Raw genomic sequence first — 70,771 nt, 5'->3', positions numbered from 1 at the left:
ATCCAGGGATCAGAGGGATGCTTTTTCCAAGATTTTTCTTGTTTCATTTTATTTTAAAAACATGTATTTAAAGTGTTTAATGTGGGTGTAAAGACAGTTACTTAAATCACTGAAACAAAAAGATGCAAAAACCACAAGTCAAATTTTTGCATAACATGTTTGAAATTAAAAACATTAAAATGGCACAAGATGAGCTCTGCTCTGATTACCAGTGGATATCATCAGCTGGTAATATCTTAAAAAGGCTATGCATGTTCACGTTTGTGCAGGCAGGAAGCACTGCTTCATGCTATCGGCTGGCTTGTCTTGAAACATGGAAAACACCGAGGTGTCCGTCTGTGAACGCAAAGAGCTTCTCAGTGTGACACGGGCCTTCACCATCCCACACTCTGTCCTAAACTGTTGAACACTATACTTGCTTTTCCTCAACACACTTTTTTATTTTATCTCCACCCCGATTTTGGCATATTTTGTGCAGCGTTTCTTAACGCTTTGAAAGTGTGAAGTGATTCTCCTGTGTTTGCCCTAATGCTTCAGAACTGCCCATAAATTATGCATCAGGAATATGTATATGTATTGACTTTAATAAGAGCTATTTCGTACACCAGCTTTTTGTACCTGCCGAAGAATCACTGGGGGTGCTTCCCGACGCTCGACACACTCACACGCTCCTCCACTGACTTTCAGCAGGGGGAAATAAAGCAGAAAGAGAATAATTAAAATAATAATAGAGACTCCTCTTGTTTTGGGTGGGTTTTTTTTTTTTCCTCAGCTGCGTTTGTCACTTTTGGAGGAATTTGCAGGAACTGTCGAGGAGCGTTAGCGTAAATAAGTAAACTCTGCTTTGTTAGATTGCAATACTTGATAAAGTCAGCACTGACAGCAGTTCTCCTGCTCTTTCTTTACCCCTGTTTTTCCACTCCTCCCTCTCTCTCTCTCTCTCTCTCTCTCTCTCTCTCCTCCTTTTCGTGCTGCTTTAGCCGCATTTCTGACGAGACACTCCACAGAGTGTTAGTGCTGAATACTTGATGACACAGAAAAACAACAATGCCACTCATTTAGCGGGGAAACAACAAGGTGCGGTTAGCGGTGATGCTTTACCTCACTCTTCCACACTCGCGCTCTTCCACCTCCTTTGTCCTTCTGTCCTGACCCTGGACGAGGTTTGCTGCGCTGTGCATGTCATTTGTCCACTCCTTCCCACTGTTTTCAGCTAGTTGGCCTCTAGTGCTTTAAGTCTGTGAATGCTAACGTGTCTTACCTTGCCCTGGGCGAGAAAGAAAGAGAGTATACCTGCTGTTTGGCCATTCTGCTCCGGCAGTCTCTCTGGAAAGCTCACACAATAAAATTCATACACTCTCTTAAACACACACAAACACACACTAACAGTCAGGCTGAGGTCTTGCTGGCACTGGTTGTCAAAACCGAATAACTGTCTTGTGCGTGTGTGTGTGTGTGTGTGTGTGTGTGTGTGTGTGTGTGTGTGTGTGTGTGTGTGTGCCGGCCATGTGGTGCCCTTCTCAGTGAGAGCAGGGCCAAAATGGCTGTTGACACCAGCAGACAGTAAACTGGCTGCCCTGGCGTTGACTCGCAGTCCCTCATGCCATTACAACACAACACTCTGCACAACACAATCAACATTCCTCACTGCAGTGCCGGGCGGAGAGGAGGAGGTCAATCAGCAGCCCGAACTGTGAAAACCACAAAGAAGATGTCATCAAACAAAAATGCTTAGGTGCTCACGCTGAAAGACGGATGCTAAACAGAGGGGGCAGGGCGCTGTTAAGACGACGTCGGGGACAACCTCTCAACAGCTGCATGGGTGTGCCGTCTGCTGCGAAGGACAGAAAATGGAGGGCGATACAAGGGAACACTGATAGACTAACAGCAACAAGGGGAGCGGAATCATCGCCAGTCTAAGCATGTGCTGATTGAGCCTGGCTCTTTTTAACCAGCGGGTCTTTGGAGACCTGCTAGTTGGCAGCGGGGTCACGGGAGTACCGGCGGAGACTCGGCTCTTCAAAAAGGCTCGCCAAGCTCTATCGAGCAACTGCGCGTTGCGTGGAATGCGTGGCGCTGAGACTCACTTAGCGGCGGCGGGAGCAGGTCTGATTGAGCTAACAGCTGGGATATGACATCAGCCAGAGTGTTGGCCATGTTTTCACTCACTGGAGCAATTCTGCTCTTAAAAGGTTCCATCAGTACCACTCTGGCGAGCTGCAGAGAGTTGCTTTTCATCTCTTTGGCTATGCAATCCACCAGCTGGTCCGAGTGCCCCTCAGTGAGAGGGACACAGACGCCAGAGTGCTGTACTCATGAGTGGCTCATTGTCTTTGTACGCTAAGAAGTGCACCGCAGAGATGTGAGCGCTCCGATACATAAATAGCCACATGCACACAGCCATATATTCCATATATTATTGTAAGGCCAGTTCAACCACCAGGAGATAAATTCTTTCCATTTATGTCTGCTCTTGTAACTGAAACCAAATGGCACCTATCTCCCTCACCCGTGACAAAAATGGCTTTCATGTGTGGGAGATGTTTTGGCAACATTCTCCAAACTTTGGTTTGACCTCTGCACAGGTACTTGTGAATGAATTTTCATGAGTGGGACTGAGCTCGTCTGCGCTGCGCTTTGGATTCAGCCTCCAGTCACACTTTCCAACTGGGGCCTCTTAAAAATACTAAACTCAACCTCCTCGGAGTACACACTGTGATTTAGCACTTGAATATTAGAAACATAAAAATCCCTTCTCGCCCTATCTTCTGTCCAAGTATCTTTCCACTGTGACACCGAGGGACCAATTGAGAGAGAAATCTATTTGCACTGCTCTGTGGTGTGTATAAGTCTGCATTGAACAAAAAGCACACATCGCCTGGAGTGAGCAAATCACTAGGGTGGAAGAGAAGAATGGTAAGGGGAAAAAAAAGTATCTGGCAAAACGCAGCTACAAAGCAGCTTATCACATTTAGCATGTGCTTATTAGGCCTCGTGCCTCTGCGTCGGCGGCTGAGAGATTGAGCTGAGCTATTTGAACTGGTTCAGACTGATGGTGAGTCTGGGGTATTCTGATGAAACGCAGTGATACAGTCAAACTCGCAAGGAGGCCTGCAGTTTGGCTTCTCTCTGGGTAAAAGCAGGGAAAAACACACACCTCAGGAAGATGCACATTATGGTGTATGTTTGCTGCTGTTTAGTTCTGAACCCATGCTTAGATTGACTTTTAAAATGAGCTTTGCTGTTATAACGACTATCAGCTGTTTAGAATTAGTTTTCTCAAGCATGATGAAAAACAGCCACATTACATCCCGGATATCCTTTTTCTTGGTGCTGTTATTACATTCAGGTTACCTGATTTCTTGTTGGGAGTGGAGGTATTTTGTTTTGTTTTGCCCTGAGGTCAAACAACTGACGGATCTGCCCAGCTGACACAGAGGCAAACAGCTGGTCTGAGCAGTGAAAGAATAAATGCAGCCGATCAGCGTGACAGTGACGGCCGTGTCCACGGAGCAGGTCAGGTCTGTGGCTGAGATAAACTCTGCAACTCTGAAGCTGAGGAGGAACATCCCAGTTAGTTCGTATCTGCCCCTTTAAATCCAGGTCCTGTGATTATTTGCTAAAAAATAATTTAAAAGAATTCGATCATTCCTGATGCAGCTGTCTCTCAACAACAACTTGGATGCATTTTGTTGTTTATTTAATTTAAAGTTTTCTTGAGTTGAAAAAAATATAAATACATTGGTCAAACTGACCGTTTCACCCTCAACACCACCCGAGACAGCTGCTATGAAAAGAGTTCAACCTCTGCTGGGAGCAATCTAGTATTTCATGTCTTACTAAAGGACATTTTGACTAAAGAACAAGGAATAAAGAAGGATCAAGATGACAACCTCGAAAAGCTGAGCAGATTGTCACAGCCATCCTGAAGCTCCAACAGTGAAATCTACATTCCTGCAAAAATTCATGAAAGTATTTGAAACTATTGTGAATTATAAGCAATAAATTACATTTTTTTGATGAGTGACAACTAGATTATCTGAGAGTAGAAATTACAGTAAATCTGTGAATTCTCCAATAACGTATATGATTTAACATTTTATTGTGTCTGAATGAAGTTATGATGTTACCTTTCTCAGAGGACTAAAACATGATCTTGTTATACATGCAGATCTTTCAGATTTCTAACATGAGACTAATCTACATTTTGCTTTGATTCCTCTTATAAGCAGTCGTCAGTCTAAAAGAAGGAGTCCCTTGTGGTGTACCTGCTGACTCGTCCACACATTCAGAAACATTAACATAATGAAAACCAATTCCTTTGACCTCCGTGCAGCCGGTGTCGATGCTGCCGCTGCTTTACGGTAGTTCTGCCCCATCAGGTTTAAGAAGCAGTGGCAGGTTCTCACAACACGCTGCCCGTCCTCTGAAGCCTAAAGGGGGTCAGCTGCATTGTGACCGTCTCGACTGACCTAAGCTTCCCTTTGTTTCTCTGCCAAACTCAGGCTCACCGAGCAGTTGCATGTTACTCAGGCCCATTCTCACATCACTGCCCTGTCACACAGAGTAAAGCGTTTCAATCAGAGCCTCAGTGTTGCTGAAGGGTATGAGAAACCGAGAGTGACAGAGAGAACTTACCTGCACGGAAACTGACTATGGAAATGCAGAGGAAGTAAAAACTGATGATAAATATTTCAGGCTTCAAAAAAAAAAAAAACCTAAGAAACAGGCGCTCTCCCTCTGAATCCGAGCCACAGCGGGACGTTGGATGTAATTGATGTAAACACAGACAGATAACTTTACCATTACTGTAAAAGAGTGTAAGTAGCAAATAATACTTTTTTTCACTTTAATATACATGTAAGTCCCGAGGCTGCGTCCAACAGAGACCCAATACTGAGCTGGAAAAAAAAAAAAAAAAAAAAAAAAAAGACTAAAATGCCCCGTTTCTTTTCCACTTTGATGTGAGGAAACTTTAGCAAATTCTGTGTGGAGAGAGCAGCCCTCAGCCCGCACCCCCATCCCACCCCGCGCCTGCCACCCTCGCACCAGCAGCCTCCATCAGCCCCGTGGTTCATTAGCCGACCTTTAGCCACCGAACAACAATTAGGCCTGTCGTTGGCTCGCCGGCTTGACTCTGCCGACTGTGCGGCGAGGAATATAGCCTGACTAATGATTGGTTAAAGAGACCTGACAGCATGTTACAGCCACAGCTGTAATTGAATACAAGCTCTAACAAGCCTTTGAACAGGAGGAAGAAATATTTCATAAGCTTGATGCAATTTGGTGGGTGCATGTAATGAAAATAATGAATGTGATTCCCTCACATTTTCGACTTATAATTGATGTTTTTTTGGGGGGATATAATAAAACAGATTGAGACAGACACAGGGTGAATAACTTTTAAGGATTTTGATCCCTCTTGCCTTACAGTGTGGAAAATGATTTCCTTGGTATTTTGTAGCTGTTTACATACCAATTTGTTCTGTTTTCAGCATTTATAACAAGACTGATTTTTTTTTTTTTGCCTTCAAAATAACCGCTGAATCGTCCAACTCGGGGCGCTTGAAAAGTAGCTTATTATTATTTTTTTGGATGCTTCATGTTCCAAGCTCAATCCTACAGATGCTATTAATTGTTGTGACATTTGTTTTTGAGCAATGCTTCCCCTTTTTAGAGCCACTCCGAGCAAAAATGTCTTTGGTTTCTTCTACCAGACCGAGATTGTGCAGCTCATGACTTTTTCACACAACACATCTCACTAATCAAACCAAGCTAAAAACAACTGTTTTGTTTATCTTGCTACGAGATTACCATAATTTGGAGAAAATTCAGCCATGTCATTTGCAGGGCAACTAAAAATATGCTCTGTGCAAAATTTGTAAAAGTTGGAATAGAGTGAGGGGAAAGTTTTTTATAATCTCTGTGGTCAAAATAGGGACAAGAAGAAGAATAAATTGGCCATCAAAGGCTAACACAATATCAGAGTCCAGTAATCAGGCCATTCACATTAGACAAATGTCACAGAATGAGCAAATGAAAGGCTGAAATGATGAATTGGACCAAATTACACTGGAAAAAAAAACAAAAAAACAATCAAATATTAAAAGAGGGCACACTACTTTTCCCCTCTGACATCAAGGGGACACAGCGAGTAATCACACAGCCGAAATGTTCATCATTGCTTCCATTTAGTGTAAGAGCAATAAAAGACATGTCAGAGCTGGGAGAAGGATCCCGGCCTGGCCTCTCATTACCCACCAGGGACAGAGAGACTTTGGGGCCTAATAAGGACATGATTTAGGCAAATCAGGCCGTTATGATAATGGGGTTGCTGATAATAAGGCAGTTTTGCTCTTGTTTGTTTTCTTATTTTGTGGCATATTTACCCCACCACACCACTGATGAAAAAAACGCCGTCGTTTGATTGGGGTTTTTTTCTTTGATTTTAATTCTCTGAGCAGTGCACCCTTGATGTGTGCTTTGAATTCACTGAGGATAAATCAAGACCGGGTCTGAATTTTTTAACACGGTCCTCTTTGCAGCCTATTTTATAGGATTATCACTCGCTTTGTGTGGGGGAAGTCCACGGAAGTAATAACCTGTGTGAATAGAACTTTTATAAACTAGGTTAATGCGGGAAAGTTGAAGGCCCCTCTCCAAAAGTGCAATTGGTGTGGCACAAAGGTGTGTGCGTGTGTGTGTGTGTGTGTGTGTGTGTGTGTGCGTGTGTGTGTGTGTGTGTGTGTGTGTGTGCGCACAGCCATGTGCATAAATGCTTGTGTTTTTGGTTCTTTTCTCTCTCTCTCTGTGGGGCACATTTCATGTGTTTGACCCAACTGACAGGGTTCAATATGGAGGGAATCGTACATGTTCACCTGTTTCTAATCTGTATTAAAATGCAGTTTGACATTTATAATTGTAGTTTGATGTTTACGGCTGAGTGGAGGTTAGAATTGTTGCAGGATTGGCTCTAGACATGTGTAGGTGTAAAGTTAGAATTTAATTTAGGGGAAAAAGGGCTCCCAGTGTCTCATTTAAAACATTTCTAAATGGGATTAATGTGGATGATTTCAAACATAAGTTCAGTCAGTAGACTCATGTGGAACGGATTTTGTATGCAAGTCAAGAGTGCGGAGAGTTGATATAAGAGGTGTGATGACCCTGCCAGGCCCTGCAAGCATACACCAAACTCAGCACAGCACCGTCCAGAAAGCCAACAGTGCAAGTGGATTCTGGGTATATTTGTGGCCTATTAAAAGCTGCATGAACAGCAACATCAGCAAACGCATCGCTTGCAAAAAGTGTTTGCAGCAGAGTTTGCAGAGGAAGCAGCAGCAGAGGATGGACAGAAAACAGCAACCTAACCAGATTTGCTTGTAGCATTGGTCGTATAGTGAATTAGTGTATTTTTTTTTCAAACTGTGCTAGTTCTTTACTTTTCTGTAACAAATTTTTTTTTTAGACTATTTTCAGTCAAACTCCAAACCGTCATCTCCTAATCATTAAGTTATAGTGAAACATACCTCAGCAAAGTCATTTTTAACAGCGTTAGGATCAAACACAGAAAAACTCAACACAGCACTGATGAAATCCTTCCCTCGCCCAGATTCTTCAACTGAGAGGTACAATGAATATTGAAGCCCGTGCGAGGCAGTGCAGAGGCCTGATCGTTTCAGGGTTTGCACAGGATTTCCTGTGACATGGAAAAAGACCCAGGAGGAAACACAGACAGAATCACATGAAACCACTGGAGCCACTTTACGGTAGACAAAGGCAGGAGGGAACGAAGGAAGAATTAATTTGACAGTGAATAAGTGACAGGCGCTCTCGTCCTTTAGCGCGGCTCTTTCTTCTCCTCTCTTACAGCATCCCAAGTCACTCTTCTCTCTAATTGCACAGTGGACATCTCTCGGCACGTTGGGGAATTTCAGCCGCGATCTGGCACAGATTAACAGTCCCACTCTGCTTTGTTGCTGGTTTATTTGCATGATAATTAGTTGGTGGCAGTGTGTATTCTAATTTATTTATTATTTCACAAATATAGGTACACGGGGAGACGGCAAGAGTGAGCTAGAGAAAGAGAGAGAGGGAAAATAGAACAATGTGCATTAATTAAAGCGATTAAAGGACTGACTGAACTTTGCCTTGATGTGTTTATTCAATTAATAAGCAAAACGGCAGATGACTGTCTGACTTTTATAACAATTAATTGCACCATTTTTGTTAATTTGGGCTCATTCATCTTGCACTCATCATCTTTAACCATCGCAGATTAATCTTAACCTGTTTCTCTGAGTGGGGTCACTTGTTTTAAGCTCCCAAACCAAACTTTGACTAAAAGTCTTGATAGGTAACTTAATATACTGTATTTTCCTCTGGTAAATTCAATTTGTTGGTGTTTTCAATTCTCCTGACTTCATGTCCTGATGAGCTCAACGGTTTTTGTAATACTGCAAAAGAGCAAATAAACAATAAAGCCAAGAATAATCTCAACAGCATTAATGTCTACTTGAAAAACAAACAAGCAAACCCAGCAGCAGATCAGTTTTAAAAAGATATGAGCATGGATTCTTACGCTGTCACTCCATGTGACCATCAACTGTAAGGCCATCCATTAAACCATGGCTTGCTTGTGTGTACCCCCCTTTATCTCATCTTCTTTCTCAATTCTCAGGGACTCGGGGACGTGGTAAACCCTCCCACCTATTCTTCCAAAGGGCCCACTTTGGTTTGGTTGGGAAGATGAAGCAGTTTGAGTGGAGAGAAATCAAAACGCCTCTTTATTCTCTGCCTCTGCGTCCTCCTCATCCTCACTGCATTGTCCAGAGGAACAAAGGGAACCATATATTTCTCTGATAGAAGCCAATGGTTGATAAGAGGTTTGATTTGAGTGTTGAGGATGCTATTTGCCTAGAGAAAGCCCGAGGATGAGGGCTGATCGCACTGGCAATGGAATCGGGCTGTCAGCTGGCATCCAGCGATAATTGCTTCCCATGGCAGGACCCCGTCGGCCGGGAGAAGAGGAGCACAGTGTGGGGAGTCGACGCGGGAATCCATTTCACCGCAGCACAGTCATAATTGTTTCGTGAGCGCGAGGATACTTGTTGCCAATCTGCGTGAGGGCCAAATTCTGATTGACACCCATTGACCAGAGAGATGGGGAGATGGAGGGAGAGCGAACAGGGGGGTTTGGAAGGCCTTGAGTATCACCACGATTGTCACTCAAAGATGAGGAGAGGAAAGGGGGTGACGGGAAGGTGAAGGAAACAGCAGAGGGGGGAGGAAAAAGATGGGGGGAGCAGATCTCAATGATCATAAATATAATGTGTTCGTTAATTAACTCTCTTTTTTTCCCGGTTGTTTCCTCTTTTATTATTTAACCTTTCAAAATCCAGCCTTCCCCCTCGTGAATGATCATTTACACGAGTCAATAAAGCAGTAACCCTGAAAAAAAGCACCACAGCCAAACCTAATGATTTTCTCAGCTCTCTACTCTACAGGGAGAAATGTATATTTTATCTGTCTTAAAGCTGGAGGAGAACTATTGATTAGTAATTGATAATATCATCTCTTTAAATAGACACCGGTGCCTTCCCACTTTATCAAAGAGATCCCTAACACTGATTGTGATTACCATATCTACTATAACTCAATTTGGTCTTGTGGGGGGAACCATTGCATAGAAACTTGTGGCGCCAGAGCCGTGTAAGGTGGCTCGGATCTATTTGGAGAATGCACCCGGAGAAGGTATCACTCACCTGTCCAAAGCTAATTCCGCCCAGTGTCAAGCACAGGATTGAATTTAAGGACAGGGAAGTTGCGTAGGTCCGTCTGCTGTCAGCAGGTCCCAGTGCCCCTCTCACATGTCACTTCGGAGGTGGGTGAACATGCTAAATTCCTAACAGGGTAAAGCACTATCACAGGCTATCTGTGGCCCTGGGCAAATCTCTGATGACACTTTCTATTCCCCACATACCCCACATTCTTTGGGGCCAGGATCCCCGAACATCTCCAAGCAGGAGCAATACATTGTGTAGGGAATAGGAAGTCAGCGGGGATCCTGACCCAGTGACAGTGATGTGCTATTATCTGTCAGGTCGACGCAAAGACGCCAGCATTTCGTTTACGTTTGGACTACATTACGTACACAGGCAGTGACCGGAATCCCCAAATTTTCTAGCGTTATGCGAATTTAGACCAAAACCTTTTAAAAAGGCAGGTCGTGCTTACAAACAGGCAGCTTTCTATTCTCAGTGGAGTCAGTTTGGAGTATTTTGCTATGCAGAAAGCAGTGGTTACAGTCATAGCATGGGTAATTGCTGTGCTTACAGTGTTGTTGTGAGGCTGGTCAGGGTCAAGGGTGAGAGATTACCCTGAAATAATTTTTTTTTTCCTGAGCAGAAATGGCTGCCTCAGTCGTCAGCCATGGCCTGCTCACTTCTTTGCCTTCAGGCATTTAAATTGACAGTTCTCATTATGTGTGAACTCCCAATATTCCCCTTCGTATTCCTTGGCCTGTCAGTCTCCACCTGCCTGTCCATCTCGCTGCTGCATCACCTCAGCACCCACTCACTGACAACCACCTTCTCCTCACCAGCTTTTAGCCTGGGAACGACACGGCGAGAGCAAGTGTGTGTGTGTGTGTGTGTGTGAGAGGAGGAGTGTGTGGGCGTAGGCAGTGGCAGGCTTTGTAGGAAGGGCCCAGCTAGCTGCTGACAATCTGACAGGGGTCCTCTTGTAAACAAACTGCAACAACTGGTAGGATCTAACCTATATCAGTGTGTTGCAAATTAGGAAGGGACTCACACCTCACATGCAGACGCACAAACAGGCACCCACGTATAAATAAACGCAGGTGCATACACATGTAAGCATGCATACACACACACACACACACACACACCATGCTACCTTAGCTGAATCTTAAGTACCTAATGCAAACTGTATGTTTGTTGGGAAGGCACAGGCAGAGTACTGATGAGTGGCTCATTATGGCAACACCAGCGCTACACACTGGGTATCGCATAATCAAAGCCTGGGGGTACGTATTAATTATCCTTTTGAATAGTGATGAAATTTTAAAAAGCTTCTCCTTAAGGCTCACATCACGGATAGATGAAACAAAGCGCAGCACAGCTTGCGCGCCGAGGCTCACATGTGTTTTTACATCTGTTCAGGATATTTCAATTTGATGCTCAACAAGCTGAGACTGAGATTAAAGGATAATAATGTGTCATCCTCCACACAAGCAACTCTTCCAGAGCAAGTAATAGCACATCAGCAGCCAGGCAGGCAGGCAGGGAGGCAGGCAGGGAGGCAGGCTCGTGGAGGAAAGCTAGCTAACAGCCATCACAGGCGAAGTCGATCCAGACACGCATGTGTCTCCTGCTTGTCTCCAGTCAAGGTTGCTGAGGCACTGTCTCCCTCTCCTTCTCCTCACACACACACAAACACACACCAGATGACTGGGAAAAGAGAATACCCTGCTAGAGGAGAGGGGCGGGTTGGGGTTGATGTATTGAGATTTGCTTGAAAGAAATATTTATGAGCTGATTTTTTTTTTTTTTTTTTTTTTTTTTTAGAAACGCTCTCTTTAATGAACATGTTTAAAGATTGTTTCACCATTTATAATTTATGTGGTAGGGCTTTGTCAAGGAAAAAGGGCGAGTTTCAATTTGTACGTGTGAATCCCCGATCACGATGGTAAAGTGCACGGTGAACATCTGCTCTGCTGGAGAGCTGTGACTGTTTGACACGGCTGCGTCGTACGGAGGGACTGCTGGGACGCAGAGCCAATGTGAGCGTGGAGATATTAGCTGCTAAAATGTGCTGGGAATCGCTGATTGACACTCATTGGACACAGAAAACAAGGGAAGGTTGGAAAGGGGGTATGGACGGCCTTGACTATCGCCCAGACTGTCACTCAGAGAAGAGAGGGAAAAAAAGAGAAAGGAGCAATGCGAAGGTGGAAAAGGGAGAACTCTGATTCACTTTGAAGACTTTGTGTAATTACTCAGTTTAAAATGTAATCTATTTCCCAGTGGGTAATCCCAATGACAAAGCATTAACTCCCGTCTGAGCAGCTGACAGAAGTCAAGTGTCTTGCTCTGCCATTCATCTCATCAAACTGTTTTTTAATCTACTTTAAACTGCAGCAGAACAACTGTGTGGCAATTACAAACCATTTTATCAGATTAAAGCTGAATCTGCTTTGAGGAGGGAAGAATTTCCCCCCTTTTTAGAGGGCACCCATTCAAATACTTGGAAATTGAACATTTTAACTCAAGTGTCTGTCAAAACCTTTCCTTTGGTTTTATGTGACGTTAATAGAAAAACTGAGAAAAATGACAAAGATTTCTCAATTGTGGCTATTTATCAATTATTGGCAGATCTCTCTCTATTTTTCATAAGTGCATTATGACGCATTTGCTTCATCACATTAGCTCCTCTATCTGACTCTCCTTTACTAAAGGTTTTATGTGTTAATCCCGTTAAACACTCTAAATATGACTTCTTATTATGAAATGCACCAGTCATTTGCACTGATTTGTAATAACATGTCTCACTCACCAAAGCAAAAGTTGAGAAAACACTAGTGTTCATTTTAAGTTAGAGAAATCCTTTATCAGCAACATCCTTTTTAATGTGTCCACAGCGTTTTCATCACATGCTGTGTGTTTGTTGTTGACCACAACGATTCATCATAACTGCCAGACAGGCTAAATATGACGCAGCAAAATTTACCATAGTGATCTGAAACTACACAAGCACAGAAACTGTGTGGTTGACTCTAATTCCCAAATCCCAGTGCTATGTCTTCAAATGTTGTCAAAATCATCCTCCTGCCTCAAAAATTATTACCTCCGCCAAGGAGGTTATTTAATCACGTCGGTTTGTTGGTTTGTTGGTTTGTTGGTTGGTTTGTTAGCAACATTACGGAAAAGGTTATGGACGGATTGCAATGAAACTTAGTGGAAAGGTGGGTCTTGGGCTAACTTAGAATCCATTAAATGTTGGTGATGATCCGGATCACTGTCTGGATCCAGGAATTTTTTTAAAGGATTCTTTATCATTGAGAGATAGGGCAGTCTTTCACATAGTTGGGCATATCTAAACAATAAATGACAAGGGAGCTTAGCAAAAAATTACAGTGTAAGTTCTTCAGTGACTCTAAGAGATATCAGCTGCTGATCCAGATCAGGAAGTATTCCGGATACCAGGATCCAGAACAGACAGAAACAGGGGGATTCCGGAGTGTCAGTCACTGTGAGGAAACACTAAGATATGAACAAGCAGCAAGCAGCTTTCTCCCAGACATTGTTTGTGTTGGGGAGAAATAAAATGTGTTTTAGTATATACGGTGTTCTTATTGTTGTTGGTGACTGATTTGAGCTGTGGCGGAGGTCTGCGCTCTCTGAGTGACACTTTCTAGTTATTTTTGAATTCAATTCAATTCAGACAGAGTCTTGAGGTAGTCATCTGGAATGGGCTTTACTTCACAGGTGGGCCTTGCCAGGGTCCATTTATTGAATCTAATGCCTACTTAATAGGGATGCACGATGTTATCGGCACAATATCGGTATCGGCGATATCGGCGATAAAAACACGTTCATCAGTATCGGCAGATATGAAAATTTCTGCCGATATTCACAGCCGAATTGGGCGCCCGCGGTGACATCCATAGTGTGCCAAAAAAAAAAAAGAACATTTTTAATTGAAATGGTTTTGTTCTTCATCCTCATTCCTTATACTGAAATGGACTGGCATTTTAGGTCTGAGCTAGCTAGATAAACTTTTTGCACTGCTTGTTTTTTGTTAAAGCACTTTGTTAGTATTATTTCAGGGAAGCACCCTGCAAGTCGGCTGTTCAGTTAGGATTATTATTGTTTTCCATCTGAAAAAGCTCCTTAAATAAAATGTAGCATTTCATTTATTTGCACTGCAGAGCTCTGTGTCTGTCACCAGGTTGTTACAGCCGCTCTACAGTCAAATGCAACTTGGTTATGTTTAAATATGCATTGTACATTTAAAGTTCATGTGATCTAAAGAAATTATTTTTCTGTATTTCAACACTGAATGTCTTGAACTTGAAAAAATAATACATTTCTTATTTATGGTAAAATCTAATGTTTTTTGTTTTGTTTTATGTGTGTTTCTTAAACAAATAAGACTGTCACAATAAGAGTAACATGTAAATTCCAGTACAGGAGAGACTTAGCTTTCTTTACAGTAGAAAAAAAAACCCCCAAAAAACCTTGTGATTGTCGGTATTGGTATCGGCCAAGAGGGGTTTCGATATATCGGCAAAAATCCAATATCGTGCATCCCTACTACGTGATGCAGCTGGGACCATCGGCTGTCTTGTTCAGGAGTCAGGTTGGTACACAGCTTACAGTCTTGTTCGACAACTGTTAAAATTATTATTATGGTGAGAGCTAATCAGCTCAGTAAAGAGAAACGACAATGAATCATTCCTTTAAGAACCAGAAAACCGCAACAACTCTATTGACCGAAGTGCAGTCACACAAGCCGTCAAGCGATATGACGAAACTGATTCACGTGAAGACCGCCCAAGAAAGGAAGACCAACTCACCTCTGCTGCTGATGAGAAGATAATCTGAGTCATCAGCCTCAGAAATCACAAATTATCAGAACCTGAGGTTAGAACGTAGATAAATGAAACAGAGTTCTAGCAGTAGACACATCTAATCGTCAGCTGATCAGAGGAGACGGTGCCGATCAGGACTTAAAGGTCAAACAGCTGCGGGGAAACCACGCATAAGAAAAAGCAAAAACAGATATATAGATAGATGGATCTGATAATGAACTGAGTATTAACATGCAGAGTTGTGTGGAGGAAACGCCTTTAATGAGGCGGCGTAACGTCGGCTGCTACATGCATCCCAAACTCAGGTACGCTCCAGTTTGTGCCAACAGTCTGGTTCCACTGTGAGGATTGAAGAGAAAGTTTTTACTTGCCCTAAAAGATATGAAATATGGAGCTGTTTTTGCAGATAAATGGTATCAAAAGTCAAGGAGCCAACCTTTATGACAACACGCATCAGAGTTTCTTTGGTTGAGCGGAGCAGCGTTTGTCTGGATGTCTCCTCCCATGACCAGAGCGGAGGATCTAATAGCCTACCGCTGCTGCCGCTGCAGCTACACCCTCAGTGATGACAGCATGGGTGAGCAGGTGAGGTCGCAGCCAATTGTCACTAATAGGAGTGAGATCAGCCGCGGCACCAGCAACTGTGTAGAAACTCTAACCTTATTATTTACAAAGCCGTATCTCGAACCTTATCAGTCTCAAATGGAGGTTTGCCTTCAGCGCGCACGGCTGAGCAGATTATCACAGTCAAAAAAAAAAAAAAAAAAAGAAGAGAGGGGAAAACAAGCTATACTGTAGCTGTCAACACTTCATCCTGTCTGAATTTCTTCTTTACAAGTGCATCACTATATGTAAACACGAGCAACACACCCCCATAAAGACACACGAGCAAACACACAGCCACAAAAGAAGTACACACCTATGCACACACTCACTCTGCAATTTTTTTTTTATTTTTTTTTTCAGTCAAGGATGTTGGAAAACCTGTCAGACTCTCACAAAGAGGAGCAAATTTATTTATTTATTTGAGTTCAGAGTAATTACTGGCATTACTGCGGTGCATGCCTGTGACATCTCTTTATAAAATCAGGTGTCAGAGTGCGCCAAGTTGAGACGTGCCAGGCAGGAAATGTGACTCTTTTTCTCCTCTAATCTCTAATCAAATTAAATAGGTGAGCACTTTTTTTTCCTGCTCTACTTCTCTCTCTCTCTCTCTCTCTCTCTCTTCCTTTCTCTCCCTCCCATCACATGAGAGGGGAACAGGTAAGCTTTGCTTGAAACTGCCAAGTGTACATCTAGATACCATGAAAAATTCTACCTGTCAGCGCCTCCATAATTTCTGGTCCTGAGGAATTTTTCAATATGACTGCATGAGTACACACAGCAGCAGCTCAAGGAAAACACCAGAGCCAAGAATCCAATTGAAGGTATTTGTTTCCATTTCCGGCTATTTGGCAAAGATGAGACTAGATAAATATGTTATTCATTCCTGCCGAACACAGTGGCTTCTGAGGAAATATGTTACCCTTGCCTCTTTTTTTTTTTTTTTACTCTAAATAATTGAACAGAGAGAAAGGAAGGCCTCTGCAGGGTTCATATTGAGTTTTTCCTGACTTTCCCCACATCTGTTCACACTCGCTGTCTTCCTTTACACACACATAAAGAGTCACACAGATAAGGATCAGATGACAACACTGGTGTCTGAAATTTGTGTGCCTTTGAGCTTTTTGACAAAATAAGCGAGCGCAGGTACAATATGGTCAGACTCCGCTGGGTTAGCAAGTGCTTCCACTCCTCCTCCTCCTCCTCCTCCTCCTCTAGCATGAGCACCACCGGGCGCCCCAGGGCCCTGACAGAGAAGATATGACATATTTAAAAAAAAAAAAAAAAACTTGAAGAGGCGAATGAAAACAACTTCCCCCATGAAGGAAAAAAAAAAAAAAGAGCTGTGTTTTACATCTCTTTCACATCGACAGCTTCAGGGACAGTTTATGTGCACGAGACAAAGATGCTTTGACAGTGTCAGCGTCTGTCACTGAAGCTACCAATGGTTGCTGGCGAGAAGCAGGAAAGCGGCCTGCTCCTCTCTTGTTGATCAGCCTCCGTGTGTGTGTGTGTGTGTGTGTGTGTGTGTGTGTGTGACTGGGTCTTTTGTGTGTAACTTGATGTCTAGAGGCCTTTATGATAATGAATGTTAGGTCTTCCCCCACTAAAACATATCAATAAATAAAACATAGGAACTCCTCCGTTGTGGTTGATTCACACACGGGTGAGGTATAGGCCCCCTTTAGCTCACTGCCACTTTAAGGCAGCATCGCCGCGCGCCGGTACAAATACACCATCATAAACACTTAAGATGAACAATCCACCTGAGACTGAGAAAGCAGCCCTTTTATCCACACTGAGGAGGAACTATACATAATTAAGAGAGGAAAGTGTAAAGATGTAATTGGTACGTTGTTGATAATCTTGATTACCATTATTAAGTACTTTTTAAAGATACATGACTCTGAGCCATATTTAGAGGACCTAACTTATTAATCAGGCAGCTGTTTGCTGTGGCTCTTCAGAGAAATGCAGAAGAGGTACAGTGATACTTCAGTGGGAGTTAAGACACAAAATATCATATTATTTTATCACAAACCTGAGCGACGGTCGCACTAATGAAAGCAGCAACAAATGTAAACAAAATCTGGAAGTAAACATTTTAAATCTTTGACTTTTGCAGAAAGAAATGAGACAATCCAGAGCTCAGAGGGAGCAGATGTGTTACCTCCGAGTCTTTGTGTCTTTGTGTTTTGACTCTCACCCCTGGAGGTCATGGTGTGCGTCTCACCCTCAGGTTTGAGGTTTGCAGCGCTGTCCAGGCTCAGCTCACCCCCAGCAATCCCCGAGCTCCACCGGGTCTTCAAAGCCTCATTTTAAAGCAAAACTGTCCTGAAGTAAGCGATTTAACAAGGTCAGTGAGACAACATTAGCTGGACACTCGTTTCCTTTTCGTGAAGGGAGTGGAGGAGAAAGATATGTACTTTTAATATCAGGACAAACATTTCAGCAGATATACAAAATCTGCACTAGAATTGTGTGAAACACGCCTGATTAGGGGACACAGGGTGCTTTTGATATGAAAAAAAAAAAAAAAGAATTGAAAAAAATGTTTAGAAAATAATTTAAGTACAGGAGTAATCCAGAAAAAAATGGATGTTCAATTTTTTAAGCTTTGTGTTCTATTGTTTTCATTCATCTCGTATAACGAGAGAGATAAAAACTTCTTGGAATATCTCAGCATGAATAGTCCAAGACACAACATTTGCCATGTAGTTTGAGCAGTCTGATGCTCTGCCCTCACAGCAGGAGCGAGCAGACTTCATCTGGGCTCCATTTTGGGATATAGTCATAGTCATACTGCCCTCCATCGGCCGCCACTCATACTGCAGCAACTGCGCAAAGTCTGTGGTGACAGTTCAACTTGATTTATAGCAGTGCAGCATTATGTTATAATTATTAATTAAAGCCATTATTGGAGGACTTCACGGTGATGCTGCGCTGCTTTTTCTCAAAATCTGATCCAGTGATTTCAAGCTTCCAACACCTTGATTCCCACAGAGTAACACACTCATGGTTGCCAGATGGCGGGACTTCAGTAAAGTCTGTATCTGTTACAATGTGAGCGCTATTAATATTTTTTTCTCACTTGAATCATAAAAAAAAGAAGTTTTTATCCAAACTGCCCTGGCGTTTCACTCCATCCACTGACTCTTTTATTGAGTCCAACAGTCCACCAGCGTCAACATTTAAAGCATTCCCTTTTATTTATTTCCCTGTATTGATGGATGTCGTTTCATAAAGCAGCATGTCTGTGGTTTTATGCAACCCATTAGACGGTATTGCTCCACTCATAGCTCAAGGTAGTCATTGCAGAAACTTCTGTTCCAATTATTTCCAGCACTTCTCGCTGTTCTCGTCTGTCTCACAATAAGTGGAAAAATAGTGATTTCATTACATACAATGGCATGAATCAAAACTTGTTGAATTACACACATGGTTGTCATCGAGGTGAACTCAAGCGAGCGTTCCGGCGTCCTCCATCCCGCTCTCTGTAACGTGACGTCGCCGGGAGCTTCAGACACCCAACTGGCTCCGGTCAAATGAAGGTTACGACCTGGACAGGTGACGCGTCTGTGACCGACAGAGACACACATGCACGCCCACAGACAACTTAACATCACCAGTTAACCTCAAATCCATCTTTGTGGGCTGCGGGACTTAACCAGAGTACATGCACAGGGAGAATGTGCAAACCAAGCACAGAAAGCTAACCTTTCCCAGCGAGCTGAGGGGTCAGGAGCACTGTGGAAAGGTCATCAGTTTGAGCTCAGAAACACAAAATTTACATCACTTTACAGTTGGTGTATGGTATTTCTGTATGTGTTTGTTTTACTTTTGAACGTGATTTCTCTGTTCTCATTTATCACGAGTTTAAAATGTCTCAGGCTGCTTTCTTTAGATTATGAATTGTGAGGGGAGAGAAGTCAGTAGATGAAAATTGGTTACTTACTCATGTATTAAATCTTAACTTTGCCTCTCTTTAAAAAAAAAAAGCTGCTGTATGAGCACTTACTGTTGCAAATTTCAAAAATATATAAGCACTATGGCTCGTGCATAAGTGATATTTTCCCAATTGCTCCCCATCAGTGTCACAATTTCTGCTTAGACTTATGCTGCACTCTTGGCCGAGGAGCTCCTGCACTGTGTCATGCGAGTGCTTCCCATTACATCCCAGCAACGCCAGCGCATTCATAAAATGGTCCGTGGACTCCAGAGAAACCATGATATCTACTGGCTTGTAAGGACACATATTCATCTCCAGATAAATGCTTGAAAAATCTGACCTCATAAGCTAAAGATGACTATAAAGGACTATATGATCTTAAAGCTGCTGGGGTCAGAAAAGGGTCATTTTACCTGTCAGTGACGCAGCTCTCATTTTCCTCTTAGTATGTTTGCATCTGTTTGGACTCTAAATCTCACACATTTGTTACAGTTTTTGGTAGATTTGTTCCCCAATAGCTCCACCCAGCCTCTGATGTGAAATCTAGATGACATAAACAAAGGATTTAAACCTTTTTTGAATCCATGTTTAGCCTCAAAAAGAACGAGAAACAACCAAATTTAAATAGAAAGAAAGGATATGCCAGAAATGCTTACTTTATCACATTTTACCACCTCAAGGAGTTGTCGTGTGCAAGTTTGAGAAAGTTTTAATTGTTTTGCAAAGCTTCAAACCATCAGAAAATGATGGTTTAATAGACAGAGGAAGGGAGTCATGGAGTCTATATCTATGCAGTATTTGGATTTTTTTGAAAGCTTTTATGCCATCCATCATCCACCTTTCATACCGCTTTGTCCAAGTTCTGTCAGAGGCTGCTGGAGATAATCTGGCGAGGCCATCACAGAGTAAACACACAACCACACACACTCATTTTTACACTTACAGGAATGTTAAACTCAAGAATGAATCCACAGAATCTGCATAAAGAATACTGTTAATAGCAGATATTCTCTTCAACTTCTACTATTCACATGCACAAACAGAAAAATGAGCACTGAAAGCCGGTGCAGCGATGTGTCACATTACTTCACATGTTGTATGTTCGCACCCATTGATATCCTTCTAATTGATTGTGAAGGTAATAATCAGTTCCAGACTGTTTTTTTCCGTCAGTGTTCCTCCTGCTTTTGCTATGCACATATTTAAGATTTTTCTCTTTCCAATTACAAATAAAAATAATCAGAGCTGAGTGTTGACTGCAATCAAAAAGCCAGAAAAGTGATTACCATTTCAACACACTGTTAAGAGGTCATTTAGGGGATTTGACCAGTGCAAAAAGACCTAATAGTTGGCTGTGTCATGTGTTTCTAATATATTCTTCACTATGTGAGGACATGGCTGGAAGAAAAGTGTAAAAAACTGATCAAAACCCCAGTTTTAGTAGGTATGCGATCACATTTTATATTGGAAGCTGAGCTCCATTATAACAATGAGCACGGCCATTGTGGGGTGATTATGCAGCGAAGAGCAGAGTCCTATTTGAGCTCTGCTGGTGAGAGAAGTTAGACTTTGTGTAGCTGTCAGAGAGGCCTGACTGGAATAATGAGTGCCTGACGTCTGGGAGGCAGACTGAGGGTAGCTGATTTAAGAAACTGGCCATGTTTAGGATATTGCCATAATTGAAACCAGACGGTACTGTGAAAACACACTTTTCGTTTTTTATTACGCGCTCATTTTGCTGAAAGTCCTTAAAAAGTAATGTCCCACTCTTTTGAAGATGAGACAATGTCAAAGGGCCTGCAGAGAGTCCCTCAATGAAATCTGCAGGAACACACTCACAACTGAAGTTCGTGAGAAACCTCGTAACTTATCCAAAGCTTTTGTCAACAAGCTCGCCAGCGCTGATGAAAAACGCTCAATGATTTAGGCCAAAGTTCACGCTCCTTATTCACTGAATCAAAGGCCTGGACATGGCGGAGAGACGGCCGCTGAAAGCGTCTTGAACAAACGCCCGTCATGTGTGTGCCTGCGCACATCCAGCCACGCTCCCCGAGGGCCGGGAAGCTGGTTTGGCAGGGGGATCACGGGGAACGGGTCAACATAAAGAGCGGGAGGAGGCACGGCGAGGCAGACGGAGGAGTCAAAAGAAACCCGGCGAAGTCTTTGAATCCGGTGGAATTCCTCTCCTCCTCCGCGGCTCCTCTGGGAGGCGTCAGGAGCCTGTGGAGGGAGCGAGGTAAGACGGGGCCTGTCAGGAACAAAGCTCCAAATTCACATGATATGTTTAGCTAAAAGGGTGAAAGAGAAATGAATCAAAGCTTGGCGGGATCAAAGAAACGCAACAATAAAGTCAAGTCGGTTGCCATGGGACCAGCAGGAGATGCATATCATTTATAAGTTGTTCTCCGGCTTTGTCAGATGTGCAGGGAATTGATTGTTATTGTTTGGAGGATGAACTGCTGCTGGAGGGGGTTAAGAGCAAGGGTCATCATCACACAGCGAGAGGAATATATCTCCTCACTTGTTTTAAACAGCAGCCGCCTGTGATCTGTGTCAGAGGCCACAGCAGCAGCACCTTCAACTTGTGATAACAGACAGCGAGACAGACACAAAGACAACTTTGTCAACCCCATAAATATCTTATCGCCACAAACCACTGATAGGCTAAACATTTGTTTTGTATCTCACACTGTCAGAGGTTATGATCATTGTTACTGTTTGAATGGGAAATCAAAAAGACTTAAGCTGTTAACTGCAGACTTTCATTTTCATTCATGTGGCGTAATTTTCAAACAAAGACGGCTGCAGAGCCACAAATGCGTCGGGCTTTTATTTACCAGGATTTCTTCTTCTTCTTCTTCTTGTTTTTTTTTTTTTTAACAGGGTCAATTTGCCAAAATTACAAAAAGCCCAAATTTGTCTCTGAGGTTTTTGTGAAATGTAGCTATAATTATCGTTTTGGAGAAAAAAGGGAAATTCATCACCACAAAAACACCTTGAAAATAGGTGAAATTTGGTCGCACTGTCTATTCAAAATGTGTGTTGTAGTTAAAGCTTTGATCCGGTCCCAAAGCTTTTTAATTTCCCCGGTAAGCAGAACGTATAAATGTGACCGTGTGGTAAAGCAATCATTCCATTTTTCTCATATTTAAGTACAATTTCCCCCATGCAACTGTAGTTCGCAGTACTGGAGTTCAGATATCAAGTCTTCTCTTCATTTGACAACACACCTGTATATATTTTGGAAGAGTACTACTGTACTCTTGTAAGATTACTACTGTAATTTCACTGAAGCAAAGTCCAGAGAATTGATGCAGGCTGGATGACAGTATTGATTTTCAGTACTTCCAACATCAAAAGATTTACTACAAATCTGCATGTTTTTCACAAGAGTGCCTTACATCACTAAACTTAACTTAAACGTTTTTATATTTAATTCAATAAAAATGTATTCCATTCTCCTAGTTGTAGCTAACAAACTGATTTTCAGTGCTTTTTCCACCTGTGTTTGCTTTCTATTGGAATTAACAGAACAACCACAAACACCAAAGCAGCGATTTGTGTGTCGCAGGGAGCCTTTGTGGCATCGACGTCTTCATCATCCCTCTCTGTCATCTCGCTACAGCCTGTAATGAACGCACAGTAATCCCCCAAATCAGCGCTTGGAATTAAAAAGAGAGGGAAAAAAAAACAATAAATAAACAATCAGCAGCTGCGACTGCGTGTATACCACTAAGACGGTAATGGAAAGGGAGTAAAATATCACTGAGCTTTGTTTTTGTCTGCGTTTAAAGCCTCAGACAGATTCTGAGTGAAGCTTGACTGACACCGAAAGAAATGACTCCTGTCTAACAAACTGAGAACAAACCCATTTTGGTTAAGTCCCTGAATCAAAGACTTTCACTATTGTGAAGGATAAAAAATAGATTAAAAGTTAACAAGATGAAAATATAACTCAAAAGGTTTACTTATTAAGGTAAAATTGTGTGACACAGGGTCAGAATTATTACTGACTATTAATAATTTGACCTGCCAAGAGTTGTCTATTTTTATTTCTAGTATGTTTCAGCTTTTTGTCCATTTTTTTAAGCACTGGTGGAGATTATGTGAGGATGTCAGAGCAAATGCGAGAAACAATTCCTGCGTGGTGAAATCTTCTCTTATGCTTTAATTAATGGCATTCCCATGTACGCACATATCTACAGAGGATGACTGACATAACAGTGAGAACACCGTCACTTTCTGTACGTGCAGGTGCCTTTTGGTGTGCATGTGTGCGCCCGTGCAAAGACGAGACCCAGTCTGTCGTCCGCTCTCTCAGACTGCACCCATGAGAGATCCCAAAATAACAACAAAGAGCGCTCAGTCGGTCGGATGAAAGCTCTGTCACCAGCCATTCCAGCTCCGAGAGTCTCCTCCCCTACTGTATCGCTGAGTGACACCTCACACATCACGCCGAGACAGACGCTCCCGTTTGACCGCAACAAATATTCCCATATGTTAATAAGACCGCTGACTTTTAGCAGGGGCCAAGCGAGTGGCGGCTCTGAGCTGAAAGGTAGCGTGTTCACTGTGTCACTGTGTCACTGGCGACGCTGACGTTCTGTGCAACCTGTGTGATGGAAATCACCTTCAGCCGTGTCGTCCTGCAGACTGACAGCCTCTGCTGTCACCTGAAAAAGTCAGTTTATATATCATGAGCTGGCTAAAAACCTAATTTTGTTATCTAATATGTAAAAATGAGGCATGGGGCCTGTCTGTGTGGAGTTTGCATGTTCTCCCTGCCGGTATATAGGTTCTTTCAGGGTGCTCTGGGTTTTGTTGGCTCTAAATGTTTGTGTGTGTGTGTGTGTGTGTGTGTGTGTGTGTGTGTGTGTGTGTGTGTGTGTTCTGTTTTTCTGTGTGTATGTGTGTTGTCCTGTGATGGACTGGTGACCTGATCAGAATTAATCTCGCCTTCATCCATAAACTGTGAAAAAAGCTGCTGAACCACACGTGACTCACTCGTAACTGTGTGTGATGTACTTTCCCATTAAAACATACAGAGTGTGGAAAGAATTGAGTGGTCACATAGGGGATGATGATGATGAAGATGCACTGCCACATTAACACCCCTCTGGTTTTAGCACCTTGTGCTAGCGCTTGTCTATTTGTATGGTTGCAAGCGGCCCATGACAATACAGTATTGAATAAGTGAAGTTTTCTGTGTATGATTAGTTTACACCTAAATATACATTAGATTGTTTGAGTGAAGGAACCAAGCCACTTCAAGAGGGGGGGGTGGGGGTGGGGGGGGGGTGGGGGTGGGGGCGGGGGCTGGTCACTGTTTTACAAATTTTATGACAACATAAGGTCCAGACTGGACACAGGGATCACTTTGACCTGTGGTTAAACTTCAAAGTGTGTTAAATTAATGACGACAACACTGCCTGGATTTTAGTTTTTTAAAAAAGCTAAGTGGTGATTCCAGTTCATTTACTGTGGATTGTGGTGTTTCAGTTAGACGAAAGTGACAACAGTGAGATTTGAGCAACAGCGATGTTGCTGTGAATTCTGCCTTTTTAACAAAGCAAGTCATACAGTGAAGACGAATTTGTAAAAACTGTGCTGAATGCAAATTGACATTTCACTGTATTTTGCACCAGGAAATAACAGAATATTGAAATTGCACTCATTTATCAGTAGAATATTCAACTTGTTAAAGTTTTATAAAATGATATATAGTCAAATATAAACTTTTTTTTAAGAATAATACAGAGAAACAATATCCAGAACATTTGTGCATTAAAGCGGTGACGCTATCATTTTACTGGCCCACTATCGTTCAGTCTGGGCTGCTTGTACCTCCTGGAGTACAGTTAGTCTGAGACGCCTCTCCAGTGGAATTATTAGCAGTTAGCATGATGCAATGTGTTTGTGTGCAATATGTGGAAATGAAAAGTTACAGCTGTTAAAAACAGATAGAAGAACAAAGCGCTGCACACCGCCTTCGGTGTTGTATTGACAGCTCAGCAAAGTTGCAAACAACCTGCAGATGTGAAGTCACTGAGGAAAGACGGTCTTCAACGCCACGCCACAAGCTTTCATTTAGGTAATGTGTTTCTGTGTCTGCGCCGAGCAAAGCCAACACAACCTCCATGTGTTTGGGCTTTAGGATAATAAAGCTTGTACTTTCTGATCATCAGATACTGACTTTCTAACAGTTCCCATTTGATAAAGAAAGCTAATCACACAGCAGCAATGTGTCCAGCAGTATAGGTGCACGCATCTAAGCAGAGAAAAATAACCATGTTAAAATCCTCAACAGTCATATGAGGATGTGAAGAGAAAGAAAGACTTAAAGGAATATTAAATATATGGGAATGAACTGCAATATTATTGACTGTAAAATGTACTCAACTTCCTCATCTAATGACCTAAATTAGGCCCCATCTTCATGAGAAGTGTTCCTCTGCACAGTCCCCACATGTAGTTAGTCTTGAAGTGAAAATCCCTCCATGTTCCACCACTGATGTCAGGCCAACAAAACTACAAACAGCAGAGAAGGACTCCATTGTTATTTCTAACTGGTAGAAGCCCCGAGGTTATTTTTCCTCTGCCTTGAAACAAATCAATGAAGCACAACTCACTTTGAACAATTGCACATTTGCTGAAATCAGATGTGGGTTGAGGAGCCAGCCATCATCGCACTTATTCTGTTTGTTGACAGTGGAGGACTTTGATAAACAAGCTCGTTCTTTGAAACAGGTGCCCAAGCATGAGTTCAGTTTTGAGGAGGCAATTCAGAAAACTGGCTGATTAGAGGATGTTTGTTATTCCGCATGCAACCGCTCACATTCTGCATATTCTTCCCAAAGTCACTGAGAGGATCTCGGCATAAACAACCGTGCTGTTTATTTTTCAGCTCAGACAACACAAGCATTTGACACGGATATTTACAAAATCTCAAACACCCCGGCATTCAAAATGCCTGTCTTCTCCTGTCACTTTGAAACAAGTGTCAACAAACAATATATCCATAAAATCAACATCTGTGCGGAGGTTTCCTCAAGCCAACGTTGCCCCCATGTGGCGACAGTAAAAGCTGCATCGGACCTGGTCGGAGTGCACACAACTCGGTTCTTGTTTTCATTCGACTCAACAGGCTTTAATGACTTTGTTCCTGTCAAATGTGAGGTGCATTTTCTCAACTGAAACAGTGAAGTCATGGCTGTGCTGTGATCTGTTGTGCCTGGCTCTCCGACAGTAAACACAGAGAAAAGCCAGTCCACCCAGTTCACAAACTCAGCTTATCCCCACTATCAACATGTGGAAGTGCTTTCAATTCGCTATCTACTAGCAGCAAATGGTCTTAAATCAGTCATTTTAATATCAAAGCACTTAACACTAGAATGATGATTGCTTGCAGGTGGAGATCCATGCTGCTTGTCAAGACAGCATTTGAAGAAAATGACTGAGCTCTTATCCGACACGTACAGTACAGCCAGTGTTCAATAGGCAAGATCACATTACAGAAGATTACTTTGGAGTTTCAGCAATTTTCCCAAATTACACTGGCCTTTGGTCTCTGGTAAACTTGATTGACTTGAATGGTTTTCATTAGAAAGCCTTGCAGTCGTTGCTGTTGATACTGGTACACAACAGCGGAGGCATCCGAGGGTGAGCGGGTGCAGCTGGGACACTGAAAGCACTTGAGTATGCAAATCTCCTCATGGAAATGCTTAATCATGTTTTGGGGAAGCGGACCCTGCTCTTTGATTTGTGATGTTTCTCTGTGTCTCAGCAGCCTGACAATCTCCTACTGCACAGCCATTTGGTGTCACTTAGTTGTCTTGAACAGGATCTTATTAGCAAAACACTATGAAATCTGAATTTATTGAATCAATGCTGGCTTTCACAGCCGATATGCCAGCAAAGTACTGCAACTGTCTGCTGTCCTGATGGATCTGGTTGGCACAATAAAGCAAAGCTTGCATGATTTACGCTGTGTGTCATATTTGAACTGAGTTCCACCCTGACCCTGTCTCTCCTCATCCACAGAGCAAAATCTGAGTCATGGAAATCAGTTCGATGTCACAAAGAGCCTGAGCCCAGACTGACAAGAAAATAGCCATGAATAACATGACCACCCTTATTACCTTCCTAGGAAAATACTTAGAGAGGGATCCAGAATGAAGAGTAATCCGGATACACTTTCTGTGTCATAAAGAATAAGAGCTCTTCGTCGTGGCCAGAGATATATTCCCACATTCCCCTCAACTGTTTGGCTGCTGCAGCTCTGCCTCAAAACTGAAATCCAAGCAGCATGTCTGTAAAGAGTTAGGGACGAGTGTCACATCCCTCCTCGAACGGGGAGCATGCTACCATACCAAATGCTTGGAGCGCACATTCATTTCCTAAAACTAATGAACATCGTCCCTGATTTGCTCTCGATTAATGTTCAGATGATCACTGTAATACAAATAAAGCTGCAGCTGCTGGAAAGAATTACGGCCGCTGAACAAAACAGGGCTCTCCAGAAGAAGATCTGCAGGATTTTAATGCCATCTTGAGGAGAGGTGGCGACATAACAGGACAGCCGCTCTCCAGCTGTTCTGTTTGCGTCCATCCATTCATTCATCTTCACTGCTTTATCACACTCCAGCCATGTGTCCTGAGAGCTGATCTGAGCGGACTGTGGGGTCAGGGAGGTCACACCCCGGACTCACTCACCCAAAGAGAGAAAAATGAAAGCTGCCACTGATGCCCGTTTTTAATATTAACAATATAAAGTGAAAAATTCATCCATATTCTATACAGCTCTATTCAGTGTAACAAGGGGCTGGAGGTTCGTGTGTGTGAGGCCACCCAGCAGTTACTCTGCAGCACAATCAATGTTCGTGTTAGATTTCCTGATGATCAAATCTGATTAAGGATGTAAAGTATAAGTAGTTAAGGTAGGGGAACGTCATAAAAAAGAACACAGTTTCAGAAAATTAGCTTTTCTTTTAGAAAATGCACTGGAGACATGAGTCAGTCTTGGGGTGGGGCACGCAAAATTATAAACACGAAGGGTTGTTTGTTCACTCAGCGTAATTATTTCTCTTTTGTAGAATTGGCTTTTTTTCCTCTCTTTGTAAAGACGGAGCATAAGACTTCTTCATTTCCCACTGTCAATATTAATATCATGTTGGACTTGTCCCCTCTGGTTACATCATTCTCTTCAACATCCTGTTCTCCGGTGCAGTTAGTGAGATTTCCAACAGCGGCTTCAGTGCTGCAAAACAACAACTGCTGTAAAATAGCCGATTATCACAGAGTGTGACATTTATTTCAGCTTGTATAATGAAATACATGCAGTTAGTCCTACACTCCAATGATCAGGTGCATATCTTTTTTACCAACTATAAAATCATAGGTGGCAAAGATGTTTTCTAGATACACCGTCACCCTCAAACACAATAGATACAAGTTTGATCCCCACTCAGGAACCAAAACTCCACCCTTCCCCTGGTGTGTATTTGACAGCAGCTTCAGCTCCCTCATCACTGGCAGTCTCCCTCAAAGCAAACATGAAGTCCGGTCCACTGGGTGAACGCTGAAATGGCGCCCTTCTCACATGATAGCATCACTTAGACGCTATTATTTCTACTTTAATCTTCTTTCCTTCATTGCATCCAGATTGCATCATGGTGACAGTGTGGAGGCCGGATGCACACTCTGCAGCCGCAGCCGTCATCCGGCTGACCACAGCATGAGCGCTTTTAGAATGACGAAGCCACACAACAAGCAGTCCCAGACGGCTCGGCTTGGCTCGCACTATCACCCGGCGGCGTTAACTGTTTGAGGACCAAACCGTTCTGAGCAGGTATGCTATAATTTTACTGGTGTTAGCAAAGCACAGTGTCTTAAATCTGTACGGGCACCACTATAATATTAATCTGCCTGCTGTTTTTCCTTTTGCTTGCCGTTTGTGAGCTGCTGAAAACTTGAATTTTCAGCAATCTATGCATCACTTTCACTGTTCAGTAGGTCAGTTTCCACTTTAAATTTGATGTGCATAAACATCAAATGTCTGATTATTCTGATACGTACTAGACTGCTTACCGCATAACTGAAATAGCTTGAATTAACACATTAATTTGTTAATAACGTGCTTTATAGTATTTTACTTATGCATATGAATATTCTCTGAACCACTGAACAAAGAAATGCAGCTGAATGTGGGTTTCTGATTCTGTAGTTTTATTTCAGTATTAATCCAGACCACACCTCCATTAATACATAAAAAGACTAAAATGCCATATAAAATGTCAATTATCATGGCTGAAAAACAAAAAAACAACAGCTGTTATTTTTTTGTCACCATACATCTGCTGCATATTTCCTCGTCTTAAAATATGGTTACTTTAACACGCTCCAACACTGTCAAACATGAGCCTTTCAAAGTAGTGTTTTGGTTGTCGTCAGTCACGCTTTGATGCAAAGCATGGCGTCCAGCAGGTTGTGGGTGTGTGTGATGTGTGAGGGGATGAAGCCGTGGCTCTTCAGGAGCAGGCTGTACTCCGCTGCGCTCCTCTGTTGGCCCTCGCTCATGCTGAGGGCCTGCAGCAGGCCGCGGCTCGGGCCCGCCCGGTCCTCGTCCAGAAAGATCTCGCTGAGCAGGACGCCGCAGCCTGGGAGCACGATGGAGACGAGAAAAGACAACTTGAGACAACACGGGGTTTTTCTTAACATTCGTTTTAAATAATCCACTCACTGCACTGCAATGTACTTTAGCTGCAAAATCAATCTGAGATGTGAAGGCTTTAGTTTTCGCAGTGTTTCTTAAACTTTAACAATCTTTTTTAGAGTTCACAGTAAAACAGGGTGGAACCAGTTTTTCCTGACAGAGCCTGAGTCGTTCAAGTTTAAAGATCTTGTTCAAAGACCCACAGTAGTGTTCTCTCAGTGGTAGGATTCAAACCTGCTAGCTTTCCACCAAATCCAGCTAAGAAGTGTCACATTTTCTCATATATCTCACAGAAGGGAAAAAAAGAGGAGAAAATCTGCTTATCATAGAAAATCTGCTTATCATACGACTAATTGTAACCATCATACTTCATATAAATATAAAAAAACATATTTTTATGTTTCTTTATTACGTTAAGAAAGAGAGAGGGAGAGAAACGTACCTGGTGTGCATGCATCTGCAATTTTCCCGAGCAGAATATGAACCTTTTCATCCGGCCAGTCATGGAGAATTCTGGCCAGGATGTACAGGTCCGCTTTGGGTAATTCATCTTTAAAAAAGTCTCCTGTTCATACAGAAAGAAAGGAAACTGCATAGCTGAGGTTGCTCATTGCTTTGTCAGTCTCTCACTCACAACATAAAAACTTAAGGTACATGTTTTTTATTGTGATAACTGTGTCCTCAAGAGAATGAAATAGAAAAGACATCCGAGAATGGATCAAACAGAAATAAAAAAATTCTACATTTGTTGCAGAACCACTAATGATCCGACCACTGACCTGCTGCAAATGAAACTCTGCTGTCTGCGTGCTGAGGCTGGAAATGTTCCCTCATCTCCACAACACTCGGCAAGTCAAACACAGTCACAGACAGCCCGGGGTGGGCTTTAGTGAACTCATACGCCATGGCACCAGTGCATCCTGGGAAGAAACAAAACAAAGAAAACATGTGAAACGTGAAGCTCCTTTAACAAGGCGAGGTGTGAGCTTTGACTTCATCTTCTCACCTCCAAGATCGCAGGCCGTCTTAAAGCTGGAGAGGTCAAAGGCCGTCGCTACGGTTTCTCCTGTAACTTTAGCAATGCTGTGCATTGCATTCATAAACCTCAGTTTGACGTCTTGACTGCCGTGGCAAACATCCTTTACACATAAAGAGAAGACACCAAGTGTGAACATAAGACACAAGTTCATGCACGTCAGCTGAGCACCGTGAACGTGAGCAAAACCACCTGAGAGTTGTCCTTGGGTTTCTTGCTGAAGGCTCTCTGGTGCTGAGTCGTCCCCTCCTGCACGGCACTGTCCAGGTGGGAGAAGAGAGGCCACACCGTGTCGTTACAGTGCTGGATGTAGCCGCGCAGTGAAAAGCGAGCATCGGATCGCAAAAAAAGCGTGGCCAGTTCGGTATTCTCGTACACTGGCTTCTGGCTCGCTGCCAAAAGTGAAATCACAGTTAATGACAAAAGACGGACAGATAACAAAAAAGGAAAAACATTTGTATGATCACATACATATTCATGAGTTCAAATGCTGCATACATACTTCTGGAATACTACATATTGAATTCCTCATTGCTCGTTCCTGAAATGAGTGTGGACTAACTTCTGTCTTTGCTCGTCAGCAGTCCCAGAGACACACAAGCCTCCAGCAGGCATTGGGTTCCCTTCACTGAAGCTCTGATCTCATGAGCCACCTGAGCGGCGTCGAGCCCCGGCTTGCCGTGCAGCAGGTCAAACACACTCAGCTTGGACGCTGTGAACAGTGCCTGCAACGTGACGGGACACAGAAGCGAAGAGGGTCATTGTACGGTTGGGAGGTGTGACGAGCGGAAACAAGAAGACCAAATGAGAAACGATGAAGAAGATGTCTGAGCTCTGTTAACAATCGGGGCTTGATAGCAGAGCAGCTCTGAAGCAGAGCAGCATCCTGTCGGTCTGAATAAGGTGAAATGGTTTAACACGTTCTACAATAACAGGAAACCGTGCAGCATAACCACTCATAACCAGGCCAGATTTACAGCTTCAACCACAGCTTTCTGCTGAACCTGTGAACTGCGAGAAGGGGTTGCTTTGAAGTCTTGCTTACCGTGCACATGCGGTTAAACACACAACAATCAATAAATGTCCAATATGATTGTTTTAGAATGAGTGGATGCTTTAGTACTCGTATCTGGCTTTCTGCAAAGGTCAGCTTCAAAAATGTCTCATGTCTGAGGTTCATGCAGTAGCACGCAGACACCAGGTACCTTTGAGGCCTTGAATCCATCCATCAGTTTAGTGATTTGCTCCAAGTCTTCTTTTCTAGGTGCGCCGTTAGTGACACTGGGCTCAGGCGGCTGCTCTTTGCATGTAGTCAGTGGAGTATTGTCTGGATCCTGGACCTCAGCCTCTCTGTCACCAGGCTTCGACGAGCTGTTGACCGACGTCCAGGAGCTCTCACTCGCTCCACTCCCACTGACAGTCCTTTTCACCTATGGGAAAAGAATATTTTGCAAAAATAAGGAAAAAAAAAAAAAAACACAAACAGATTTCCTAACACATGGCGAAAAACGAACCTTATGAGCCGGACTGGCTGAAGGGCTGTTCAGGCTGGCTCTGGGATCGGATGAGGAGTCGTGTTCAGAGGAAGAACTGTGGTCGGAGTGAGCGAGCGCCGGGGGGACATGAGTGCCGTTGTGACTCAGGTGGGCAGACTCGGCCCCCTGGTCTGAGGAGGAGGTAGACTGGTTGTAAATGACGTCCAGCTGTTTGCAGAAGTGGTTGAGGGGGAAACCCACGACGTTGAGAAAGTCTCCGTGGACGTACTCCACCAGCATGCCACCGAGAGCCTGAATCCCATAACCGCCAGCCTTATCCCTGCGCAAACACGGAGTTTCATTCATAGGAAAACGTGGACTGATGTAAAAAATATTTGGTAACTGGTGAATTTGTTTCCTGTTTGTTATACTAACTGGAAAAAGCAGATTGAAGGAATTACTGGAGAATGGTGAAAAAGTGGCTGAGTTAGTTATTGAGAGAAGTGTTATTTTTCTAGTATTTCTTATAATACGATACATCCTATCTTATTTGGACATTTGGTTTTAGCAAAGTATGCCTCGTTCACAGTCTGTACCCCCTTTTTAAGCATTTATTTAAAAAATTTGACTGAACGTCGTCAGCACTGCACACAGAAAACTAGTGCAAATGAAAGTCAGTATCTATTTTCAGACTTGGAGCCAATAAGTCATACTAAGTGTATAACACTAACAACACTGTACTGTATGACAGTAGTACTCAATAGTGAGTAGAGCGTTACGGGAGATTAAAATACAGAAAAAAGAAGCAAGAAGAGTGTGATTTTGGTCAGTTTTATGGCACTTTGCAGGAGATTTGATTGTAAAATCAGCATAAAATGGTGTGCTTTATACTATCTTTAAAGTATAAAAATGCCCCAACTACACCTTATATATTAATGAGGGTTGTAAAAAGGGTTAAACAACAAGTGGGAATTGTTAGAAACATTATTATGCAATCATGACTTTCAATTGGAATCAAATGTTGTACTCTTGTTGACTCGAGTCCAACTCTTTACTTGGAGCAACACAAACATGGGAAAGCAGACAAAGCAAACAAAGCTGGAACAAAACTCAAAGTCTAAAAGTCAACAGGTCTACGCGGCTCACAGGCCTCCATTGATCAAACCTTTAATAGGGTCAGTACACACTCAATGCCTACTGCAAGGGTGAAAGTTCACAGGCTGACACTCACATGGGTTCACCACTATTGATGTATTCCCACAGCATATCCTCCGAGAGATCAGCAAACTTCACCTTTGTTTCTTCATAGAAGTCTATCAACTGATAATCCACTTCTTCATCTGCAGGCAGAGAATTACAGACATGTCACCTGATATAAATAAAAATAACCACCATGTATACTTGAACTGAAATGCAATGTTGAAAAGCTTCTCTGTGCAAGCAAACATAATTATTGAGGATTTTAAAAAGGCAACAAAACCCAGACCTCTGGTAAATATTTTATAGAAAATAAATTACAAATCTCAGCACTGAAGACACTTACTTTCTTTCTCATGGCACACGATGATAGCAACACCAGTATAGACACTGTGCTCTTTCCCACTGAGACTAAATGAGACATGAACACATGAATGTTAAGTTAAATATACTTTTGATATTCTGCTGTTATGTACATGATTCTCACCTCGACAGCATCCTGTAAGCATCATGCTTGCTCACTGGCTTCTCCAAAATCAAACCATCTACAGTCTGAAGAAATCAAAATTAACCAGCACTCACAACTAATATATATATTTATATATATATATATTAAAAAAAAAAACCTTTATTTTCCAGAAATAAACTTTTTTGAAATCTTACCACAATCGTGTCAGCTCCAATTACTATATCTGGAGTCTTCAGGTGTTTCTAAAGCCAATAGATACACAAAATATTCATAAATGTTACTTGAATGTTAAGTAAAACAGTTTGCAGTACAAAGAAATTGCTTAACTCACAACGGGCATCCTCCTGGCCACCTCCAGGGCCTTCTGCTTGGCCGTCTCCACGGCGTACTCATGAGGTGACTTGAAGACTCTCTTATCAAGTGTTTCTTTGAACCAGGATGGCACAACTTCGAAACGCAAACCCTGACAGAGAGGAGACCACACAACGAAAATAAGACTGAGACAGTTACAGTTAGTTTGGGGATTCGATTGGCTGAAAATTAAAAAAGGATAGGAAGGTTTCTGGCACTCTTCGGCCCAAACATGTCCACTATTCACATGTTGTCACATCCATTGTTTTCCAAGGGCCTCTTAAGCATGTATTTGAATGGCTGGTTCTTTGAATAGGTACTTTGTTGAGTGTGACATGATCCCCATGCAGCTACTCTGTGCATGACTCTACTGCACGGAGGGAGCAGATGTCAACATTACACATAATCTGCCTCATCTTTTATTGTTTGCATTATTTCATTTAGGACAGTCTTTCTTAGTTTTGTATTCATTTTTTTTCCAGAAAGACTTCAAAATGAGCTGTTAGATCATGCATTTTGATTTTATTAAAATTAGACATCTTTTCTTCCATCAATGTCAAATTGAGTTTTTGTCTACACACAGAGAGAGGGTTTGAGGCATATATGAGGAACTTTTGAGAATTATTATCAAAGTATCTCAAGTCTCTTTTTCAGGAATGAAAAAATTGTCACTGTGATTCAAAAGAAATCTGATGATTTGCCTACAAACCGCATTGCGGAGTATCTCCAGTCTTCTTGGAGAGGCGCTGGCCAGTACCACCAGTTTCCCGGAAAGCTTGGAAATGACTGGGTTCAGCACCATGGTGGCCTCCTTGTGAACCTGCCCCAAAATGAACAGAGTTAAACATTACAGATGTGACCTCAGTTATGTCAGAAAGCCAGAAGGGCCGAGGTGGCTGCAACAGCTCACAAACAATTTCAACTTAAGATAAGAGGAAATTATCCTCAGTGAGTTCAACAACTTACAGTTATTCGTCAAGAATGATAGAAAACATAAATACTGCTGGAGTTTGGACAAGCTTGAAGATACCATCTCAAATACATGTGTCCAATAACAGAAGGGGGAATGAGTGCAATCCAAAATAATTCAAAATAACTACAGCGATGCAGACATCCCATCAGTCTGGCGTCATTACTGAGAGGCATCACCCAAGACACAATTTAAAGCACTTATTAATAACCCCAAGAAAATGGCTTAGGATGAAAACACGACCGAGCACATAAAAACAACATTGATGTGAAAATTAAACTGAAGCTGACCCTAACCTAACCCATTCCTGCTCGGTGCAATGAGGAAAATTCAACTTGAATGTCAAGTGAACGCAGCAAAAACGCCACGTTTTGCAAGTAAAGTCCACCAAACGCGAAAACATGAAATACTTTAAAGAAACATTCACGCTTTGAATTCCTTTTGACGGTAGAGATACTTTAAAAGTTATAATAAGCTGCAACACGTCCTACCTGTCCTCGTCCCGGAAACCAACAGGGAAGACAGCTGCCTGCTGCACCACGACCGGCGTAATACGTCATTACGCACACGTGGTGACGTAGCACAGTAGGCGGGAAAAAGTGGGGCTCAATTTAAAGGAGCAGAGAATGCACACGTTTTTCATCTGAACACTAAGCTTCACAAAACCCAGTGGCGGACCGTGCATTTCACATTAAGTCCTTCAGAACAGATCCGCCTGAACCAATCCACCTCTCAATAACTATTTTGTCTACAAAAAAAAATCTTATTATGCAGATATGCACATAAAGAGTTGTTGCACAGCAGATAGATACTTGTGCAGCCAGAATAAATGCCTTTGCTGAAGTGCACAATTCTCCTACTACATCTGTGCACATACAATGAGCATCAACAACTTAATAAAACAGCAATAGCTTGCCACAGGGCAAACAGCTTGCCCTGTGGTATTTCTGGCGTAAGTTTTATTTCTCTTCAGGTCTTCTTCTTCTTCTTCTTCTTTGGAATAATTGAGGTAGGCGACCAACAACTTAGGTGCATACCGCCCCCTACTGTATCTCTTGGTGAATGTAAATCAGAGGGCCTGGATCTGCTGTTGTTAGAAGCTAGAAGGCGCTGAGTCGCCAACTCGAAATCTGATTGGTTGAAGCAACTGTCTGTTTGACGCTTCACTTTACTTCACTGCGCCATCAGGAACGGATAGCGAAGGCCTCGGGCAGATTTCTTTGACCCTAGCAACAGATGATGCCTGAAATCTGATTGGTTAAATGATTTAATATGAAAAAAAACATGTCTGGAAGCAGCGCGACCACGGGAAAACTATGAAAGGAACTGGAACATACCGTTTGGAATCATTTATTAATTATTTATGGACAAAATATAATTTACATCAGTCTGTAATTCAGATAATTTTTAGGCCAGCAGAGAAGGCTTTGCAGGCCCTGACGGCCCACCACTGACAAAACCACTACAGGAAATAATATCCAAACAAAATACAATGAAAGGCCATCAAAGACAAGTCAGTTAACAGCCTCGCTGTAGTTTCTAAAGCAACTCTAATTTATGGCTTATGGGCAAATTCCTGAAAGCCAGGACCAAACATTCAGCTTTTAGACCACTAATTCTTCATTTGTCTGCAGCATCCACAGCTGCGTAAATCTCACAGCCACACATGACCTCAAAACCTCATGACCTCATGTGGGTTGCTGAAACACCTGTGTTGTGCTACTGTTTCTATCCCTTGTAGTTTATCACTTTGCTTCTTTTCTTGCAGGATCTCTGCAAACTGCTTGGTTTATGCTGTCCACTGCATGCAATGTCTACTGCATGACATTTTCTTTACTTCTGATAGTGATGGCATCACTCGTAGAGGCCTGTTGAGGATAGCGGGTGTTCTTATGTTTACTGAGATGGTATATGATAGTGGGTGTTGCTGTTGGGTGTTGTTACCTTTTGTAATTTTGTAATTTTTGCCATTTAAGTTTATGTGGGCTGCACGGTGGCACAGTGATTAGAGCTTTTACCTCACAGCAAGAATGTCCTGGGTTCAAATACCAGCCAGGCCCTTTCTGTGTGGAGTTTGCATGTTCTCCCCGTATGTACGTGGGTTCCCCTCAGGTACTCTGGCTTCCTGCCACAATCCAAAAACATGAATGTCAGGTCACAACTCCGCCATTGTGAGATGTGTGTCGTAGGGGAACAAGCTGCAGTACCAGTCGGTCATCATGGACTTTTTAGACTGGTGTGTGCACAACCACCTGTGCTTAAAAAAAAAACAGTAAGACGAGGGAGATGGTGATCGACTTCATGAGGAGGACATTACCACACCCACAGGTGAACATCCAGGAGGGGGGGGGAGGACATTGAATCAGTGGACAGTTTCAAGTACCTGGGTGTTCACCTCAACAATAAACTGGACTGGTCCCACAACACTGATACTCTGTACAAGAAGGGACAGAGTCGCCTCCACCTTCTGAGGAGACTGAGGTCCTTCGGAGTGTGCAGACCTCAGCTTAGGACCTTTTAAGACTCTGTGGTAGCCGCTGCTATCCACTATGCTTCCATCTGCTGGGCCCCGGGCAGCATAGAGCGGGACAGGAAGAGACTCACCGAGCTGGTCAGAAGGGCCAGCTCTGGACTCGGTAGAGGATGTGGGTGAGAGGAGGATGTTGGACAAGCTCACATTCATTAAGGACAACAGCTCTCATCCACTGCACTGAACGGTGGAGGAACGTATTCTTATTTGCTCCTTTCATCACCTTTTGCACCCTGCTGTGTGTTCTGCGAGCCTCTGCACCTGTAAAATTCTCAGCTGTGAGATTAATAAAGACTATTCTATTCTATTCTATTCTATTCTATTCTATTCTATTCTATTCTATTCTATTCTATTGTAATTGGTAACTCCAAAATTGCTCCTAGGTATGAATTTGAGTGTGCATGGTTGTCTCTCTCTATGTATTAACCCTGTGACAGACTGGTGAACTGTCCAGGGTGTCCTCCACCCTCACCCACAGCAGCTGGGATTGGCTCCAGGCCCCCTGACCCTGAAAAAGCCAATGTGGCTTTTAAAATGAATGAATGTAATCCTTGTCATATTTATTGTTTTTGCGTTTGTGTTTTTTGTTTTATTCTTAATTCCAAGCTTGCATCACCAACAAAACAAATTCCTCAAACCTGTTTCTGATTCTGATTCTGATCAATGTAGAATTTCTAACCATAATTACCTCCAATCAATGTTTGGTGAAAAGCTTTCGTGCCGTTCCAAGTGGGAGGAGGAATATCCTAGATTTAGATATTCAACTTCAGAAGATTCTGCATACTGCACTGTTTGTATTTAAGGATTTCAAGGATGGGAAGTAACATGCTGTCCGGACACACACACACACACACACGCACACACACACACACACACACACACACACACACACACACACACACACACACACACACACACACACACACACACACACACACACGTCATATGTACATTGGAATCACTTCTGTTTTAAATAATTCCATTAATTTTTGGTCTTGAATTTCATGGGTGGTGGACCTCAGGATTTCTAAAACTGTGGCTAGTATGACCCTGTGTCCGTCCACCCATCTTCTATTCTGCTCTATCTTGATCTGGGATCTGGGTCTCAGGGTGCTGGAGCCAAACCCACTTTCCTTTGGCCAAAAACAGATTACACTGGTTGAACAGGCTGCCAGTCCATCACAGAGCAAGCACAGACAGACAACCACAGATACTTTTTGATAATTTAGGGTCACAAATTGTCCTCACCTGGATTTTTTAACTGTGAGAGGAAACTGGAGTACCAGGAGGAAACTCACAAGCACACAGAGAGAACTCATAGAACAGCCTGGCCAGTATTTGAAATGTGTCAAATTTAGGCTTTGCCACAAGCAGAAGGGAAGGAGGCCACGTAGCGTTAAACTGGCAGGTTTCTCCCCAAAGTAGTCAAATTAACAAAGCACTTAAGAAATGAGGCTGGAGATGCAGTCACAAGGAAGAAAAGACAGGAAGGACTGTGACCTCAAAAGAACGCAGAGAAATAAAGAACTTCCTTATTGTTGTGCATGCAGATTTCACTTTCCCCCACATGAAGCACGTGTGTGTCTGCGCCTGTGCGACGGTTTAAACATGACAGCTTTCAGATGGACATTATAAAACCAGACAGACACACATTTTATCCTTCACCCTGTCACAACCTCAAGTCGCAGAGAGAGAGTTTCACAAATATTTGTCATCATCCATAGCTGGAGAATTCAGTCTTTTCTCATGTTGTACACTCTTTAAAAACAGTTTGAAAACCACAGTAGTAAGAAAGGGAAAGCATTTATTTAATTTTTTTTTGCAATGTCACAACAAAAATAAAACATACATTGCATAACAATGACGGTGCAGGGATATATACATCGATACTGATACCTGATGTTCCGAATCAGAATCAGAATCAGAATCAGAAACAGCTTTAATGGCAATGGCTCTGGCTTTCTTCACTCTCTACATGAAGGAAAAAATAGAAACAAACAGCAACAGGATAGAAGAGAAATATAAATAAATATAAACATTCTGAAAAACAGGAAGTCCCAATATTTGCAATAGTATGAACGTTTATAAAGAAAATAAAAGGAAAGAGACGGAGAGCACACAGAGTGAGCAAACAGGAGGATGATAACGGTAACACCAGCAGTCTTTAAGAGGAATACAACGGTACATATGCTTTATTCACATTTTATTTACAGTTCTAAATGATACATATTTTCTCTAAAAATAAACAGTGTGAGCTCTTGAGCAAAATATAAAAATATATACCGTACACAGTGCGTGGCATTTCATTATTAACTATAGTGAGCTCAGATTTGAGTGAGTTCAGCTGCCACACATGAAAAAAACCCATGACACTGATTTTGAAATTGTCTCTAAGACACGATGTTGAAAGCAGCATTCAAACTCCGGTCAACTGTTACCACATTGTTTGACTCCCTTTCACATTTCCGTTGTCACATCCTTTTGTCTTATCTGTCATCTGTGGCTGCCGTGGTATCAGAGAGACCTTTCTGTGCTCTGGCCTTCTGGAACTAAGTGTGTGGAGTACATACTTTCTTTCTGCTCCAACTTCACTGAGTCAGCACTACTCATGCTCTGCAGATTCATTATCGCTCTCAACTTTTGCCGGAAATCTCTCGAAGCAAAGTAGTAAATAAATGGATCGAGGCAGCTGTTCAGGCAGCTCAAACAGAGCGACAGCTTGTAGGCCGTGTAGACAGACTGCCCCCAGAAGAGTCTCAACACAGAGTGAACAAACAGGAGGATGTTGTTGGGTGCAAAGCAGAGCGTGAATACCAGGAGGACGACAAAGGCCAGACGAATAGCCTTCTCTTTCTGGGCTGTCTTGGAGTCGCTCGCCAGCTTGCGTATGACGTTGACGTAGCAGAACGTCGTGACACAGAAGGGGAAGAGAAAGAGCACAAACACCATGGTGAGGAGGAAGGCCGCCCAGGCCAGCGTGGAGGGGAGCATGTCTTTCTTCAGTACATCAAAACATGTGGTGATCCCAAGTTCAGGAACGTGATAGGTCAGGTCTGTGGTCATCAGAGGGTACAATACGCTGAGCACTAAACCCCACATCAGGAAGCAGCTGACGAAAGCGATGGACTTCCTCTTGGTGGACTGTCTGAAGCTCATTGGTCTCACAATGCCCAGGTAGCGGTCGATACTGATGGCCATCATGGTCAGAATGGAGCAGTACATATTGGTGTAGAAAACCAGCGTCAAGAATCTGAAAATGGAAGCAGAGGGAAAATTGTCTTTATTTTGTTTCTGTTGTGGAATAGCTGGCAAATAAACACATTAAAAAGCGAGCTGTGTGTTTTTTTAATACAGTTGAGAGAAGATTAGTTCCTCTGTTGTGTTGCTCCTTTCATTGCGTTGAAATGAAGACTGACAACAAGGAAGCATCTAGTACGGCTCTTATCGTGGACGGCGTCACGCAAAGTCACTAATTATGTGTCTTTTCTGTTCAATGCACAACACATCTGGAAAGACAGAGACTGCTGTCATGTTGAATATGCACTTTTGGCAATTTCAGTTTCCAGGACGCTTTTTCGCGTTTTCACACCGGCCCTGTTTGACTCAGACCAGAGATCACTTCAGGGACTTTCTAAGAAAATCCACTGAGCGAAAGCTCCCCTGAACTCTGACCCGGATCAAACAAGCAAACTCGGGTCCCCTTGAGTTGGTCTCGGTTCACTTGCTAGCGGAGTTTCGCAGGGGAGTAGCGAGAGGACGTGATGTGGAGCGCAGTGCATTGTGGGTGGCAAAACAGACAAAGCCAACAGTGCCAGTCAGAAGAAGCAGACACATCCAGAAAGACTTGGAAAATGTCTGGTGGGCAGACGTAAAGTGGTGAGGAAAAGCAGGCACTCGCTGGTAGATATCCTGGATGCCATCGCTTGAGAATCATTTCAGAAAAATTATCTTGTGGTTTGCACAGTATGTGGATCTGGCCATTTGTGCCCATGGGCAAGTTTAGTACTTACCAAACTAAAGATAACTTTGTTTTTACCTGCACATTCCAGTCTTTACACAGATACAATAAAACCCTTTTTGTTCTCCGTGAGTTTCAGAGGTGATGGAAGTTTTTCCAGGAGCCCATAGAGACAACTGGACGCTCATCGTCTGCTTACAGCCCTCCTCCCCTCAGGTCAGGTTTACCAGGTGAGAAAAGGAAGATCATTTCAATACTATTTGAGCTATATGATAGTATTGCTCTGTAATAATTTACTATTCGTCACAACTCTCTCATGTCTTTGTGGTAGAAAAGCTGTCATATTTTGTCCCCGTGGAAGTGAGGAAGGAGTTGGTTTTTTTTGTCCCTCACACTGAATAGAATGATCCCTCGACACTAGAGCCTGTTCATCCTGCATTGGTGAGTCTAAATCATTATAGTAAAAAATACCTGCACCAGCCTGGTCCCAGAGTCCAGTGATACCCTTGGAGTTGGTAGGAAACCTGAAAAGGCAGGGCGATGCCCAGAGCCAAGTCGGTTAACGTCAGATTAATCATGAAGATGATGGAGGGAGTCTTTGGCGAGGTACGAAAGAGGAGGAGCCACATGGACAGCCCGTTTCCCGCCAGGTTGATGGCGGTGACGATCATGTAGACGACAGAAATAATGATGCTGGTGTTTACATCCTGGAGCATGAGTAGCGTGTCGTTGTCCAGTTTGTTGCTGCTGGAATTCACAGCCATGATTGTAGAGGAAGGATCACTGAGTACCTGTACAACAAACGATTAGGAAACTTATGTAGATATATTTTACCCGCAAAATACAGACTCAGACCAAACAATAGGATGATACACTTTTCATGCAAGTGCTGTGATTTTGTCCACTGCATTGGAATGGAAAACACAAACGACACGGAAACTGCATCCTACCGCAGAAGAGAAAAAAGAAACAGATATGATCGTAGGTGATGCATGCAGACTTCAGTTGTGTTTGCAAAAGAGATTTGGCGCTAAGGTGTGAAACACAGTGAGACAGTTCACAACAGTTCTCTACAGTAAAGCTGGGTGCTGTTGTGTTGTGCATGGCAGCACACGTGTCGGGTGTGGTCTTCACACAGGAAAAAGACACGCTTGGCTTGTGGTACAAAGTGCCAACTGTCACTGTGGGCAACCCCCCCCCCGCAAGCTGCTTGTGATAAACTCTAAAACGGTGGTTTTCAAAGTTGTGCGCGGCTTCAGCAGCAGGAAAAACCTGAGGATCAGGGAGAAAACCCTCTCACAGCATGATTTTGTCCTTTGAGAAGAAATCAATTCAAAAAAGAATTGAGGGTATACAGCAAACCTGCCAGTCATTTGGAAACTGAATTCTTTGGAAGGCCCCAGAGTCCATAATAATGTAAAACAACACTAATGTAAGAGATCTGCTTCATTTCTGCACGTTAACCAATAAATCCAGACTCACCAGAGAGAAATTACAGTTCTATTTAAAGTAAATGTAAATATATTCATAGCAGAAAAGAGCTCATCCTCCCACACTTTAAAAAAAACTGTTCAACACATGAACTTAGAGATGAAGCAGAATTTCATTTTCCTGTGATTTACAGTAACAGAGAAAAACGGTTTGAGCACTTTCAGTCACACGTGGTGTGCACGGCAGTGTTGGAGGAAGCACCCACACACCAAACAGGTGAAATGCACACACAACTGAACCTGAGAGTTATGCAATAGAAAGTGCATTATTTACCACACCAGTGGCTGAATTTACACAGCGTGGCTTTAAAAAGCACAGCTTTAGTGACAAGTTCTAACAAACATGAACTACGCTTTTCATATAATGTTCTTAAATCCTATAGTGGTTTCTATAAATATTCCTTTTTCCATTCTGATAGATGTTTGTTGTGCTGTTATTATGTGGTAAATGAGTTCTAAGCATCCTCACAATGTGATGTTTTTACATTTCTAAATAACATTTCACGCCGACTTCATTTGGATGTCAGGTTGTTGCTTCTGTGTGGAAATCAGGATCATTTTTGTCTTTATGTTTCAACATGTGATGCTAACTTATGGAATCCAAATCGGAACTAAACTATTTCCCAACAAAGGAAAACAACAAAACAAATTAATGAACAAAACGTCAAAGAAATATCTAAAATATGAAAATATGAAGAGGTTAGACACATGGTGACGTTGCAAGTAATTTATAGGTATTATCATATCCTAACTGGGAACAAGCAGTACTGATCATAGAGTTGAGGTAAGGAGCTTTATGGACTCACCTGGAGACAACAGAAGGAGACGGAGGCTGGGAGGCATGTGAGCGTCAGTTGTAGATGGAAGCAAAGATACTGTGTCTGAGTCAGGCGGCAAAGGAAATGGGCTTTGAACCTTTTACAGTGCTAGAGAGGGGAAATGGATCATGTGACAATCTTCATCCTCCTAACTGCTGTAACCGCCACACCATTCGATCGAGCCTTGGAAGTGACACTGAAGACCAAGACATGCTTGAATCTCCCCTCATGTTCACCGGCGTGGAGAGAACACACATCCACTCGTCACTCATCACAGCCGCCATGTGCCACCGTCTGTTTCCTCCTCGTGTAATTCAGTCATTACCTCTACAGAAACTGACTTTCTACAATGACGGATTAACTACACCGTGGGAGAGCTGACAGGAAATGGAGGTGTAACGACACAGCACAACTCTGTTGAATTATTTCATCTGGGAATTCCCACCTTATGAGGTGTGGCTTTCACTTTTACTGTTCATCTGTGACTTAAAAAAGAAGAATAGAGAATAGAGAAGCAAGATGAATTATTTGAGGAGAGTACCTCTATCTGAATTTCAGTATTTTTCAACAACTGTACTTCAACTTGCCCAATCAGTGGCAGATGGGAAGCTCCTTCACAAACAGAGCTTGGAGTTACACTAACTCGTTAAATTTGATGTAAGCTACCTACATTTCTCTAAGTCTAAGTTAATCAGATCAAAAATATATGAAACCAAATTCAAATTTATATTAAGTTAGTCTATTTGGCATTACAAAGAGGCCTTTTTGTTCCCTTTTCATTTCTAGATCAAAATTATAAGCAAAAATATACACGTTGACTAAGAAATCAGTCATCTAATCAGAACGCACATCTTCAGACGTGAGTATTATCCAGGTCAATTTACATAAACAAGTCTGAGAACAAGATCATCCTTCCACTTTCAGACCATGCGGTGCAGACACACCATCTCCTGCCTCTTGTAAACATACAGTGCATATCGCACGCTCATCCCAAAGTGAACACGGAAGGGATATTTAGCGAAGTGAGAGCGCTTGACTTCACCCATTCACGGGATTTGCAGCATGTGTGTGTTGTTATGCGACTGGCTTCCTGTTGATTGTCATACTTCTGCTTTATCTGGGTAAAAGTCTAACAGTCGAGTTTGTTGTGAAAAAAGGGGGAAAACTGTCCAGGTTGAATAAAAAAACAAACACGATTCCACTTAACAGTAAAGTGGTATTAAAAACACTTCAAATAAAATAAGTGAGTGTGATTGAAAGAATTGGCTCACATTCAAATTGCTCCAAAAAGCCACAAACACGGCTTGACATATTTGCATATTTATGTATCTGCCATGAGTATTTTTTTTAAAGGACACATCTGTGTTGTCACTCTTTTTTACTCAACCCTGCAGCTCACTACACCCTGTCCTCCAGCATGAGTATCAATACAACTACCATGAAGCAGTGCTTTCAGGATGACCTGAGGAAGGGAGGGGCGTCGTCACACATTAAACAAATGACTTATTAAAACATTTCTCAGCATAAATGACTCATTTCTGCCATTTCATGATGTGTAATATGTTGGAATCAAACAGTGACTCACCCAGACGGTAAAAGAAGAATTACTGACACACTGTAAAACTCCCTTATCACAGAAGAAGAGCTTTATTTTCTCACGACTTTGGGAAAACAATGATACAAGAGGTACTACACACAAGTCGGGTCATGTGCAAAAAGTCATACAAGGCTCCTTATATTATTTTATGAATATTTGCAGCTTGTCCATTGTATCCTTCCTCACTGCAGTTATAGAAAACCACGCAAACAGCATAGAAAAGTCACCAATAATCCAAACTGATGTCATATTTGCAGCTTCACATAATGCTTTATAGAAATGTAGAGAGTGTGTTCTTCCCGGCTCATGAGTGACTATGTAAAGCTTCACTCACAAAAAATGTATTTCTTCTGTATGAAACCTTAAAATAAGATAAACTGTAGTAAGACACATCACTCTGCAAAACAAAGATGAAACAGTTCACACAAAACAAATGGTCTCAGTAGGTCTTCTTAACACACATACACTTCCCATTCTTACATTTTCTACATCCATCGTCTAGAAGTGCTGCTTGCTTATTTTCCAGATTTATTAAAATATGTAGGATCAATAAAAACACCCAGGTTCAGCAAACGCTATAAAGGTTTACAAAGAGGAAGAGGTCTTGGTTTCAAACGGTCACTATTGAGCTGCCTCTTAGATAAACTACGAGCTGAATGGATGAGCAACACTGGAGTTGATGAGAGTGAAAAGCTCAGGTAGTAATTTCATTAAAACATCAAAACTTCAGTGATCGGAACAGATAAAGTGCATGAAATACAACAGAAGACTAGAAAAACACCCAGTTGGATTGTTGTGCTCTAAGTCTGGTAAATAATACAGTTAGCTCACAATATTTCAGACCTTCATGCTCCCGCAAAACAAAAACTGAGCAGGACCGAAAGCTCTGAACTCTATTACACCGACGTACAGATGAAACGACTGTTTGCTTCTGAAGCATCCTTCTTCCTCTGCGGGGCGTATTTCATCTCGAAAGCCCAGCGATAACCGTTCCGACCCGTCACCGCCGAATTCCTCTGACATGCTGAATAATTCATCTGCACCTCACTGCTCATCTTTGCCTTTTTCGAACGCCTTGTCCAGCCCCGTTGCCATGGCGACCACGTCGTAGCAGTGCTCGGCCCGGGGCTCGGGCGAGTGGCCCACGGGCACGCAGTCGTAGCCTTTGCCCGCCGAGCTCATGCGCTTCCGGTTGCGCGCGCCCGGCTGGTAGAGCTGCATGGCCGGGCGGTCCTGCAGGGGGGCGAGAGAGCGGCGACATGGGAGACACAGGCAGCACACACTGTCAACACACACACTCACATGTGTGCCCTTTGTCTATTCATCCCCTCACGTGCCTTCCACCCCCCACCCCCAGGAATCCACACAACGAACGTCTGTTTCAGCGTCCAGCGCATCTGTTTGCTGTGCTTCATGTGTCCGTCTGTGTTTCGTGGTTCGTGTGCGCCACCGTCCTCCGTCCTGTCAGTAGATAATTCATCTATAATCGTCGATGGTTTTCTGTCTCTTCATTCCCTCCAGGAAAACTGTTTGTGTCTCCGGGTTTTTGTTGTTCTTTTCCTCCAACCCTCAATCCCTATTCCTTCATCAGTAAAAGCTGACTAACTGTGTGTACTCGTGAGAGAATGAGCCACCTGACTAAATCTGAACTGAGTAGTAATTATTCAGAGCGATATCAGACGTTGTGTAGGTGGAACAACTGAAAGCTACACATATCAGGAAGGCGGCTCTGGGTGCACGGCTTTGAACCGATCTGTACTTTCATATCACAGTAAAACGCCAATGTTCCAACACCAAACACAAATATAAACTAAACCTATGTTGACCGTTGTCATGACATCTCATGTTTTCTACACTATAAATATATTTTTAAGATTCATATATTGTTACACTTTTGTCAAATTAAGATATGCAGAAAGAGCTGCTCAGGTTATCCTTCAGCCTCATGAACAATAAACCTCTTCTCGAATACACACCATCATCACTGCATTATTGATTTATTGCTGTCTATCGTCCTGCACTGCTGTAATCTGTATTAGTATGTTTTATTCTTTAACTTTTATGCCTATGTTTGCTTTTGTTCTACAAAAACAAATTTGGTTTCCATGTGAAAGCATGAAAATGACAATTTTGAACCTCCAAAGGACAATTTTTGTTTTAATGCTTTCTCATAATCACTTCTTTAAACACCGCCGAAAAAGAAAGAAACAAAAACATAAAATGCATAACATAAAATATATATAAATAAGTGAATCTGTTTCCAAGAAAGCAAAGAATTGTAATATTTGCTGAATATAGTGGGTAGCAAAGAATTAAACAACCAAAACTTCTCCAATTTTTTGGGATACATTTATATTTCATTCAAAGTTTAATGTGCATGTGCCCACTTACTTGAAATGTTTGACCCTATTAAGAGCAGACCATGGTTACCTGATGCTTTTCTATTCAGAATTTATTATTCTGAATTCAATAATTTAGAATTAAAGTGAGTGTTTACACGGCAACATTACCTCTGAATTGAGGTTTACATGGAAAACATGTTTATTCGCCTTCATTTTATTAAGGTTAAGATCTGGGGGTTGTGAAGGGTCCTGACTGGACATCTACGGGAAGTAAACAAACTCCACTTCCTGCTTCTTATTCATTCTCACTTTCTCGTGAATTTTGATGCTGCCCCTAAAAAGGTCTGCATTTCCATGCTTTTCATCCAGTCTTTCTGCTACATCCATTTCTTCTAATGTGTCTGTTCCAGTCCAGCGCTCACTTTGGGCCGTCATCTTGGAATATACGCATCTCCAGAAACATGCAGAACGACTGGAATGAACTTAAAGTGGAAAAGGTTTTCTGCGCTGCAGAACTGAGCGCTTCAAGAGGTCGTTCATCCCCTCAGCATTCAGGCTGTATAACAGATGTGCCTGAGCCAAACTAAGTACAATCCGAGCACTTGTATTTATTGTACTGTTGTTATTTATTTGCATGTGAGTGATCTGTGTGCTGCTGGACACCGGAATTTCTCCCTTGGGAGATTAATAAAGTTTTTATCTATCTATCTATCATAATTGAGGAATTATTTAATTCACCTTTAAAATCAGACACTTTATTTGGAGTTCAGTGTAATTCAGAATAATCACTATTATTCAGAATTAGGTGTTTACAAGGTCATTTTAAAGTGGAATTAACTTATATTCCGAATTGCAGGGGAATTAAAACTCTCATGGAAACTTGGCCAGCATATAAAAGGGAAGTGATTTTACACAACAGCGGGTTCTTTTCAGGTTATTGCGAAGTGAACATTGGGAAAATGTGTTCTTTCTTGGAAAGGATGTTACACAAGTCTGATATTCTCCTTCAAACGCTTTCAATGATGTGGTCAAGTCTGAAAATGAGTGAAAACCAAGAGATCCAGACTTTGAGAAGATCCCCTGTGAGGAAACAAATCCATTTCTGAATTGTATTTGTAAAACTTTCCATCTGCAATATTTTCAGTCTGTCAAAAACAGTGAGATGTGTGCATCAAGGGAGACACAGCTCCTGATTCGCTGCTCCCCATCTCATGCTCACCTTCTCGCTCACCTTGTTTCGGAGGCGCTCCTTCCTGCTGCCCAGCTCCTCTCGCTCCTCCTTGCCCAGCTTGTCCCCGCCCTCGGGGCAGTAGGAGTAGTGGTGGTGCCCCTCCTTCTTGGCCCGGTCCTGGCAGTAACCCTTCCCCCATTTAGTCTCCTCTTTCCGCCGCATGAACTTGTCGAACTCGTAGTGGTGCCGCTGGCGCTTCCTGTCCTCATCCTTCCCCCGGTGCTCCTTGTCTCTCTGTCTGCGGCCATGCTGCTCCCGCTGCTCCTTGTCGCTCTCAGCCTGCCCTCTAGTGGCCACAGTGGAGATTACAGGTTAGAATAGAGGTGTGTCTGGAAAAAATCTCAACATCATTCAATTCAAACAGTGATTCACTGCAATTCTGCACACATTCAAATATCCTTTTTTTGTGTATGCTTTTTTTTATTTATTTCTAAGCCTTACAAGATCAAAGTATTAAGAATAAGAGTTAAAAAAAAAGGTCTTTCAGTTTCCCCATCATAAATCTAAAATATCTGGTATTTTCTTTCTTACTGGTTTCCCAATTTCAAGGTTTCTGGAATGTAACTGTAAAACTTCATCCTAATTCCTACGGTGACAATAGAAGTTTATGAACTGAAAAAATAGGTACACAAAATTTTATTCAAAAAAATACTTCCCGATCTGTGTGACCTACTCCACTGGGAGATTAAAAAAAAACATACAGAAAAAATATGCCTGTGTCAAAGTTGCAGCAGTTAAAGCTAACATATGTCATACAGATCAAAAGAGATCAGTAGCGAAGAATAAATGTTGTAGTTTACGTTTTAAAACCTATTCCTTTTTTTCTCATCAGGCTCAGGATTAAATACTGTGATGTCTACATTTTGTGTCAGTTCTGTTTCAGTCGGTACACAGTAAAAACTAAGAAAGTATGTCTTCCCTTTACATTTTCCTCCCTAAAAGCCACACGCACACACACACACACACACACACACACACACACACACACACACACACACACACACACACACACACACACACACGCAGTCTCGTATTTCTATCCTTGTGGGGACCGTCCATTGACTCCCATTCATGTCTAGCCCCTAACCCTGACCCTTACCCTAACCCTAACCCACACCACAACAAAGCCTAACCCTAAAGAAATGTTTTTGCACTTTTACTTTTTTCAGTAACAACAACATGGTCAAGAAAACACTGTTTCTCCTACTTAGGACCGGAAAAAGGTCCCCACAAGGCACGTCGTTCCAAGTTTTGCTATCCTTGTGGGGACATTTGGCCCCGACAAGGATAGAAATACGAGAACACACACACACACACACACACACACACACACACACACACACACACACACACACACACACACACACACACACACACACACACAAACACACACCTTTCCACTCTATCAGTGCTGCTCTCACATTGTAACCCAGAGGAAACGTGTGCAGCGAGAGTGAAACATGTCAGAGTTCTTACTTTTCCTTTGAGTCCTTTGACTTCATTTGTCCTCCCTTCTCCCATTTCCCTCTCTCCGTCTCTCCAGCGTCACTTTTGTCCTTCATTCGGTCTGAGTCCACGTCCTCATCCCTGTCACTCTTCTTCAGGAGCTGAAAGTGCAGATAATACTCCTTGTACCACTCAAACAGGCAGAACAACCTGCTATCAGTCAGAGACACTGATCTTCTCAGGATTACCTTGATCTTAATGTCTTTATCGGATAATTTCTTTTGCTTCTCGGCCTCTTTTCTCTTGCGTCGCTCCTCTTCTCTCCGCTTTCTCTTTTCTTCCTCTCTCTGCCGTTTCTTTTCTAGTTCCCTCCTCCTCCTCTCCTCTCTTTTCTCTTCTCTTATCCTCTGTTAGGAAAAATTACAGCGAATATTCATATTTTCCAATAGATGTGTAGTTTCTCGTCCCAAAGGGAACTTCAGTGTTTCATACCTGTTTCTCTATTTTCTTGTTTTTGATGTACTCCAGCAGCGGTGTTGTTCTTTTTGCTGAAATCAAACGGGCAGAAAAGAAGAGCTTCGTTGAGTTAGGGAGTTAATCTTTATTGATAATAAAGAGGGTAATAAAGTGTCTGTGTGCTGCAGCACCTATGAGCTCTCTGGTTTTGGCCTCGATCTCCCCCAGCAGAGTCTCTGGGTTGGCCATCGACTTCTCCTCATCGCAGGAGTAATTCTCCAAAAACCGTTTATATTCTGGATCTGAAGAAGAGTCACAACCAGAATACAGTCCATTTACACCAGATTATGAATATGTAATGTCTACTTATTCAATAAATATCATGTAGTTACAAGCCAAAAATCAGGTTAACCGTCAGTAAAACAGTATATCTGAATACCTTCCTCAATGCTTCCAGCCTTAGCATCTTTCTTTTTTAGCTTCTTCTTGGAAATCTTCTGGAAGGGAGCAAACTCGACCACAGCAGGATACTCCTGGCCTGAGTGAATATAGAAATAGAAAGCAGTCAACACGCTAACATGTGATCTGAATTGATCTGTTTGTCTACTGAATTTGACCTGAAACTGCAAAGCAAACAATATTTTCTTATATATTTTCAATATACTGTTGCTGAAGTGTGTCAACATTCAAGGCCACTAATGACAAAATTATCTGAAATTAAAGAAGTTCTGCCTTTGTTGTCGATGAAGACGTAGCCATCAAACCGGTCCCTGAACAGCAGGATGTCTTCAGGGTTTTTAAAGTTAATGTATGCTCTGCAGAACAGGTGAGGATAGAGGCTGCAAACACAAACACAAACACGTCATAAACAAGTCATTTCAATCATAGGTTTACTGTGAAAGTCACCGTACCTCTGATCTGCTGGGAAGAACTCAAAGTAGTCGTACGATGGCAGCGGACTGAGCTGCTCCTCCAGCTGATCCTTTGACAGGTTCGGAGGGAGCCGTCGAATCACCACCTGGAAACAGTTTACTGAAGTGAGTCCTGTAAATCTGAGTATCCTGAAAGAAAAAACTGTTCTCAGGTCTCAAAAGAGACATATGGAGTCTGTACCAGCTTCCTTCTACTGGTGCCGAGGAAGTGTGCGAAACAAAAGCATAGGTCTCCGACCTTCTTTAATCTAAAAAAAAACAATTTCTCCCAGTTCCAAACATACGTTCGGTATAAAATGTTGAGAAAAAAAGATGTTTTCACATAAGCCTTTTAAATGAATCAGTTCAGGAACTTTGCCTGTTTTTTTAGCTTCAACACTGCAAGAAGTCAGAAGATCCTGAGTATCTGAAGATGGCAGGAGTACTGAAAGTGGTTTCACTCACTTTTATCCCTTTAAAACACATTCAGAAATAGTACACAATTCACATAAGTACTGGTGCTGTTTCAGGTACTTCTGAGCACATCCATAGATAATGTTTGACATCCAAAAAATGAACTTAAATATGATTTATTGGAAGCTTTGAAACGTCATATCAAATAGAGGATAACCTTTTAAAAAGACACTTTCAAAAATACCTTTTTTACTTAAATTTTTAATAACCAAAATATGTATTAATTCACTTAAATCTATTCATTTTACTTACATTTTTTCAATTATAGTCATTATCTTGGGATACTTTATAAAGATGTAATTGTCTTTGTCCTTTTTCTAATTTTTATTGTTTTATCTGTTTCTTAATCTTGGTTTGATCTAGTTTTTAATATTGGTTATATTTTCTTCATCATATTCCCTGATTTTTAACCCAGGTATTATTTAGTGTTTGACATCAGTTTCACCTAATCTACTCCTTTGCTTAATCTTAAAAAAAAAAAAAAAATTTCCTCTATTTGTGTTTTCTGGTTCCAAAATAGTAACTGAAAATCATTTTTTTTCCTAATGTACCAAAGTCACACATATTTCATGATTTATTGCTAAAAAATGTAAACAGTGACAAATATCCGTTGATAACTTGTCATTCTGTCAAATATTACTGGCAACAAAGCTCGCTAAACATGTCCCGATGTTTCTATTCCCACTTTATTTCACGTCTCCATCTTTTATATCTCCTATCATTGATCTTGTGCTCAGTCTGAAAGTAAAAATAATAATAATTTCCGAACTGAAACACAGTGTTTGCATCACGAAGTGTCGTGTCTTTGAATTATTTGGACACATCCTGCACACTGTCTCACCAGCATTGTTTCACCAGGAGAAAATGACAAAGCAGCAGTTACATAAACTGAAACAATCGAGTGTATTTTGACCAGTGCGCGATGCGAGGTGGATGTCGTGAAGTGTGTGTGTGTGTGTGTGTGTGTGTGTGTGCATTGCTTTAACAGATGACAGCAGTGTGTGGAGCAGGATGAAGGTGGAGCAGGCAGCAGTTTGCTGTCCATGGTGCTGAAACCTCCTCCTCCTGCTCCCAAGGTGAAATACAAACAGACACGAGGTGGATCCGCGCTGCCGCTGTCCGCGGTGCTGAACCCTCCTCTCCTCCTCCTCCTTCCTCCTCCTCCTCCTCATCATTCCTCCATGTCTGCTCTGTAAACAATGCGACACGGCCCCGCCGCCCGGGTCACCCACCTTCGTGAACACCTCCTTCTTCTCCTCCTTCTGCTTGAGGCTCCCCGGAGTGTTCTCCTGCTCTCTGGGGATGTCCCTGAACTGGATCTCCACCACTCCCTTCTCCTTGCCCATGGGCGCCTGGTCCTTTTCAGACCTCATTTCTCTCCATCTCCCTCTTCTCGTCCTCTCGTGAAACCAGCGTGTTCGCGCGAGAGTCTGTTAATACCGCGAGAATGGAGGTTAACCCCTTCACTGCCCCACTTACTGGGTTTGTTTCGAGTCTACTGCTGCAGCATTGTCCCGAAACTCTCTGTAACTGTCAGAGCTTAAATATTACTGGCACACACACACACACGCACACGCACACACTGGTGTGTGAGGTGATACCACTGACCACTGCTTCACCATGTGGCCTCAGACCTATACAGGGACTTTACTTTAACAGTATGTGCAAATAAAGTAAAAATAAATGAATGCATAATTGAACAAATATGTCAGAAAATACTTTCTTAAAGATAGGAAGAAGCCACAAAATTAAATGTGTGTGCAAAAATACACTGATTAAAACAGAGTCCTGTGGAATTCATTGAGACTGATACCATAATAATGTAGCTTTCTGAGTGTTTTTAGTGGTAAATAGCTGTGATCACTGTAAAGACAAGCTGATGCTGATGTTAATTATGGGTAAAAGTTAACTATAACCTTAAAAAGGTATCTAATATTTGATGGCCTCATCCCCCAAAAGCGCAAAGCATCAGTTTTGAGTTGGATGCAATGTGCTTCTGCAGCTTTTAAATAATTCTTCGTGACAAATAACGAGAAAGGACATTTAACAAGATGTTCTCCACTTGATTTATTGTCAAGTGTTTTCACCAGAAGCCTGTCCTCCACCGCCGCGCCATTGCTGCGTAAAACAAGGATACCAAACAATTCAATAAAATTTCAAAAATAAAACTGACTTCCATGCTTTTTTTTCTTTTTTTTTTTTTTGTGCAAGTTTCCCCAGTGCCATGCAGCTATGGTCCGGATTCGTCGGTGCAGCTGTGCAGGTTTTCAGAGGAGACGCAGGGCTTGGTGCTGCTGGGACTGGCACAGGACGACTTCCAGCCGGCGGGAGCGCAGCTGTCCGCGGAGCTCCACGACTCCAGCTGGGAGGAGGACTGGCTCACGGACCGCCCGTGGACATCTCTGCAGGGAACTGGGGGCAGACAGGGTCCACAAAGACTGGCGCTGAATACGAGGCTCTGCCTGGAATGCATCTGACATAATCTTTAAAGTGGTTTCCTCTGTCCTTTAAAAGCCAGATCCGTGCGTCTTTTTTTTTTTTTTTTTTTTCAGACGCAAGAAATTGGATTTTTTTTTAAAGCGCATGCACCGGCTGAGGTGAAGCTCACCACGCAGGAAGGTTTGCTTGCGCCGGGGTCTCTCCGGTGTGGACAGGACGCTCTTCAGGCTGGGGACAAACGTGGAGCAGGTGTCCAGGTCCCGGCAGACCGCGTCATGGCTGTAAACACCGGTGGAGGCAGAGGGAGCGCAGCCCATCTCTCTCTCCAGATGTTACCGGAGCTGCTCTCCATTGAGCTCAGGGTCCAGAGGGACACACTCTGCATCTGGCTCCAGAGAGAGGGGTGGATGATGGAGAGTTCACTCCTCCCCTGTGTCACCCTCATATTACACTGCAGCTGACTGATGCTATTGAGACACTTTTATAAAGTGGAGAGTTTGTCCAACATCTACAGTGTGTGGATTTCAGCGTGAACAAACTGCTTCTGTCCTTTTGCATCAAAAACAAAGTTACATTTTTATTGACCTATTTCATGGAATGACCACCTTATAGTAATCAGTACAAATGGCTGAATGATTTTACACAATTTTATATTGAAACAGTCCCTTTAATTAAGCCTACATAACTATCAGTCAACATAAACCTTTATTGTCATGACTTATGTCATTGCAATCAAGGAAATTTAGTAAGAAATATAAAGAACATCTCTAAGAAATGCTACTGTTGCAGATCTGCATGAGTGCAGAAATCCCAGTCAAACAGTGTTATAAAGCAGGTGTTGAAGACAGATCAGTGGTAACAGCAGTGATGATACATGGAGTCTTGATCATTTAGTGTATCTGGGATTAGATGAAGTGTCAGAATAATCTGAGAAAATAATCTCAGCTAAATTCATAAATTTTGGAGGCAAATTCACACTAATTGATGATTTGTATTTTCCTGATTCACTTTGATTTTTTTATGGTTTTAACACCTGTTTTCTAAAGTGCTAGTTCCTAAGTGGAGCAGTGGTCATCTTCAGGATAGCAATGTGAGGCTGCTGGTTCAAATCCCATTCTCTAAAAAACAAACGCAGTTGGCAAATTTAGTAAATAAAGCAGTTTATTTTGATTAAGACAAAAACAAAATTCTAACTTTTTTAAAGACAAAATGCAGAGTTTATTGTAGGAATATGAAAAGTGTCTTTTTTCCCCTCTTCCAACAAAACTGCTTGAATTCAGCTGGCTCTCGATTCACGGTGAAAATCCACAGGCTTAGCGACACAGAGGGTCCTGCCACGGGCAGCGAGAAGTGACGATACTGCAGTCTTTAACGTGTGAGGTGTGTGGCTGTGTTTGCTCGTTCTACCCAGTGTCAGAGGGTCACATGTTCGCAGTGTTAAAGCCCAAGGTTCAGAGCTGAGCGCAACACTCAACCCTGTAACAAAGGCACGTGACAATTCCCCCTTTAAAGTGCATTCTTGCTAATTCAAGGTTATACAACAGTGCTGTATACACACTCACACACACACTGGCTCATGTACACAGAGTTCACACTTGCATCTTTTATGTTTTTGTCATTTCGCTTCAGCAACCAGATAATGCACAAGAGGGGAATCCACAGAAAACCTTTGGTGGAGGACGGCTGCTAAAGGTTTTGAGTTCGTCGTCATCCTCGGGCTTCCGTGCGCGCTGTGACGGCCTGCTGCACCTCCGCGCGCTCGGATTACGTGCTGGTGTCCGATAACGTGTCTAGCATCACGTCGTTCTCATACATGTCGCACTCCAAGGTTAAGGAGAGGCGGAGGGGCGTCTCCAGCATCATCTTGTCTTGGTTGGACAGCGGCGGCTCCAGCGACGTGATGCTGGTGTCCTCTAGTCTGGACGTGGCGAGGTGGTCAGCGGACTCCGACGTGTTCAGCATCTTCATCAGCGCTGGAGTGTTCAAGCTGCCTCGCACCTTGTCGTTGATGTCTGTGCCTTGGTGGAAGCAAAGCAGTGTTTTACTCCCTCTGGCGCCACACAGTCAGCACTGGATGCCTCATGCAATATGGCTTCTGTCCGCTGAAAATAAATACTGAAAGTTAAAACCAACCTATATAGGCATCGGTGTCACCAATGTACATCTCAATGCAGTGGCCGAGCATCGTCACAGAGAAAGTGTCGTCCCTTTTCAGTCCCAGTGCCTGAAACAGAAAACCAACATCAGTCTGTTTTCACTAAACGCAAAAACAAACTAAAGAAAGAGGCGAGGAAGCCGTGGCGATCTCTGAACACACACCGTATGAAAGTAGTCTATCGCACTTTCAAAGTCGCCCATGAGGCTGTGCACGTATCCTATCGCCGAGTAGGTGGAGGCATGCTGGGGGATCAACACCAGCGCCTGCCGGTGGTACTCCAGGGCCTGATCGTACTTTCTACAAAAGAACAAAATGAAACATCCATCCGATCATTAACAGTCAACAGCACGTTTCAGATGATTAACTTTGACCATGGTGACAGTCAAACATTTCTTCCCCACTTCCAGAACTATACTGGCTAATTTAATGTAAAGAAGTACACGTTGAAAAAACAACTTTCATCTTGAAATAAATGCAGTATTACAGTGAGTAATACTGCATTTGGAGTAATTCCCACTGAGACCTTGAGCAATGCTTTAATTGAGTTTGAAATGACCTTTACCTGAGCTGAGAAACTAATAATCTAACATTTCTGGGCGTTAGGGACAAAAACCCACGAGGCGTGCGTGTGTGTGTGTTAGTGTTTGTGTGTGAGAGAGTGACGTACACGTGCTCAAACAGAATGAAGCACAAAGAGTGGTATGTTTATCCTGAGAGAGCTGAACAGACCAACAGAAGGTGGACATCAACAAAGTCTTTCGTGACCTGACAGATATGATTTATACACACTATAAACCAAAGAGTAAAAAGACTCTCTCAAAAGATTCTTCCATTTCTTCACACTTACTTCAGTTTCCGACACACATGACCCAGGTTGTTCAACAAAGGCTCCCACTTGTCCACAGTCACCTTCAATTCAACAGGAAAAAAAAAGAAAAAACACCTGATGAGGAAAAATGTGGCGCTTCCTTACAGAACTGTTCATGTTTTCAGTCCATATATGAACAATGACCTCATTCCCGATGGCTTTAATCTTCTCCATGGCGTCCAGGAACAGCTTTTCTGCTGTTTTCCAGCTGAAAGTGTAAAAGACAGAAACATGTACTGTCCAGGTGTAACAGTCTGTCATAATGTAATACACAAGGAACTTCTGTTTCCTTCTGTATGTATTCAGACGTTTCATGTTTGCCAAGTGTCAGGCCCGGATTTTAAGTATAAAATTTGGAGTCACTTTCAATTTCAATTCTCAACATTTAAACTCTGGGGCTCATTTGGACAACATCTTTAAAACAGCTTCAGGTTGTTCTACTCAGGCCTCATAAGTTCATCCCTGGTAGCAGCTTCACTGAGGCAGTAGCAGGACTTTACAGCCAACTGTTAGACCGAGAAACAGCTGCAAGAGCAAAATGCTTGAAGAAAAAGCAGCTGCTTTTCTTTGCCAAACAAGTAATTCAGGGTATTATGTTTCACTGTTGACAGCTGCTGGTTACTGTGACAGATATCTCAAAACGGACTTCTTATGCCATTAAAACCAGTTTTGACTATTTCCGGGTGGCTTGAATCCATGTTTGTGTTTCATGTTTTAGGAAAAGATTGATCTGTGTGTATCGTCTCTTTGAGGCTCCGTACTCACTCTCCATTCTGAAAAGCAACCACAGCCACCTCGTGAATGACGAACGGGTCCTCTGGAGCGATGCTGAGGGCCTGGCTGAAGAAGCGTTCTGCCAGTTTGGAGTTGTTTGTCAGACCGTACTCCAGGCCGATGTACAGCATGGGCAGGTGACACCTGGGGGAGGGGTGGGGGTGGGGGAAATGGGGGAAACATGGAGGAAAACAGCTCTGAGAGCGTGACACCAGCTGACATTCAGTTTGTTCTGAGAAAGGTTCGAGCATTTTAACGCAGACAGTGATTCAAGGTCTGATTCTTTATGTTAACATACCGATATTTAACTGACAGTCTAATCAAACGATGTATTCCTCATCTTTATCCTGAAGTGTAAAAGGATGAAGTCACTTTACAGAGAGTGAACCCCAGTGAGACCCGGCTGTGTTACACAAGTAACACAAAGATTTAAATGAAGCGAGTTTCTCCGCGTCTGCAGCCATCTTGGATATCATGTCACCGGAGGGAGAGCCTGAGTATGGTTGCAGGTACAATCTGTGAAGGGGCGCACCGCAGGACCTTCTGGTCTCTGAGCCGTACATGGCCCTCAAAACAAATGAATACAATAAATAAAACCTTGGAGGGAAAAAACATAGACGAGCAATCTCATCTCTGTGATCAAATTGATATTAACACATATATCTGAGCCAGGATTAGTGTCAGTGAACGCAACATAAGTGGACCGACATCAGTGTGACGGCAGGTGGAGATGTGTTATCTGTCATTTTCATCAGTATCCTCAACATTTCTGTCAATAATTGGTTAAAAGCCTTATGCTGGAGCCGCCATGACAACAAGCTTAGCAGCCAGTGGCGTCTCGGCTGTCCAGTTCTAAACATGGCAGCACCCTGACAGTCGGACTACTCTCTCTTTGGAACATTTTTTGTTTTGTAATTTCACCTTCCTATGTGACATTTTTTTGCATTATATGTCCTGTTTTGTTCCATTTGATCATAAATCAGGAAGCTTTTGCACATTTCTGTTCCCCTTTAAAAAGCTGTTGTCGGAGGAGTGTTGAAACAAATCTACCATCTCCGTTGTGCACCGTTAGCAGCGGCTACAGAGTATTCAGACTGACATGTGGCGCCCTATGACCCAGATCCCTTCATGAAGCAGCAACTGAAACTACTCGGGATATTTTTCAATCGAAGTCTATTCTATTCAGGACTTACTCTCTCACGTCATGGAAGAAACACATTTACATGTCTAAGGCGTGAAGCACTCTGCGACACATCGGTCTCTATACCTACCCTTTCATGAGTTGTGCAGCAGTGAAGTAGGCAGCCATAGCTTGGTCATGTTCACTCTCCACTGCAAATGAATGGCCGTAGGCAATCCAGGCGGGGCCGTAAGTCCTCTCCAGGGTGGTGGCTTTGCTGCAACAGATGTTCAGCATGTTGAGGATGCGGTAAGAAGCGTGATGCGGTTCATCTTGGAAATGTAAACACACACCTCAGATATCGCCGGGCATGTTCGTTTTTATGGCCGACCATGAGATAGTAGCATCCAACAGCAAACCAGGACACCTGAGAGGGACGATTTCAAGTTCCAATCATGAGAATCACGAGAATTTATTCAGACCAGAGCAACACAATAATTCATAAAGAAAAAGATAAAGAATAACTCTTACTGGGTTGTTGGGATACAAGTCTACCAGCTTGTGTGAGAGGTAAAACAACTCTGCAAGATAAAAAAAAAAAAAAAAAAAAAAGATAAGCAAGATGAGCCGATCTGAAACATTCGATGTGAGTAAAGAAGGGTTGAGAGACTCCAACAGATATGTGATTTTTAGCAGTCTTACAAGTTTAAGAGCTGATTCTTTTCTACTGGCTGTTAGCAGAAGCAGTCATGTGGCACAGTACGGTGAGACAGATCATGAATTTTAAGAAATGAATCTTGGGCTGTCTGCGGTTTCATGATCTGACACTGGCTGAGGCCAATCAACCTTTTGTACAGAAGAACACAGATTTGAAGCCACTGACAAAGATTTCATCGGGACTGTTGATCTTTCATCTGATATGGCTGAAATCACACAGCGGGAGGCTTTCTGTGGACATTTTACCATTTGCTTTTCCAAGCTCCACAAGCGTTCCTATGTGGACTGGTAAACAGTTGGCATGGAAGGGATCTTTAACCATCACCCTGAAACAAAAACAACACTTTGAATTCAAAATGAAAATTTTAAAACCACAACTGAAACCAAAACTTCAAAGTAAACCGCAAACAGGCCAACCACTAAGGTGAAGATGAGGGCACGTACATTGAGGTGAGTTTGTAGCACATCTTGAAGTCACAGTTATAATAATGCCTCTCGGCAAGAGACACCACGACATCCAGGTTGTCCTGAAGCCCGTTGACCATCTCTGGCACCACCAAATCACTGGGCTTGTTGTACTGCAGAGGGAACAAGAGAGTGTGTGAGCTCATGTTCGTGACAGAGCAAGGCGGGAACCTGAGCGTTAAAACAGATACACTGAGATCTTAAGAAACGATCAGGTCCAGAAAGAACAATTATGCACTTGGATGTAAAACAGCTGTGAATATAAATGTTGATTTGCAATTCAGTGATCATGAATGGCGTCAGCTGAAAACAGGCTTTGTTTATTAGCTCTCTATGAGCTCAATAACAACGTCCAGCAGTCATTGTTATTATAATGACTGAATAATGAGCATGATAACTGATGGGGAAAACGGTGCTTATTAAAATTCTAATTAACAACAAAAAAGCATCCAAGTCTTACCTTCTTCAATTTGTTTTCAAAAAGGAAATGCAGCAGCTCCTCCTCCTCCTCGTTACACTGCTGACTCAGAGGAAGCGATTCAAGGAAGTCTTTCTCTATTGAAGGAAGAACAGAACAATACAGCAGCAGTCATTCCACATGTTACTGCACCAATAAAAACCGTATCTGTAGGGACAGGATCTGTTAGCTTGGGGCACTTTATCAGCTCAGGTCAGCCTCACCTTCCTGTGCGGTCAACATGTGGTGAGACGTTAAAAGGTCAAACGCTTCAAAGCAGTACACGTCCAGTTTCAAGGCCTCTTTGTAGCTGGAGGTGGCCAGTGGCCGGTTGTCCATGGCATCATAGATTTTACCTCGCAGGAGGCAGATGGAACTGCTGATCTGAAATATTTCAGTGGGAGAGATGGAGAACACAAGGTAAACTTCCAAAATACAATATTAAAAACATTTACAGTACATGATCATTCACAATGATTTCACTCTTTATGCACAAAAGAATGGGCAGCAATTTGAGTTCAAGCATAAATCCATTCCTCACATGAGCATTTCACGGCAACCATAGGTGGAATGTCTTTTAATGGTCATGTAAAGACAGTCATAATACAAGTTTCATCCTGAGTTTTTCATACTAAAGACAAATACTTTAAAAAATGTCAAAACATAAACCACAATAAACAGCAATGGTAAAAATGACTACGTTGTTCCCAGAATACTTCCTCATCTGTATGGTAGTGAGGATAAAAACAAGGAATATTTCCTTAACTATCAACTAAAATGCCCGATGAAACAGACAGAGCAGCTATAACCATAACATAGACACGCACAGGAACTCTTTGCACACACTAGTGACAATATAGCTGCACAATACCAAATCAGTTAACAGGAGCTTCAAATCCAAAAATATTAAGTGAGACGTGGTAGATGATTTTTGGAAGGCATAATTCACAACTATGATATATTTTGAGACTAAATAAACCAGTACTTATAATAGAAGTTCTTTCAAGTATTCCAACATTATGTAAAACTTACAGAGGCAGGGGACATGTCCCAATCCTTTGTGGAATCAGTTGTACTGCTGTCCTCTTTTACACTGATGTCCAGCAGCTTCTTACTCGCTGTTCCCTCTGAATCCAGGATGTCCAAGGCCTGCTGGAACTCTTTGGCAGCATACTGGAGCAAAATCAAAGATGAAGTAGTTAAAATACTTCTCAAAGCAATGATCCACAATCCTAATAATAATAATGATAAAAACTCCACAAGAGTATCAACAAACGACTACTTACATGACACCTAGCAGCAAGATACTGACAAGCTCCATATAACTGTGTGAAAGAAAACAAGAGATGCTTGAAATTGAAGTCACTCATACAAAGCGAGGTGTTTTTCACAGCCCTGCACATACTTCTTGGGCAATTCACCCACCTTGTCAAGTTTTCGTGAACGTAGGGCATGGGAGGCTCTGTGGTACTGTGAGGTGAGGTAAAGGCACTGGGCTAGCCAATAGATGTCCTGGGGATCTTCTAGAATTCAAAACAGATGAAAAATCAGTCAAAAGTATGTCGTTTCAAAGTTAACAAAGTGACAGCTAATATCAAAACTGCAGGTGAATGCTAGGCTGTTGAGTTATCGTCGATAACCACTGGAAGAATTTAATTTGGCGTTTTTGGCAAACCCGATTATGCAATAAAATAGAAAATCAGAATGAGTCACCGTGTTAGTTTAGTTGTTCTTATTTACTCACCATGAGAAAGTGATGCTATCTTGTCGGCCCAAAACAGAGCGCTTTGATACTGTTGCTGTAAACAAATACACACAGGCAGAGGGATAGTCACGCAAATGCATTGTTTAAGAAAGCTGGCTGTTTGGCTTGCGGCTAGTCAGCCTTGTAGAAGAATTACACATGTTTACATCCACTGTGAGATATCTCACCGAGCTAGCATTAGCTAGCAACACAGAAACTCCCGAATATATATGAACGTCTTTACGCTTTACCTGATCAATATACTGCCGCACTCGCTTTCGAAGTCTGTCAAGATTCATTTTGATTGTTTGAAAAGCACACTCGTTGATTATCAGAGGAGCATCATTCTGGGAAATGAAGGAATAGAGCAGAATAATTCGCGAGAGCTTCGCTAACTGTGTGAAAATCAAACCCGCGGCTTCTTTCTGCAGCGAGTGCTGGAGCAAAGCGCGCCGTGCGGAAACTCCACCCGAAACAAACGTTCCGCATGACGTTTGTGAACTAATGATTTTTTTTAACTCTCTATATTAATACGATATTCTGAATATGACTATTATTAATCATGTATACGTATATTTGTCACATATTATTACTCAGACAGCTTCTTAGAAATTAACATTTTTGTTACACCATTTATTATTACGCCATCCAGCTGCAGGGCCTGCAGTCCCTTTGATCGCATGCCTTCCTAAAGCCACATACACAATCACGTTAAATTGAAACATTGACAAAAATAATTTTCAGATTATTATATTTTTTTCACTCAGCTGGAGCTTTGTGAATAACTTCAGAGCAGGAACTTGGACCAAGCTGTGATTTTGAACTTTGAATAGGTGAGTACATGTTTAGATGATTGACTGGCTGTTATATGATCCCAGCATGCTGAGTCTCCATCCTTTCACCTACATTGTGTGGAGTGGAGTTACTTTTCTTTGGGTTACATAATCTGTGTTTTCAGACACACTGAGCTGCTGCTTGTGTATAATTTGTTGCAGCAGGGTGGCTCAACTTGTTTCTATACCTGGACATTTGGTTCCTGTCACTGTTTGGTGCTTAGACAGATTTAGTGCTATGGTGTTAAGACAGGGTTACATGCTTTTTTATTCAACCAGAGTAGCAGTGGCAGGATATGACTTTAAAACAAACTGAAGTTGATATGATCATGAAAGGTGGACAAGCTTATAATCAAATGAGGGTCCAGAAGAAATATACAAACCAAAAAGGTGGATAAATGCAAATCCTTAAAGTCTGCCTTCATCAATACTCAACAGAGATTGATTCTAGCACGTTGAATAAAGTGAAACAGACAATGGATGGAGGACCTAAAAAAGTATTGTCAACATAGTCTAAATAGGGCAACCTCTATGTGTCTTTATTTTAATTTTAAGATTCATTGCTACTTCAGTCTCACTCTAAGCTTAAGTCTAGAAAAGGCTGTCCAGTTTAGAGTTTTGGTCCAGATGTGCAATAATTTCCTATAATGTTTCTAAAGCAGCATGAAATCGTTTAATATGTGGTTTGTTTTGTGAGCCCCCAAAATCACTTCAATTAAAATGACAGCAGTGAATTTATTGTTCCCATTTATAGATTTTATTTGGATGCAGAGACTCAGCCAAACATACAATTGACAGAGTCAATGAGCAAAAACAAAGATTTTTGAAAACAAATAAAGCTCCACTGATATCTTCTTGTGTATGCATCACTGTATTGGTGCCTTGCAGATCAGTTTATCAATTCTTTAATGCTTTGTTATTCGTAGAACATTTTACACAACAATATTGCACAGCATACATTAATTACAGGGATATAAGGGTACTTATAACAGTTACACAGGGAACTAAACTAGTTCACATCTGATCCATTTTACATAAAACAATGAAAAAAAAAATATAGCCATGGAGCAAGAAAACTGATAACGGTGATGTCTTTATTTTGAAGAAAATACATCTTTGTCAAAACAATTGTGATGGTTATTTCAGTGTCCTGAACATCCAGTTGCCTCAGGTGGTTTTGCTGAGGTGAATTTTTCAAGTAGCTCCTTTGTTAATTCACTTCTCAGCATCCTCTTCCCTGTTTGTTTCTTTCGTTGTTTTATTTTCTGTCTTGCTTCTAGCTTGAGCTTTGTTTTTCATTGTCTTTTGTTCTTGATCCTTGCAGGGTTTTTCTTCTCCCTGAAAATCAAGAATTCATGACAGTTATGTCTGAAAATTGCTGAATGGACAGTTTTTAAAGTATAATTTGTTTTTAATTTGCAAGCAGTGTCAACCTTTTGCTGATTTGCTCGTCCTCGTGGGCAACGTGCGATACTATCCATTACTTTCAGAGTTTTGAGCCAGTCCTCGTGCCAGCTGCTCCTATCATAGCGAGACTTGCACTGGGTCAGACGACAGAGGAGCCTTTCGTTCTCCTCTGTAATGCGGAGCAGCTCCGTCTGTCGCTTCTCTTTGCTGAGGCTGCAATAAATAAAAAGACATGCTGTACCACTGGGAATTCAGCTTTAGATGCTGCTGTATTTTTGAGAAATACCACTGGTTGCATGATTTTGCTTTTAGTTCATTCAGTGTAATTTTGAGTCACTGCTCGCCTCTTTGTGGTATAGAAATTCCTGTTGTCAACAGCTCCAGTTGTCTCCATGATGTGTGAGATTTTCTCTTGAAGCATGTTGTTTTCCCTTTGAATCTTCATTGCCCACTCCTCTTCAAGCTTTTTAGTGGAAGGAGAACATTCAAAACACAGTGATCGAGATTCTTAGGAATAATTTTCCCTTGCATGTCATCACTGCAGAACTAACAGTGATATTCTCAGATTGTTTGTATTTCTGCTCGAGCATCATTGTTTTAATTTGATCAACAACCTTCCGTTTCTTCAGCTTGAGAGCAAGGTGACCAAATGTCCTTGGAGTGGTTGTGTTGATGGTTGGTTTAGCTGACTTCACCTTGGGAACAGAAAAAAAACAAACAAAAACAAACCCAGCTTTATCTGAGGCAGTAACAATCTTAAGCTAAACATGACTGGATTGTGAAAAAGGTCAACTTGATTAGTTTTGGACTATGACTAAAGCTGGGACCCATGACATTTAGAATCAGAGCTGGAGGAGTAATGGTTACTTTGAAAAGCCACATGCACGTCTCTGCGAACCTTTCTTCTGTGTAAATCATACGAAGCCTTGTCCCATTTCTGCTGCAGGTATTTGTTTCCAGCGGGAAGCAGCGGCTGATATGCCTGGTGTTGCATCACAACCCTGTATGGATTAGAAACATAAAACCTACACACCTATTGGAAAACACATAAATACATGCATTTTAATAATGCATTGTTTTGCACCACTGTTTGTTCTAACAGGAAGCCTCATTGAGATTAAGATCTTTTTTGCAAGACATTATCAGTTCAGAATCAAAATTTGGTAACGCTTTACTGGAAGCACCCGGTATAACACATTATAAGTAGTTATAAACACTCATAAATGATCACAATGCTTTATAACCCACTATACAGCATAGGGTTAGGGTTAAAGTTAGGGTTAGAGTTAGGTCCTGATGTTATAAAGCATTGTGATCATTTATGACTGAGTGTTTATAACTATAGTTACACAGTGCTGTAATGTACTTATAATGTGTTATACAGGGGTGCTTCAAGTAAAGTGTTACCCAAAATTTGACTGCAAGACTATAGAAGTAGAACACTCTGCAACAATAAACCAGCAGCATTCCTCCTTCAGTTTATTCCCGGTGATACCCTCAAATTCAACTGGCATGAGAGTAAACAGTCATCCTGCTAAATCGGTGCTCTGCAGCTCTCTGACTCACCTCACAGTCTGTGGCCGTCCTGGTGTCTCAATATCACAAGTCTTCATCTGTCCGAGTGTGTGTGTGTGTGTGTGTGTGTGTGTGTGTGTGTGTTCAGTCCTCCAGGTTAACTGGAGCTCACACACTGCAGTCTGTTTTCCTGCCACTCATACACTGTTGCCATGACAGCAGCTTGAGAGCACTGAGATGAATGAATGGTTTCAAACGATGTGCTTGTTTAGCAGGTTCGACACTGAGGAGCACATCCAGGCTCGGAGATGAGGCTAATTAGTGAGGAGAGGAGCGGCTGTGAAGTGAGCCGCTCTGCCAATACACTGTTTTACATGCGCTTCAAAGCTGAAAACGTACCACGCTGCACAGCATTTCTTTGATTTTTATCTGAATGCTGGCTGTAGTTTATGTTAGAATCAATTCAGTAAATAATAAACCGATTGCGTTGACTGTAAACCCCCCACGACTGGACTGGATGAATGAGTGGAGGCTTTACTGTATTTCTCCATGCGACACATGCAGCCGTAGTAACAGTTACTGGGGAACGTGTATTAAGAGCAACTTAAACTGAAACACTTAATGCTTTATGGTTTATTCACAAGACAACCAAGCAACACATCCCACTGTGAGCTGATGCATGACCATCAGAAAGAAGATGAACTTCTTTATTAACCCTTTATTGGAACAAGTGACCATGTAAAACAAGTTATGAACTTCTTTTTTTTGTAGTTGGTTTAAAAGAAACTGGTTGCAATTAAAAGAAACACCAACCAGGATGTAGGAAAACATGGCTGCACTAATTATTGGGATTGATTTAATTTGAAACAATGTGAATAAACTGTGTTTGAACACTGGCACTGTGCACAGACAAAACGACTGTAAGTACCATTCCAAGTGATAGCATCCATTTGTAAACATATGCCCGGTAGATGATATTAATTAGTGTTCCTTTTTGTAGATAACACATTGCTCTGTGGGACAGTAGAGCTCAATGAGGTGCAGTAAAGCCCTCAAGAGATTATTAAAGTCATTATGATGTTATTTTAAGAATAAAAATGATGACAAATGTGTGATTTTTGTCAGTTTTATGCAGCTTTGAAATTAAGTTGATTAATTAATGGAATAAAATTGTGTATCTTCATACTGCCTAAACAATATTAAGATATGTTTCAACAACATCTTATGGTTCTAATTTAACTTTTCACATTTTCTAGTGAATTCCATACCAACACTTTTGACATCTGTACAACTGAAACATAACCCACATTGGTATTTATTTATAATAAGTCATTAATAAGATGTATTTTATGGTCACTAAATGAAGTACTTTGAATATATTCAGGATCAACCCAAAGGAGGCTCTCACCAGAAGAATTTTGTTGAATGAATCCCATTCAGGCAATTTGGCTTCATGAATGAAGAATCTGCGTTGCAACACCCCCCTCTACTGGCAGGAGCTGGTCACGACAGCTCCTAATGCAACTGAGACCGACTCGGTTAATAATTCAATTCCCACTGCAGAATGAGCCAAGAAAGCACACAGAAAAGCACAGCAGATCCACGTGTGATGGATGATCATATCAGTTTTACTGACATAGTATCTAAAATGTTAGCTGTGTGCAGCAGTACTTTTAAAAAGTGGAACCAAGTCCATATTTTTTTTACTTGTTCTGTGTAAGAAATATCCCAACACATGAGCAAATCATTTCTGAAGTACAACTCTAATGACTGTATTACACAATAACACAGCTGTCAGGATTTTAGGAGTTGTTGTAAAGCTGCCACTCCTGAGGGTGATTTTTTTTTTCTTTTTATGTCCGACTTCCTTTCCTCAGATGCCCACAGAGGCAAATTAATTGCCCCCCGCCTCCCAGCACAAGCCTGGCTCAGTGTCTGAGAAGTGCACTCATGAATGAATTATGTGCAATAAAATGTTTCCAGCCCAATTTGTTATTTTGTTTTATAAGAGAAGATGTCTTGATGGGACAGACGGAGTGCACTGAGGTAATAAAATAACATTTTATTTATTTTTCTTGTTCATACCTTTCTCACTTTGGGAAAAAAATAAATCACAATGTCTTGTTTTGTCACCAGGATCCATCTGGAAACATACTAAACATTTCAGCCAGTCTTTTGCTTCGTTTTAAATATTTTATTGGAGTTGAATAAATCAAAAATTTAGATTTTTTTTTTTTTTTTTTTTTTACTGCTAACAATAAAAACTTAAGAGCATGTCTGAGGACCACAGTATAAAATCCTCATAGCATAATACCACAATTACACACATTTAATTTTAGCAGATGAGAGAGTGTTTGGGGGCTGTTGGTGCATTCTGCACTGTTGCCTCACAGCATGATGGTCAAGTGTTTGCATGTGCATGCATATACTTTCTGCAGATAGTTTGAGCACCTCCCACTGTCCAAAAACAGGCATCAAGACTTGTTATTATTCGAATGTGTGTGTGTGTGTGTGTGTGTGTGTGTGTGTGTGTGTGTGTGTGTGTGTGTGTGTGTGTTTGCTTGGTTATGAAATGGTGTGCCCTCAGTTAGCATTTTTTTTTTTTTGTGAAAGACAGATTAGACTTATGATAACTGATGCAGCCAGATGAGGCTCTCAAATACCAATGGAGAACATGCAAAGTCCTCTATAGTGCCACATGCTTAGAATGGCTTGCAAAGGGCGGAATCATATTTACAACTCAAATAACCTACTCGCTGCTTCAGTATTTAGCCTCATTGGTGCCTTTTGGAGGATCTGCTGTTATTTGTGTTATTTTAGTTCCTCATATGAAACTGATATTCCGAATCTGCTCTTTAACTGATATTACTTGATTAACCGTATGTCATCTCTACTGAACAATACTGTGGTATTATCATCAAGTTTTGCACATGTTAAGTTTCATTTTGCTTTAAAAAAAAATAGTTTGACACTGTCAAAATTTATGTAGACGTGTTGCGAAGAAAAGAAACATAAAAACAAGCACTTTTTGTTGGTTTTGTAAGAGCCATCATTAATTAACAGGGGAGATAATGACGCATTTAATGAAGCTTGTTTTCGTGTCCCATTCAGAATATCAGGGGATGCAACCAGTTCCACAAAGTCTCAGTGGTGGCCCATCTGTTGTACAGCTGTGGGATTTAATGTGACGAGATCCAGTCGCTTTGGGAAGAGCACAAGGAGCAGAATACAGCCTGATATTCCTCTGAGCAGAGCAGAAGCTTAGCATGTGTTTTTTATGTGTGTGCTGTTTTGAATGTTATTTAGATGAGAAAATAATTATCGTGTGAACAGTAGATGGAGATGATCTGATATCAGATTATCAGTGCCATTCGGTCTGTGTTCCATTGTGTTAACTGTTGGCAAGAAGAGGAGAATATTTTGTTTAAATGTGCAGTCCACCCTGCAAGTTCAAGAAAAAGTCAAATGCTTTTTTTTTTATGTTGGTTTAAAACAGTGACCCACACTGACCATCTTGTCTCTGATTGAGATCATCAGGAGCTTCCTCATGGCTCATATGTTGTATTGTCTTCTTCTTCTTTTTTTTTTTTTATGCCTGTGGCCAGAACTGAAGTCGGAAGATTCTGTGCGTTTCCCCAAGGTCAAGATC

General features: G+C 42.1%; 4 protein-coding genes across 5 annotated transcripts; all 4 read right to left on the bottom strand.

The window, feature by feature from the left end:
* Positions 1 to 29,330: 29,330 nt before the first annotated feature.
* On the bottom strand, positions 29,331 to 35,903 carry asmtl (acetylserotonin O-methyltransferase-like). The gene is made up of 15 exons (XM_030111598.1): positions 35,864 to 35,903; positions 35,112 to 35,222; positions 34,383 to 34,514; positions 34,246 to 34,293; positions 34,070 to 34,134; positions 33,929 to 33,993; positions 33,617 to 33,725; positions 32,425 to 32,725; positions 32,116 to 32,340; positions 31,473 to 31,635; positions 31,103 to 31,302; positions 30,881 to 31,013; positions 30,654 to 30,794; positions 30,317 to 30,439; positions 29,331 to 29,818 (listed from the first exon to the last, which is right to left on the bottom strand). The coding sequence occupies exons 2-15, from the start codon at positions 35,202 to 35,204 to the stop codon at positions 29,613 to 29,615; spliced, it is 2,004 nt and encodes a 667-aa protein (XP_029967458.1). The 5' UTR covers positions 35,205 to 35,222; positions 35,864 to 35,903; the 3' UTR covers positions 29,331 to 29,612.
* Positions 35,904 to 39,714: 3,811 nt separating this feature from the next.
* p2ry8 (P2Y receptor family member 8) lies at positions 39,715 to 44,484 on the bottom strand. The gene is made up of 3 exons (XM_030111601.1): positions 44,157 to 44,484; positions 42,332 to 42,651; positions 39,715 to 41,152 (listed from the first exon to the last, which is right to left on the bottom strand). Exons 2-3 carry the CDS (start codon positions 42,622 to 42,624, stop codon positions 40,417 to 40,419), a joined length of 1,029 nt encoding a protein of 342 aa, XP_029967461.1. The 5' UTR covers positions 42,625 to 42,651; positions 44,157 to 44,484; the 3' UTR covers positions 39,715 to 40,416.
* Positions 44,485 to 45,792: 1,308 nt separating this feature from the next.
* upf3a (UPF3A regulator of nonsense mediated mRNA decay) lies at positions 45,793 to 54,039 on the bottom strand. Its single transcript, XM_030111602.1, has 10 exons — positions 53,858 to 54,039; positions 52,152 to 52,258; positions 51,973 to 52,079; positions 51,680 to 51,778; positions 51,432 to 51,542; positions 51,277 to 51,332; positions 51,033 to 51,191; positions 50,815 to 50,945; positions 49,327 to 49,624; positions 45,793 to 46,998 (listed from the first exon to the last, which is right to left on the bottom strand). Exons 1-10 carry the CDS (start codon positions 53,996 to 53,998, stop codon positions 46,810 to 46,812), a joined length of 1,398 nt encoding a protein of 465 aa, XP_029967462.1. The 5' UTR covers positions 53,999 to 54,039; the 3' UTR covers positions 45,793 to 46,809.
* A 2,647-nt stretch (positions 54,040 to 56,686) lies between these two features.
* On the bottom strand, positions 56,687 to 63,796 carry cdc16 (cell division cycle 16 homolog (S. cerevisiae)). Of its 2 annotated transcripts, none has more exons than XM_030111599.1 (18): positions 63,619 to 63,796; positions 63,368 to 63,422; positions 63,049 to 63,146; positions 62,910 to 62,948; positions 62,656 to 62,796; positions 61,848 to 62,007; positions 61,627 to 61,721; positions 61,146 to 61,279; positions 60,948 to 61,027; positions 60,516 to 60,565; positions 60,338 to 60,411; positions 60,136 to 60,261; positions 58,856 to 59,008; positions 58,235 to 58,298; positions 58,070 to 58,131; positions 57,384 to 57,519; positions 57,198 to 57,288; positions 56,687 to 57,082 (listed from the first exon to the last, which is right to left on the bottom strand). In XM_030111599.1, the coding sequence occupies exons 1-18, from the start codon at positions 63,664 to 63,666 to the stop codon at positions 56,829 to 56,831; spliced, it is 1,860 nt and encodes a 619-aa protein (XP_029967459.1). In that variant the 5' UTR covers positions 63,667 to 63,796; the 3' UTR covers positions 56,687 to 56,828. The 2 variants fall into 2 exon arrangements, with proteins under 2 accessions (XP_029967459.1, XP_029967460.1); XM_030111600.1 differs by having other exon boundaries at positions 63,049 to 63,143.
* Positions 63,797 to 70,771: the final 6,975 nt, after the last annotated feature.

Source organism: Salarias fasciatus, chromosome 16, assembly GCF_902148845.1.
Source record: "Salarias fasciatus chromosome 16, fSalaFa1.1, whole genome shotgun sequence".
Taxonomy (NCBI): Eukaryota; Metazoa; Chordata; class Actinopteri; order Blenniiformes; family Blenniidae; genus Salarias; species Salarias fasciatus.
Note: the sequence above shows the minus strand (reverse complement) of the source record. Positions and strands in the feature narration are given on the sequence as shown.

What these genes read in the sequence shown, in the direction of transcription:
- upf3a (XM_030111602.1), bottom strand. Translation starts at nt 53,998, where the DNA reads ATGAGGTCTGAAAAGGACCAGGCGCCCATGGGCAAGGAGAAGGGAGTG. An exon ending in CGTCTTCATCGACAACAAAG is followed by an intron (nt 51,779 to 51,972) that starts GCAGAACTTCTT and finishes ATATTCACTCAG; the next exon opens with GCCAGGAGTATCCTGCTGTG. An exon ending in GAAACAAGGTGAGCGAGAAG is followed by an intron (nt 46,999 to 49,326) that starts GTGAGCATGAGA and finishes GCCCCCCTGCAG; the next exon opens with GACCGCCCGGCCATGCAGCT.
- cdc16 (XM_030111599.1), bottom strand. Translation starts at nt 63,666, where the DNA reads ATGAATCTTGACAGACTTCGAAAGCGAGTGCGGCAGTATATTGATCAG. An exon ending in GATAGCATCACTTTCTCATG is followed by an intron (nt 63,147 to 63,367) that starts GTGAGTAAATAA and finishes TTTGAATTCTAG; the next exon opens with AAGATCCCCAGGACATCTAT. An exon ending in GGGACATGTCCCCTGCCTCT is followed by an intron (nt 62,008 to 62,655) that starts GTAAGTTTTACA and finishes GAAATATTTCAG; the next exon opens with ATCAGCAGTTCCATCTGCCT.
- asmtl (XM_030111598.1), bottom strand. Translation starts at nt 35,204, where the DNA reads ATGGTGCTGAACCCAGTCATTTCCAAGCTTTCCGGGAAACTGGTGGTA. An exon ending in GCTTACAGGATGCTGTCGAG is followed by an intron (nt 33,994 to 34,069) that starts GTGAGAATCATG and finishes TGTCTCATTTAG; the next exon opens with TCTCAGTGGGAAAGAGCACA. An exon ending in AACCCAAGGACAACTCTCAG is followed by an intron (nt 31,014 to 31,102) that starts GTGGTTTTGCTC and finishes TTATGTGTAAAG; the next exon opens with GATGTTTGCCACGGCAGTCA.
- p2ry8 (XM_030111601.1), bottom strand. Translation starts at nt 42,624, where the DNA reads ATGGCTGTGAATTCCAGCAGCAACAAACTGGACAACGACACGCTACTC. An exon ending in CTGGGACCAGGCTGGTGCAG is followed by an intron (nt 41,153 to 42,331) that starts GTATTTTTTACT and finishes TTCCATTTTCAG; the next exon opens with ATTCTTGACGCTGGTTTTCT.